This window comes from Carassius gibelio, chromosome B6 (assembly GCF_023724105.1).
Source record: "Carassius gibelio isolate Cgi1373 ecotype wild population from Czech Republic chromosome B6, carGib1.2-hapl.c, whole genome shotgun sequence".
Classification (NCBI taxonomy): Eukaryota; Metazoa; Chordata; class Actinopteri; order Cypriniformes; family Cyprinidae; genus Carassius; species Carassius gibelio.
The window spans coordinates 14525794-14597882 of NC_068401.1; the positions used below are offsets into that span (position 1 = coordinate 14525794).

The 72089-nt window shown below is 39.5% G+C and overlaps 1 protein-coding gene across 2 annotated transcripts; it reads right to left on the minus strand.

The window, feature by feature from the left end:
* Nucleotides 1–28126: 28126 nt before the first annotated feature.
* LOC127959729 (tumor protein p63-regulated gene 1-like protein) lies at nt 28127–57748 on the minus strand. Of its 2 annotated transcripts, none has more exons than XR_008154288.1 (6): nt 57583–57748; nt 56698–56943; nt 55948–56039; nt 52594–52770; nt 34746–35649; nt 28127–32992 (listed from the first exon to the last, which is right to left on the minus strand). XR_008154288.1 is itself a non-coding variant. In XM_052559074.1 (6 exons), the coding sequence occupies exons 2-6, from the start codon at nt 56935–56937 to the stop codon at nt 28921–28923; spliced, it is 858 nt and encodes a 285-aa protein (XP_052415034.1). In that variant the 5' UTR covers nt 56938–56943; nt 57583–57748; the 3' UTR covers nt 28127–28920. The 2 variants fall into 2 exon arrangements, 1 of the variants encoding a protein (XP_052415034.1); XM_052559074.1 differs by having other exon boundaries at nt 28127–29115; nt 35496–35649.
* Between the last annotated feature and the right edge of the window lie 14341 nt (nt 57749–72089).

The window sequence follows — 72089 nt, forward strand, 5'->3', positions numbered from 1 at the left end:
TGAGGGATAATTTTGTAACGAATGGAGAAATTCACAAATAAAAAAATTTATAATACTATAACAGACTTACACTGATGCCCAGTGTCAAAGCTACAGATGTGAATCTACTTAAACAAGGCACCCCAGTCTCTCAGCACCACCCAGGTTAATAATGTCGATTATGAGACTACCGTCCATCATTTCAGTCTGCAATGCATCAAGCCATGCCAGTCTCACCCGAGAGAATTTGTCTCTCCTCCCATCCGTTCCTCCCCTGTCATTCTACGCAGAAAAAATATTTACCGTGTATCCCAAATACATCCAGAGCGCAAAGAGGAGGCGGGTCCAGAGTGGCTCATGGTTGACCGAGGGTTAGCACCCAGTGGACATCTGGTGAAATTGTAACCACCCAGCTGTCGCTCTCATCTACTCCCTCGAATTTATCTCCCACCGCACAGACATCTGCGATGGGCATGCCAACCATTTCAAAGAGGACATATTTGCATGAATTGCAATGGGGTTGTTGGGGACACAGCAGTAGAGTAACAGTAAGAGAGACTGAGCAAGTACACAAAACAAAGCCAGCAGAAAATGGGAAGACGGGATTAAATTAAATGTGTTGTGATTCTCATTCACAAAGTTCTAAAACAAAATGCTGCTTCAAGAGGTCAAAAGGAGAAAAGCTCCAGGGTACGGGGGATGGAGGAAAGATGGAGCTGGGGTGTGGGATGTGGTGGTGTGCACTTTGGGCGTTAGCGTTCCTTGAACTCATGCACCCACTGACATCTTAACCCGGCTCATAAACTTTCCCACTTGTCAAGAGAGGTTTGAGGCTTAAGGGGCATAAGGGCTGAGAGGATGGCCATTGCTCTAGCTCAGGTATCCAGTAAGCACCCTGAATGTAAATACTTGAGCTTTAGCTGGCTCATGTTTTATGTGTAATATTTATGAGTTTATGAGTATTTATTTCATTTTTTTAGCTATGAAGCATGTAAAGGCTGGTGGAGGAAAACATTTCTACTGAAGTGAATGCTTTGCACGGTTACAAAGTAAACACACAACATGATAGAATGAATTATGCTTTTTTTTAAAGATTGCCAAGAAAGGTGTAAGCAGTTGTCATAAGGCAGCATTAGAGTGGAATAACCTGAAGGACTACAAACCTAATGTATTTATTTGAAATTTACTCCTTATAGTAATGCTACACTTAAGTATATATATACACACACACACACACACACATATATATATACATATGTATGTATACATATATGTATACATGTGTGTGTTCGTGCTTTTTTGAAGCTTTGATTGTGTTTACAGTGTGCAATATAACGTGTTCATGTTATGCATGTGAAAAAAAAAACAGTATTTTACACACAATTCACCTATCTGTATGCCGATGTTTTCACTGCCATAAAAACGGGCTGAGGACTTCCTTTTTCTATTAAGTCCCTCCTTCAGAAATACGTAACGAGTTCTGATTGTGCCAGCGATTCCTGTGTTGTGATTCGAATGTGCAAAATGTGCTGCACATAGTTTTACATGTGGATTATAATTTTCGGGAACCGAATTAAACATAAATTGTAACCATTGATCTCTAAATACAGCGTCCCTGGGAAGGCCAAACAAAGATGATTGGACTCAGAGATGAAAATAACAGCGTTTCGACGACATGGCTACAAACACGAACACAATTCTTCCTCTTCTCCATCGGAGCTCAACAAGACCATGCCCCCTTTTTGTGTATTCATGTGGGCGGAGGTTAGTCAAAAAACTGTTTTAGTGATGTCATTACTGCAGGAACTAGAGGGATGTAGTCCAAACGGGTCGTTCATTGTAGGCGAATTCTGTTAAATAAAATATCTCGCTTGGCATTGAACTTTGAGATTTAGGATTTTACAGATATTATTTATACTCTAACAACAACGTTACACACTAACTATAGTTTAAAACATGGGATCATGAAGAACGCGACCTTTAAATAAATTCACCATCTCAACAAATTAGAATACTTCACAAGACCAATAATAATAATAATAATAATAATAATAATAAAATATTTTTTAGTGAATTGTTGGACTTCTGAAAAGTGTTCATTTACTGTACATGTACTCAATACTTGGTAGGGGCTCCTTTTGCTTTAATTACTGCCTCAATTTTGCATGGCATGGAAGTGTTCAGTTTGAGCCACTGCTGAGGTGGTATGGTGTAATAATAAAATCTCCATATTCATCCGGACAACGGGAACCGGCAGACAATCAAATAACATTTTAATAATTCAAAATAAACACAAAACAGCGCACCAGCCCCTCACGGACGACTGGTGCGCTCAAATAAAAACCAAAACATAAAATAAGGCCCAGGCCTGGTCCTCTCTCGTCCTTCACTATCGTCGCTACAGTTTTATATCCTTCCATCTCCTCTGTGGGATTCAAAACCAGCGGTGGGGCGCAAGTGTCGCGGATTTCCCAATCACTCGTTCCCACATCTCTCGGCCCCGCCCCACTTGTCACATATGGAAGCCCAGGATTCTTTGACAGTGGCTTCAGCTCATCTGCATTTTTTTGGTCTCGTTTTTCATTTTCCTCTTGACAGTCTATGGGGATCAAGTCTGGTGAGTTTACTGGCCAGTCAAGCACACCAACAGCATGGTCATTTAACCAACTTTTGGTGCTTTTGGCAGTGTGGGCTGGTGCCAAATCCTGCTGAAAACTGAAATCAGCATCTTCAAAAAGCTGGTCAGTGGAAAGAAACATGAAATGCTCCAAAATTTCTTGGTAAATGGGTGCAGTGACCAACAAAATGGACCAACACCAACAAGATTACATTGCACCCCAAATCATCACAGAGTGGGGAAACTTAACATTGGACTTCAAGCAACTTAAAGGGTTAGTTCACCCAATCCCCTGCCCAGCACAACAGACATGTTAAGTTCCAAAATTCCAAAATTTCCAAATGACAAAGTAAAAAAATAGGAAGCAAAATAGACTTCAGGAGGACCCAACAGACTTAAAGGGTTAGTTCACCCAAAAATCAAAATTATGTCATTAAAGGGGGGGTGGGGGGTGAAATGCTCATTTTCACTCAATATCCTGTTAATCTTGAGTACCTATAGAGTAGTACTGCATCCTTCATAACTCCAAAAAGTCTTTAGTTTTATTGTATTCATAAGAGAAAGATAGTCTGTACCGATTTTTCCCGGAAAAACACGACCGGCTGTGTGGGCGGAGCTAAACAATCACGAGCGCCAGTAGGCTTTTGAGTTGAGAGCGTTTGGAAGCTGTGACTTTACTGTGAGGAAAAACAAACCAAAACAAACCATGGCTAACAGTCAGATTCTGCGTATATTTATGATCCAGAATCAGATCCAGAGGCTGAAATTTAACAAGAGCAGCATCAGCAATGACATCTCTATGTGGTATGTACTTAAACTGTATATATTTGCTTAGCGGTTTTGGAAAATGACTAAGTTCCACTTTGTCGTCTTTTTTTTTTTTTTTTTTTTTTTTAAGCTGTACATGTGGAAAGTGCAGTTTGATGACAACATCGAATGTTGTTTACTTGATGTGCTTACGCGCCGATAGCTAAGTTAACAACACAGAGATATTTGAAGCAGTTTTACTCACCGCATGCGGTTCCAACACACGATCGTGACCCTTTTCCGTTGGGACTGCATTTTCCTTAAGAAATAAATGATGTGCAAATCCGGCGTCAAACTGGGCCTTGTTTGTAAAACAAGCATCTTCGAAATGCAGGGGAACAAACACAAACACTTGCACAACTCCGTTGATGCTCTGTAAAAATAAACTCCATCCACTGGTCCCTTAATGCTGTTTCTCTTTTGGTAATCTGTGCAGGGTTGTCTTGCCCTGGCAACCAAAAACACACTCCTTTTGTGACATTTCACGACGCTCTTGCTCTGATTAGTGAATGTCTGTGCTCTCAGTCAGTGCTCTGCTATTCGGGAGCGCGCGCTCTTCCAGCAGAAGTGCCCTTAGGACCCATATCGAGCCATACTCGAAAAAAACTTTCCGAAACTTGTGACAAACTGGAAGGAGTATTTTTGGAACAGAAATACTCCTTCAAACGTACAAATTAATTTTTTAAACTTTGTCCATGTTTAGCATGGGAATCCAACTCTTTAACAGTGTAAAAAACTCAGTATGCATGAAATAGCATTTCACCCCCCCTTTAATAACTCACCCTCATGTCGTTCCAAACCCGTGAGACCTCCGTTAATCTTCGGAACACAGTTTAAGATATTTTAGATTTAGTCCGAGAGCTCTCAGTCCCTCCATTGAAACTGTGTGTATGGTATACTGTCCATGTCCAGAAAGGTAAGAAAAACATCAAAGTAGTCCATGTGACATCAGAGGGTCAGTTAGAATTTTTTGAAGCATCGAAAATAAATTTTGTTCCAAAAATAGCAAAAACTACGACTTTATCATTGTCTTCTCTTCCGTGTCTGTTGTGAGAGTATTCAAAACACAACAGTTTATGATATCCGGTTCGCGAACGAATCATTCGATGTAACCAGATCTTTTTGAACCAGTTCACCAAATTGAACTGAATCATTTTAAACGGTTCGCGTCTCCAATACGCATTTATTCACAAATGACTTAAGCTGTGAACTTTTTTAATGTGGCTGACACTCCCTCTGAGTAAAAACAAACCAATATCCCAGAGTAATTAATTTACTCAAACAAGTACACTGACTGAATGCTGTGAAGAGAGAACTGAAGATGAACAACGAGCCGAGCCAGATAATGAATGAAAGATTGACTCGTTCACGAGTCAAGAACTGGTTGCATCGGTTTTCGGATCACCAGTAGTTCTTTCAGACAGTTCGATTCAATAAACCGGTTGAAGAAAACAGGTCACCGGTTCTTTTGCACTTGATGTACTGGCATCATTGGCGATGATTGCCCTTTATTCCAGCCTTCGGTTTACCCTCGCTCATAACATTAGCACAGAATCAGTTCAGAATCAATCACCAAAAGAACCAGGGCCCGGTTGGCTGATTATGCTCACTCTTAGCACTATTTTCATTGGTTAATGTTGTCAATAAAAAGCAACCTTTCTACAATGAACAGAAAGAGGGAGAGAGAGAGATACAGAATATGGTGGGGAAGCAACGTAAAAAAGGGCACCAAGCTTCTCGTCAGAGGAACTTGAAGTTTTGCTGGACCTTGCCACCAGGTCGGAGATCACACCCCTATGGTCCACTATAACCTGCACGTTTATGGCTGCGTATCCCTTTCGCGATATGTACGCCTGATCAATCACTGATGGATTGGTGATAGTGATGAGTGTGCCATCCACCAGGCCCAAGATGCTGGGGATGCAAGCAATGGCCATAGCCATAACCCTCTCCCATGACCTCAATGAAGCCCTCTATAGCAAAAAACCTTAGCACTGCAAGAAGCTGGACTTCAGGGCTTAAAGCAAAGTTCCGCCACATTAGCCTGGCAAGTGCAGGTCTGGGAAGGTCCAGCAGCTCCATAATGAGTTGTCTTGGGAGGCGATTTTTTTAATATATAGCCACATCAGGCAAAATGTCAAAAGGGCTTAAGTTTTGCCGAATAGAAAAAATGACATAGACTAAACGGCTTCGTGGCCGGCGCTGTCTTTGATTCAATACAAGGACACGTTGGATTGCTGCCATAGTTGGTCGCTTACTGGACATCACCATGCTTACCCATTTATAGATCTTAGCCATTTAAAGCCAAATCATTTGCCAGATTTTAATTATCAAAAGTGATTTCCAATTTAAATGCTTTAATGACATGATGAAATAGCCAAGGCTAATTACCACCATATTAGTTCTGATACCAAATAAAGTCAACTTCATAAATAGGCCTGTATTCATTGCGAACATATTTTATTATTATTATTAAAAAGTTCCATAACATAAAATCATTGTTGAGCCACAATATTGTCAACATACCATAGTTTGACTTGTACTGCGCTGCGCTGATTTCTAAAGACCGCTGTACAGCAGCGGTGACTAGAGTCTTGAGCTCAAACAACGCTAAGATAGCGCTTATGAATGGTCCAGACCTACCTTACAAAATTGTAACTTACAGAAGATATACTTAGCATACGAACGTGTCGGGAATAACATCCACACGCAGCGGCTTCTCTCTGTCCCGACAGAACGGTGTTTCCGTGTTTTATGTCTTGTGAGTCACAGTGTTTTTGTACGTCGTCATCGCGTCTACCTGTCTGTAAGTGAGAATACAGTCGCGAGTTTCTGCTTGATGTCAGCAGAACCGCATTTTTACAGTTAAACTCCGCGAACGCGGAACAGCTGCGGGATCTCGGTCTGCTACGGAGGCCTTCACCATCACCGACCCCCACTACTGCATCTCGCCCACAGAGGAGGTGCCACAAGCAGTGTGAAAGGAAGCAGAAGAGGGGTAAGCGTGGAGGTATCCGGGCTAGGCTAATGTCTAACCCACACAAGAATATATCCCCACCATCGTACTGGCTAACGTACGCTCGTTGGACAATAAACTGGACTACATTCGATTACTACACTCAACGCAAAGGACTGTAAGAGACTGTTGTGTTTTTGTGTTCACGGAAACATGGCTCAGCAACAGCATTCCAGACGGCGCTATTCAGCTTGACCAGCTGACGTGCTATAGAGACAGAGCTCTCGTCGCGGGAGGAAAAAGCCGCGGTGGCAGGCTTTGTGTTTACATCAATGACACATGGTGCCGCGATACTGTTGTGATCAGCAAACACTGCTCACCCCTGGTGGAGTTTATGATTAATAAGTGCCGGCAGTTCTATCTAACGAGGTAATATTCTGCTATACTGCTCATTTCGGTGTACATTGCCCTGTTCAACATCATCAGCAACAGGAACAACGCACTAAATTAACTGTACCAGCACATCAGTGAGCAGCGGACAGCACACCCAGATGCTTTTCTCATCATAGCTGGGGATTTCAACCATGCTGACTTAAAGAGCGTGTTTCCAAAAATACACCAACACATTAACTTTCCAACACGAGGTAATAACATTTTTGGACTTTGTTTACACCACACAGAGAGGAGCTTACAAAGCCCTGCCCCTCCCCCACATCGGAGCCTAAGACCACATCACTGTCATGCTAATGCCTGCATACAGACCACACATTAAAGTCGCCAAACCAGTTCAAAAACAGATTCAAGTGTGGCCAGAAGGATCATCAGAGGTTCTTCAAGACTGCTTTAACACAACTGACTGGGACATGTTTAAGCAGGCTGCCACATGCAATAACACCACTGACCTCCAGGAGTACTCGGAGACTGTCACAGCCTACATCAACAAGTGTATTGATGATGTAACGGTCACAAAAACCATATCTGTCTGGGCCAATCAGAAGCCGTGGATGAAAAAGGGAGGTCTACAGACTCCTGAAGACAAGGAATTCTGCCTTCAGAGCTGGAGATGAGGTGGGCCTGAGAACAGCCAGGGCCAACCTGTCCCACGGCATCAGAGAGGCTAAGAGACAGCACTCCAGGAGGATAGCCCATCAATTCAGCGAAAGCAGAGGCACTAGGAACCTGTGGCCAGTCTGCCCCCACCCCCTCCATAGACCCCTTCCAGTTTGCATACCGGTCCAACCGGTCGACCGATGATGCCATCACCACTGCTGTCCACTCAGCACTAACACATCTGGACAAAAAGGATGTATATGTCAGAATGCTGTTCATTGACTTTAGTTCAGCATTCAACACAATCATCCCTCAACAGCTCATTTACAAACTGATCCAGCTAGGGCTCAACACTTAGCTGTGCAACTGGCTGTTGGACTTTCTGACTGCAAGACCTCAGGCAGTACGGGTCGGCAGCAACACATCTAGCACCATCAAACTGAACAATGGGGCCCCCCAAAGATGTGTGCTGAGCCCCTTCCTCTTCACTCTGCTGATCCATGACTGCACACCATCACACAACTCCAACCTTTTTATTTAGCTTGCAGATGACACGACTGTGATGGGTCTCATTAGCAACAAAGAGGAGACAAACTACAGGAGCGAGGTGATCCGCCTGGCCAGGTGGTGCAGTGACAACAATCTCTCTCTGAACGTGAAGAAGACGAAGGAGATTGTTGTTCACTTCAAGAGAGCGCACACTCAGAACGTTCCTCTGACCATCAACGATGCGACTGTGGAGAGAGTGAGCAGGACCAAGTTCCTGGGTGTGAACATCACAGAGGAGCTCTCCTGGACTGAAAACACAGCAGCACTGGCCAAGAAATCACAACAGCATCTCTACTTCCTCCGCAAACTGAGGAGAGCCAGAGCCCCACCCCCCATCATGTACGCCTTCTACAGAGGCACCATCAAGAGCATCCTGTCGAACTGCATCACTGTGTGGTATGGCGCCTGCAATGCGTCCTGCCGAAAGTCTCTGCAAAGCATAATGAGGGCAGCTGAGAAGATCATTGGTGTCTCTCTCCCCTCCCTCCAGGACATTTATGGAACCCGTCTCACGCAGGGGATCCCACCCACCCATGACACAGCTTCTTCAGTCTGCTGCCATCAGGTAGTCTCGGAGTCTCCAGGCCAGGACCAGCAGACTGAAGGACAATGACATACACTTTGTGCAGCATTGGTCTGCTCACTACCTCATTCTCCATGGAACTGACATCATTCCACTACCCCATCAGTCAGTTAAATAAAATAACTGCTCTTGAGCCCTTTGTCACTTTAATCAGACTTAATAAGCTTTTGTATTTTCACTAAAAAACCTTTTATCTGCACTGTTGTTCACTTCATTGATTTGCACTCTGCCCTTTGCCTTGTGCGGTTTTATTTAACTTTATTATGTCTTTTTTAACATTCCCTTATTGTATGGTTGTATCTACATTTTATATTTTGATCTAGATTTTTAGGCTTTAATGTTAATATTATCTGTGTGCACTGGGGCTCTCAGAGTAACACAATTTTGATTCTCTGTATGTATGTACTGTACATGTGGAAGAATTGACAATAAAGCAGACTTGAACTTTGAATCATGCCATAAGGTTAAGAGAGAGGTTAAGGAATAGGTTAAGAACTACTTAGCAATAAGAACGTTTTGGGGAACCGGGCCCAGTTCAGTTCAGACGCTTTGTGTGTCATTTTGCTTCACGCTGAATCACACAACACATGTGCAGTATCATCAGCTCCTCGGTTCTTGAATCGGACGCATCTGATAGAAACGGTTCTTGACTCGAGAGAACGAGTCAATCTTTTGTTCGTTATCTTCAGTTCTCTTACTGTTTGGGTAAATGAATTACTCTGGGATATTGGTTTGATTTAACACAGAGGGAGTGTCAGCCATATAAAAAAAAGTTAACAGCTTAAGTCATTTGTGTATTAATGCGTATTGGAGTTGCGAACTGTTTAAAACAATTCAGTTCGATTTGGTGAACTGGTTCAAAAAAAATCAGTTACATCGAATGATTCGGTCACGAACCGGATATCACAAACTGCTGTGTTTTGAACTCTCTCACAAAAGACTAGGAAGAGAAGACAATGATGAATAAAGTTGTAGTTTTTTTTTTCGATGCTTCAAAAAATTCTAACTGACCCTCTTTGGAACGACATGAGGGTGAGTTATTAATGACAAAATTAAGTTTATATAATGGTTTATTGTGAGCATTTCAAAACAATATGTATTTTGGTATTTCTTGTATTTCGTGAAAAGTACGTTTTGGCCATTTTCATTGGTAGGGGTGGAGTGATCATTATTTTGAATGGAATTTGATTTGATTGATTTTCCCCGCGCTTCCTTAGTAGAAGTTATCAATCACTGCCATTAGAAGGACTTGCTGTTAATTGCTGACTTCTTAAATATATCTGTGTCTAGGGATATAACAAAAGCAGTTGTAAAAGATCAACTTTACACGCTTGTATCTTACTGACTGATACACAGACTGAAGCAGTAGAGGAGGGGAATGAGGTAGCTGAAATGCTTGAGACTAGTGCTGCAGCTGTTCCCATTGATATTGATCCAAGCATGGATCCTTTGTCAGGGCAGTTGTGGCCTAATGGTTAGAGATTTTGACCCGTAATCCAAAGGTTGTGAGTCTGAGACTTGGGACAGGAGAAATTGTATGTGGGGGGAGTGGATTTACAGTACTCTCTCCACCTTCAATACAATGACTGAGCTGCACTAGAGCAAGGCATTGAAACCCCCAACTGCTCCCTGGGTGCCAGGGAAATTGCTGTCCAGTGTGTGTGTGTTCACTGGTTTGTGTGCACTTTGGATGGGTTAAATACAGAGAATGAATTCCAAGTATGGGTAACCCTTCTTGGTTGTATGTACCATCACTTTATATTTTTTTAATAGCGATCAAAAACCAGGAGCATGATACTCAAGTTACCCATCTCTGTGTTATTATAGCACTGGCACAGTGAGGTAGGCCGGGTTCACACCGCAAGCTGCAGCAGAGCAGAAGCAGCGCGTATTTTTTTCGGTGCCTATGTTAACAGATGAGAGCGTTCACACCGCACGCAGAAGCTGCGCGGCAGAGCGTAGCAGAAGCAGAGCAGAAGCAGCAGTGCCGCGATCGTTTCGGCGCTGGGTCTATTTTTGCAGCGCTGCTGACGCTCAGTTAAAGTGAAAGTACACCTTTGATGGACAAAATAAATATGATTTCACACAAAAAGTGCTCTAACTGCACAAAAAAAAGCACATCTAGGGTGTTTTAACAAGAACTAGAGTATGTTACGAAAAGGAAATTAATATAAAAAAAATATGTATAGAAGATAAAGTTACCATGGCCAAAATGATCATGATCATGGCCAAAATACACATGTACTTAAACGAAAATTTGCCCAAAATTTGCATTAATGATATCTACTGTGTTCTTAGCAAATTACATAAAAAATGTATGATATTTAAAACCACATATCTTTCTATTTTTTATTATAATTTTATTTTTAATATATATATATATATATATTTTTTTTTTTTACAAAATCTGTTAAAGTACTTACAGTTCTATCCAAAAATAGACTTTTTTTGCCGAAATACAAAAACAACTTTAAATAATGTATATTGCTAGCTTAGCCTTGGAGATTTATTTATTATTAGTAGTATTCTTTTAAATAACTAGGCCTATGTATTGGCAGAAGAACGGATGTCGTGCTAACAATCATAAACAACAGCACGTGGTGTCACAGGCGGTGGTCTTCAGAGTGCACCTGGAAAGACAATGATGGACGACACTCGTCTCATTGTGGAAGTTGAGAAATATCAAGTTCTTTATGATCCACACAATGTACTTTATAAAGACTTGCAGGGGAAGGAAAAAGCATAGGATGAAGTTGCAGCGGCTCTTATTGCAGATGGTAATTAATTTTATAGTGTTTTTGACGCTTTCGCTGGCACACGAGCAAACAACTCAATATTTGATTCAAAATTGATTCAATTGGAACCATTTATTTACAATTTCTAAATTACACATAAACACACAAATAACAAAAGCAGGTGATACATGCATATATAATAAACAAGTAAATGCTGATTTCAAGATGAGCAGGAAGTCAATGCTGTGAACCATCTACAAATTTAAAACCGTTTATTAAATTGGTTTTCAGGGTGTTTTTTGGTAAATTTGATTGCAAACAAAACCAGTGACAAGATGGTAATATGCACCATGTTCTCTCCTACGTCGGTTAATTGGATGAACCCAAAGTCTGGGTCTTTTTAGTCTCCTTAATAACAAATATAGCGCGATGGCCTTTCTTCTATCAACAACACGTACTGCACGGAAAACAAAGACAGCAAAACAAAGATCCAACAAAAGTAACAATTAAATTATTAATTAAAAAAGTTTCTTGCCTAGTCTTTTTATTTAAATGTATTTTAAATGGGAAATAAAGCAATGCGAACGTACCCATTATAGAGCACTCTGACCAAAATCTGCTGTTCAGTTGCGCGCTGCCTCCGCTGCCGGTGTGAAAGCAAAATAGGCGCGCGCTGCTTCTGCTCTGCCTACCTGCTGCTAACGCGCTGCTTCTGCTCTGCTGCAGCTTGCGGTGTGAACCCGACCTTAAGCTTAAAAGTTTAGAAATTGAGGCAGAGACTTTACGCCATAAGTCTGTGCCAGCGCATGCTCTAGACCAAGGGTATCAAACTCAGTTCTTGGAGGGCCACAGCCCTGCACAGTTAAGATATGACCCTAATTAAAACCATCTGATCCAACTAATTATTTGAGGCCATTATTTAGGTTTATTTGAAAACTACATTGTATGTGTGTTGGAGCAGGGCTGTAACTAAACTCTGCTGGGCTGTGGCCCTCCAGGAACTGAGTGTGACAGCTGGGTGATCTCCTCCGCGGTGCCTGGCGGATGCACTGGATAGCCTTCGACGGACAGCATGACACTCCTCCGCCGCCCGGTGGACAGCGACGGCTCCTCCGGTTTTGGGCAGCTGGCATGAGTCCCCCATTCCCTGCTCCTCCGGATTCCTTCATGGAGGTAGCAGGCTCCGGCCCCCTGGCGAATAGCGCCGACTCCTCCGCTCCCTCATGGACGGCAGCCACCCCTCCACATCAGGGCGGCCAGCATCGAGCTCGCCCGTCCCCGGCAACTCACTCCAGCCCACCACCTCGAGTGTCCATGGCGGCACACGACCTTCCTTCTCCCAGGTTTCGGCACCACTGTAACGATGTACAAACCCCGTAATCTTCGGGAAGAAGGAGGCGGGAACTGGCAGACAATCAATTCAAACTTAAATAATCAAAATAAACACAAAACAGTGCAGCAGCCCGACTGCCGCACACAAACAAAATAAAAGCACAAGGTAAAATCCAGGCCTGGTCCTCTCTCGTCCGTCACTGTCATCGCTCCTGTTTTATATCCTTCCATCTCCTCTGTGGGACTCGAGACCGGTGAGTCAAGCAGGTGTCACTCATCTCCAATCACTCCTCGCCCCGTTCCCATTGCTCTCTGCCCCGCCCCACTCGTCACAGTCATCAAGGTCTGCTCCATGTTTGGACTAATGAAGTTCATTCAATTCCTTTGAACAAGTAAGCTAAGTCAGTTGGACCTACTCTGTTGGTGCCTGCTGCTCTCTGCTCCTCAGTAGATGATCCAGATGTGGGTGAATTGATGCCTGAACATTTAAAAAATTCAACAGTATTAAATCAACTCGACTACCTTCCATACTTGCCTCAAGATCAGAAGGAATCTATTGTCCAGCTGTTTAACATGTACCCCATGCTCTTTTCTGATGTTCCTGGTAGAACCTCTGTGATCACTCATGACACAGACGTAGGTAACTGTTCCTCCATAAAGCAACACCCATACTGTTTTAATCCTCAATAACAAGAGCTAATGAAGAGAGAAGTCATCTGCATGCTCGTAGTCCTCATTGGGGTCTCGCCCTGACTGTAGTTTGTCATCATAACGGACTTGAATGGGCAAATACTCACATTCAATGGTGTCTGGCAATTTGGAGAGGTGTTCTCTTCATGGATGAAACCCGGTTTTCATTGTACAGGCCAGATAGCAGACAGCGTGTATGGCGTCATGTGGGTGAGCAGTTTGCTGATGTCAATGTTGTGGATCAAGTGGCCCATGGTGGCGGTGGGGTTATGGTATGGGCAGGCATATGTTATAAACCTAGAACACAGTTGCATTTTATTGATGGCATTTTGAATGCACAGAGACATGGGGACAAGATCCTGAGGCCCATTGTTGTGCCATTCATCCATGACCATCACCTCATGTTGCAGCATGATAACACATGGCCCCATGTTGCAACGATATGTGCACAATTTCTCGAAACTGAAAACATACTAGTTGAGCACATTGAGCTCTGGATCTGGATTGGCATATACGACAACGTGTTCCAGTTCCTGCCAATATCCAGCAACTTTGCACTGCCACTGAAGAGGATCAGTGGACCAACACTCTACAGGCCACAATCAACAACCTGATCAACTCTATGCGAAAGAGATGTGTTGCGCTGTATGAGGCAAATGGAGGTCACTCCAGATACTGACTGGTTTTCAGACCCCCCCCCCCAATACGGTAAAACTGTACATTTTAGAGTGGCCTTATATTATGGGCAACCTAAGGCACACCTGTGCAATAATCATGCTGAATTATTATAATCATGACATCATGAAAGTTTACAACGCTTCCCTAACTCTTAACCTGAAAAAGTGAGTTTGCCAAAACAGTGGTTACCTATTTAGGTAAAAAGGAGGTCAGGGTCAAGAAAAGCCTGTGAAAGCAAAGATAAAAGCTATCTTGAAATTTCTTATACCCCATAATAAAAGGGAGGTACATATAATTTTCTTGGAATGGTAAGGTTTTGTTGGAGCTTTTGTAAGAACTCTGCTAATGTAGTCACCCCTTTGACTGGTTTGTTCAGTACTGTCAGATAGTTTGTATGGTCCCCTGGGTGTGACTCTGCCTTCTATGTTACCAAGGATCTTTTAAGTAGTGCTCCTGTGCTTTCTGAACCTTGTTTTTTTTTTTTTTTTCAGTACAAACTGCAGGTGGATGCCAGTCCCTCAGGTGCCAGAGCTGTATTGTTGCAGGGGGAGACCAGTGGCATATAACATCCCCTGTGTTACTTTTCTAAGAAGTTCACCAATGCTCAGCAAAAGTAGAGTACTACTGAGAAAGAGACCCTGGTGCTGGTGTTAAGACACTTCAAGCTTTACCTTGGAGGTAGTTATCATATCATTATTGTCAGACCATAAGCTCCTCATTTTTCTGCATAGGATATCCAGTACTGTAACGGTTCAGAAAATACTATAGCAGATGGTCTTTCGAGAGTATTTTGTGCAGTAGATTGAAAGAAAAGTGAGTATTTAGTTTGTATAGACCTCTTATTTTCAAGAAATTGGTTGATGCTTGAAAACTTATAGGTGGGGGTGCTACGTTCCGTGTTTATTTATACAATATTGTTGGTTTGTTCAAATCTGCAGTGTGCTGTTTCCATCTTGTTCTCTGTCTCTCCATATGCTACTGCTGCTCAACCAGGAGCGGAGGAGAGGAAGTTGATAACTTGCACCTGCAAAAAAAAAAATTTCCAGATCGAAAATTCATTCCCAATCGAGCTCAGTCTGATCGATTAAGGTGTTTACATGAAGGCTTTTCAGTCCGACTGAGCCGTGAATCCAAATACAAAGGGATTATTTGGTTGCATGTAAACGTAGCCATTGAATCTTGACTTCCAAAGTGCTATAAATGTCGTCTGCCTTGTGTTTGTCTTATAGTTTTGTCAGAGATTGATACTGTGTAAAACTTACTCAAGTTATGGCTTATTGTAGCCTAAGCATTTTTACTAAGTGTTTCTCTGTGTTGGAAGCCGTAGGGAGGTTGGTGCTATTTTTTTTCTATGAATCTTTTTGTCAAATTTTTACCTTAGTTTGGGAGTTAGGGTTAGGAATTAAATATACAATCAAACCTACATTTATTCAGACACCTTCAACATTTCTCACATTATTACAGCTTGCTATATATATCAATAATTATATCTGGTGTCTGAATAATTTTTGGTTTTACTGTTAAAACTACAAAGTAATGCAGTCAAGAGCAGTGAGTGATTTTTCTTTCATTTTATTGGATTAACATTACAGCAGCCAGTAGCTAAATTAGGCGCGGTCACTTTAAGAGATGATGAACGCATCCAATATAATATTTTTATTCCTGAACTGTTTACTTTCACTTAAGAAATAACTGACAGTTTTTTCTAGTATAATTTCCAAGGTGGATATTTTGACATATTTTGTATGTATTTGTCGGCACAAGAGCAAAAATAAGCAAATTCGATGTTCAAGTGTTTTGAGACGTCCTTTCTCTGCGTGAGCCCTTAACACCAGAACACCGCGAGTACTGAATTGGGCTCTTTCACATCTTTTTGTTTGTTCAAACTGCAATTTGTATTTGTTCGTTCAGGTGCAGGAATGACTTCGAGGAGAACTTCGCAGAAGAGAGCTCGGTTCAGTGTCGCTGTCCGTGATACGCGGCTCTCTCTCTGTGTGCGCACCGAACACAGCACATGAATAACCAGCTAAACTGTTCAGCTTTTCCGCGTCTTGTGTTTGGATGCTTTAATGTTTAAATCAACAAGCAGTAAGGCTTAAAAACGCGTGAAAAAGATAAACTTTTGTGACGATGCGCAGCAGTGACCCGTCAACTGTCCTGAGCATCTTTTTAGGCTGGCCTCAGCCAGTCGGTTATATAAAATATAAAGGTGAAAGTCATCATAGCTAGCCTGGTATAGCCCTAGCTCCCAAATATATATATATATATATATATATATATATATATATATATATATATATATATATATATATATATATATATATATATAATTACAAACTTATAAAGCTGTATATACACACCCACACACACACACACACACACACACAAACAGTATATGTAATAGTACTGTATATGTAACAGTATGAATATTTTTTTAAATATTTTTTTTATTAATTCACAATGGTTGCACCACAACATTAATTGTATTTGACTGACACCTTAAAAAATACATAAAATCATGTAGAACTATTTTTCCCACAAGAATGTAATTCTTTAAATGGGTATTTTTCTTATTATGACACCAGAGCAGCTCACAATTATTTGTTTACCTTATGCCCTCCCATGATTATCTAACAGAATTTATGCATAAGTTAAAAAATCTTTTAAGTTTTTATGTGTCAGTCACCCAACTGCTTGTTTGGTTTTTAGTGACTACAAACTCGCCACAATACATTGCACTGAATTGCATTACATTGCATAAAGGCATGCATTGCCCCCTGTTGGCAAACAATCCCATATATGACATTGAAATATGTGGCATGCTGATTTCAAGTGGGATAAAAACAGATGACGAATTACATCAATGTCAAACAAACATGCAGGTGCAATGCATAACCAGAGGTAATTAAATCTCTTGTTTTCAATTCTACAATTCGTACTCTATATTTACCACACAGAAATTCACCAAAAATGTTTGAGATTGTGGTGGAATGCGTTTGCACTGCAGCCCCTTGTTAGCTGTGGTATCCTAAACGCTCAAACCAGTGAGGCACGTAGGGGTTTTTTGCGGGTGCATTTCTGGGGCTTCGGTTACACTGGGGGGCATAAAGTTTGAGATTGCTGGGAGTCACAAGAGGGATGGAGTGTGCACTAACGCACCTTCAGGGCTTAGGGTGGGCCCCAGAACAGCGTCTGCTCTTTCTCTTACTGATCTGTTCTTTTAAAGTGGCTGTCAGCAGGCCTCACGCTGGCCCCCTGCAGTCTCAGTAGCTGCGTGACCTAGCAACAGTTTTGATAGAGTACAAATATCACTAGGGTTTGCGCTTTGTAAGACTGTATTTACCTACCAAGAAATGACAGTTTGGAAATTACGTGGAATTTAAATGCAATAAGCAATTGATAAAAGATACCAAATCTATGATTTACTCATTCAAAAATCTGAGATAAGCATATAGGGGTTTTGCTTTTGATTGTTTAGTGCTGAAAGAAACAAGTTATCTCAATTAATAACAAGCTTTCCTTGCCCCAAGAAAAGTTTAAACAAAGAAAATGGCTTGGGGGAACGAAAGGGGACAACAATATGTGGGTATGTTCATGAGAAAAATCACAGAAGAAAAGCCTCGTTTGTCACCTTCTTGTAAACGCAGTGACTAATGCCTTTCTTGATCAAAGATCTTTATCATATTATGGTGTGTTGTATTTCTTTCCTCTTTTCCTCTTCTTGCTAAGATAACAAATTGCGCAAGTGGCCATCATTCATGGAATGGGTCTTCCCCTCATGGGTATTGATTACAACATGATTTCCGTGAAGTTGTAAATAAAACAGATTACTCAAGTGTTTTATCAGTAAATACTATTTCAAAATTTAATTTTTAGTTCAATGTGTTACCATTTCTTTGCAATTTTTTGCTTTAAATTAAACTCTACACTATTTTTTTTCAGTGCAGTTGTGAATAAACAAAAAAGTGAATAAACATTTTTTTTAAATGTTACGGTTATTATTTCATCACTTTTTAATAATGCAATTGAATGAAGCTTATCTGAGAGAAAATGCCTTTTTTAATTTATTGATGATAAATAATTCAGTTTTATTTTGAAGTTATTAAAGGACTGGTTCTCAGCTTAATTCATTCACACCTGTCTTGTTTGGTTCGACTGAATCAAACTTAAGTACACTTCCCCCTTTGGTGTGAATCTTTTGGGCAGGTGTAAATACTGCAATCACACTCGGATGCATACCAAACAACTGCTGAAGCCATATAGATGTGTGATGAGCAAACTTAAATTTTAGTCATGATTCACTGAAAATCTCCGTCTTCATTGGGCTATTAATTGCTGTGACCAAATCACTGAGTTAGTGAGGTGAACTTTAGAAACATGACTCGGATTCTGTGTTATTTTTAACTGGATCATTTGATTTTCTGAAAATATCAAGCTGATTTTTCCACCCTCTCTCATAAATCAGAAAATCGCTACTTCTGGTTTCTCACATAAAACCATAGCACGGCTTCAGAAGCCATGAAATAGTTAGAAATAGAGCAAACAAGTAATAAGGTGCAATTTAAAGATAAAAGATTAAAGTTATGGCACTTTGGAATTTGGCAGTTCCAGTTCTCCACTTTCACTACACTTAAAAATAAAAGCAATACATTTTAAACTAAATTTAAAATCAAATAAAACCAAAAAAAAAAAAAAAAAAAAAAAAAATCACCTTTTGTGTTCCACAGACGACAGACAGTTATACAAGTTATATATAAATTATAAGGGTGAGTAAATAATACATTTCCATAAATCTTAATGTGTACTGTAGATCTTTATAGAATATTAACTAACTTGGGTCAGACTGCGATCTTTCTCAAAAGGTTAGCCTATATAAGTCACCAATATATATATAAAAAAAAAAAAAAACTATTTAAAAAAAAAAGCAGAATGTAAACAATTTTATTTATTTTTGTTTATTAATTCATGGTTGTAAACAAAATGACAGGGGCTGGTCTTTTGGAGTGATGACGCCAAACCAGCAACTCAGCAATGGCGTCCTGACATTTTTGTCATAGCTATTGTTTTCCATGATCTGAATCCAGGGCGTGCTCCTCTCTCCCCTCTACATTCTGCATAGCTGAGAGGGCTAGCGAAGTTGACTCTTTTCCAAGTGTCCCATTCCCCACTACGTTTGATACCACACTCCAGACACAACACTGACAGCTGAGGCGAAAACGGGGGTGGGGTTGTGGACAAGATAAATAAAAACAAAGTATCCCTATCTACATCGCCTGCCCCGGTACAAGCTAACACACAGCTGTATGGCTGACAGATGGAAAGAGTAGAAAGTGAAAAGGAAAAGGTGGCTGGGGTCATTATGCATAATAAATGCCACTGGACTGGTTGGCAACCCGAATTCCACAAACAGGTGCCTCATGTTTACTGAACAAACAAGCACTGCTCAGAGACACTGAGACGGAGTGGCACTAGTCTGACCTGAGGGCCACTACAGACACTGCATCTTAAAACACTTAGCACTGTGACTTAAATCTTACATGGAAATTGGCTTCCATACAGAAATGAGTGGTTGCTCTGCTGTTTTCTGGAAAAATACAGAACTTAACACAAGGCAAGACACTACAGGCAAATCCATTGTGTTTGTCATGGACTGATCAATTTTGATATTTTTTTCTCTCTTTTTTCTCTGTCTCTCATGCACAGAGCCAGAATTTCACACTTCAGTAGAACTTGCAACAATCTCGCCCATTTTATTCCTGTAATTAGTCACCTGATTTATTTTAAAATGTTATGCGTAACAACATTGTGAACATTTCTAACTGTTGACCCTATTTACAGAGTGATAAGAAGAGGTCTAAAAACACATTCTAACATGTCAACAAACAACAATTTCAAATCCGGCTTTATCCGCAGTTCGAATTTCTGTTCTGGGGCTTCATGCAAATTAGCACATAATCAGCATTTGCATATTTAACCATTAAATACATTTCATAAAACATACATTCCGTAAAACAACAAAACAATTGTCTTCATTTTCTGTGAAAATCAGTGTTGCTATCTGCCCATATTTTTTTTTTTTTTTTTTTACTGTATTCACTTCTTTGAAGAAAAGTATAGTCTCTTCTCTAGAACCTCAGAGGTGACTCAAGTAAGTGTTTGTTGGAGATTGGTACGCTACAGGCTATGAGTCACGTCAGACTCATGATTGACTGTTTGTATAGTATTACTCGCTGCAGGCATGCTATGTTGCGCTGGTGTTAGACGGGTCATGTGGGGTCATGGGTGCCTTGAAAGTTTCTCAACTCTTCGCCACCCTTGGCCACTTTGCCAATCAAATTCCACTCAAGGGCAATAGGGAGTCTCTTTTCATATCATAACAAAAACTTAAAGCGGCTGTCTAGAGGACACGGTTTACCTTTCCGCTTAGGCTTGACCTACGAGAAGACACAAAACCCTGCAAGGCAATACATATGCCAATCAAACACACAATATCCTATCTAAAATTATATACATACATGTTAGGGGTGAAAAGGATTTTAAAAATATAATATAATATAATATAATATAATATAATATAATATAATAAAATATTACTGCAAAATATCAACATTCTCAAAAATATGTTAAGCAGCACAACTGCTTTCAGCTGTAGTCTTCATTTTTTGAGCACCAAATCAGCATTTTATCACAAAATAAGATTTCTGAAGGATCATGGGACTAAACCCTTGACCAGATACTGTAGCTTAAAATCTAGTGGCTTGACTTTTGTATCTGATTTTTTTTTGTGGGTTAGCAGTGTGTATATTTGATGTCATACCCCCACTTTTTATGTCATAGGTTATTTAACTAATGACAAACAATCTATGTGGGTCTAAGCCGATATGGCTTACCAAGAAAGAATTGTGCAGTGTAATTAACAAATAGAATACAATGTTGCAAGCTGATGGCACAAAATCCCAAGCAACCATCAGCTAGGAATAGCCTACAGCTTATATGCCCCATTTGTAAAATAAATTATATTATTTAATTTCTCAATGCAAGTAACACTCACTATTGACCACTTTTGCATGACATTTTTTATGTGAATGAACCTCATGGCAAGCATCTGGATTTAAAATTCATAGGCATGAGAGCAGAATTTTTTAGTATTGGTCTGTGGGGGTCATAGCCTTGCATGTACAGTATTATATTTACTTGCTTGTCACCTTCCATTCTCCTTTTTCCATGGTCCTTTATGACATTGCTTATTTGGATTCAAAAGCATATCTGCCACCTAGCATTGTTTTTAACACCCTATGCACTGCATGAATGACTCAGTTGCTTTCCTTTTCTAGAACATGCTAAAGCAATTTCACTTTGAACAGGTTCTCATTCAAGCAAAGCTTAATTTGTGTTTTTTACAAACAAGTTACTTAATAAAAGAAAAAGTTATTTAATTCCCTCCTTGCATTTTGTAACTTTGCTAACTTGGCATAGTTTACAATTTTGTGCTGCATGGATCTTTCATCTCAAGTGTAAAAAACATTCGCTGTAAGCCTAATTGTTCACTTAGAATGCATATTCTTCTGTTAGCTTCATATGATGGAAGAAGTAGTAGAAGTAGACTTATCTTAAGATGCTGAGAATGAGAAGCAGAGCAACAGCAAACACAGAAGCAAACAATTCAAATGTTTATGCAGCAAGCTCATTGGTTGCAGATGCAACAGAGACCAATCAGCTTTTGCCACACAAGGATGATGTGACTACTGCTGCTAGCACATTTTGCAGAGAGAGAGAGAGAGAGAGAGAGAGAACGATTAGCCTGCTATTACTGATCTCCTGGACGTGTGTAAGATTTATAAAGCTTGTAAGTCTCTTTTCCTGCATTTATTTGATAAAAAAAAAGCTGCTACCAATGGCTATGTCGTGATAAAAAAAATAAAAAATAAACTGATTTGCAAATGGGGAAACAGTGATGAGGATGGTAAGTGGGACTCAAGGCCAAAAAACAACAACAAAAAAGGCCTTATACATGTATATCCATGTCAACTTTCACCCGTTCACTAAAAATGGGGAAACAAAAGGATGCCAGTTTGTCAGAGGCTGTGTCTTAGTAAAAAAAAAATCCCATTCTATAGCCATGGGCTAAGTCTTACCTTTTCACAAAAGAATGTAGCTTGCATCTCTCTCATTATGAAACCTCATGATGATTAACTGAGGAACGCTGTGTGCTACATGTTACCCATAAAATACCCCACGCCTAAGCACAAGGATTATGGATGTTAATATGCAGTACAGCATCATTCTATATTTATTCATATACATATAACACTCCATGATAAGGCAGCTGTTATTTAAGGTCAAGGGCTAAACTGAGGGCTCCAGGTTAGAATATGTATAGTAACTAGAGACATTTTATTTAAAAAAATGCTTAGACCTATTTTCACTGTATTTGGGAACAACAATCCAAGATAAGTTTATAAAATATCTACTACTTTTAAGTGTTATTAAATTGCACTTATGCTAATGATAGAATGTCTTTAAAGCAACTTTATGCAAGTTTTTTTTTTTTTTTTTTACCTTTAAATATCAATTTCTAAATCATTCTGATGAAACATTGACTTTAACAAAGCACATTTCTTGTTTCTTTCCCAAGCTCCCCCAAAATTGCAAAAATACACAAAATACTTCTTTTAATTTTAGAAGAAAAAAAAAAGACTAGATTAGACAACAGGTTATAACTGAAATATTTTGACATAATTTGTTATGTTTTCATTATCTTGTGGGTGGCACATATGCCACTCGTTTTTTGCGTGATTTTTTTTACAAGAGATAAGTTGAACAGTAATTATTGTTGAGCTTCCATGGAAACACTGCTCTACAACACACAAAACTGCAATTACACGGATGACATCAATGTACTTGCAAAATGCATGAGGAAAAAACAGAAAGCAGTCCACAAAGAGCTTAATTCACTGAAGTCTATATATAAAAATTGTACTTTTGAAAATAGATAAGATACAATACTGGTCTTTATGCTTTATCTCCATTCTCAAGTAGAATCAAGATTCTGCCAGACTACAATGACGTCTTGCCAATATGACAACAATAATAACAAGGTTCATTGCTAATATGGACACTCACATTAAAAAGAACAATATTATTATCTTTCACTTGTGAAATCCATCTTACTTACACAGAACAGTGTCATCACTCTGTTTTATTCTGTCTTTTTAAACCCTCTTAGTTTATTTGGCATGTTATCCAAGGTGTACTCGAGCAGAGGTGGAGAAGCCATGGCCCGGGGGGACAGCAGTGTCTGATCCTTGATTGCAAGACACGTCCCCACTTTCATAGGAAAAACATTAACCCTTTGAATCCTTAAAGATAAAAATACAAACCTTCATTGGTATCATGTACTATACAAAACTAACAGGGTAGTGTAGCTAACAGGTTGAGTAAACAAGCCATAAGCTTGTTCTTCTATAAAATGATTTTGTGGGAAGCTGATGAATGGAAAGAATGCACATATTCGCAGAGCTTCTGGTTTGAGATCTGGTTGTAGAGGCAGCAGAGGCTGAGCCATTGTGCAGCCTACAGAAATGTAATCAGATAAATGAGAGATTATCACATAATGTTCGCCAGATTAGAGTTATGGTGTACATGCTTTAAGTCTGCAATCTCCACACTGCTCGTGGGTAAATATCCTGTTTTACAGAACATGTTGCAGTAAGGTAGTAAAACAATAAATAAAAAATACAAATAATAATAATAATAATACATAAAGTGCCCTCCATATATGTTGGAACAGTAAAGAAAAAAAATCTGTTTGCTGTGGAGTCAAGAAATCTGTAAATATGATTATAAGATGAATATGAGACAAAACTACAGAATGTCACATTTTATTATTGGGCGTTTCAACAAATGTTTTACCAGCCAAGGAGCAGCACTTTTTGAATTCATACCACTATCTGATGTGAGCATGAGTATAGGAACAGATGCTTCACAGGTCTTCACAGATGATTAGCTGTATCCTGTTGCATTAATTATTAAGATATTAAAAGCAGGGAATGTGTTGTATCAGTTATATCCATTGCTTTTGCATTCTGAATCTTGCATTCAATGATGACAAACATAAACCAGGACGAAGACAGGGCTGACTTTGACAGAAAAGCAAGGAATTTGGCTGCTAAAAGAAAAGAGGAAGTCAAATAGAGCTATAGCAAAAACAAAGGGCATGGACAAATCAAGGGTTTGATAAACCACTGGTGACCTCAGCAACCAAGAACGACATGATTGGCTGAGAAAAACAACAGCAGTTGATGGCAAATCATAAAGGCTATGAAAATGAACCCTAAAACGCGGATCTGTAAAATCACAAACAGACTCTAGAAAGCTGGGACAATGCTCTGACAATCTACTGTCCACGGGAGACTTTGACACAGAATTACAGAGGCTACACAGCAAGATGATAACCTCTGACCAGCACCAAAAATAGAAAGGCACGATTAGAGTTCACAAAAGCCAGTAGTATTAAAAAAACAATAGTTTTATGGACAGATGAGACAAAGATGAACCTTTATCTAAATCAGTGGTTCCCTTTCAGTCGGTCACTCTTGACGCCACATTAGTGACAGACTAAAATGGGATATCGCTTTGACAGCCCAATCCACTTAGAGTGTAAACTATACAAGCCAATGCACATTGGCATGCAATTATTGCATCCAGCTGCCGCTGATCACTGCGTGAGTATAAGAAGACAGCAGATGCTATGCATACCAGCTTTTTGCTTCGGAGCCAAGCGTTAGTATCGTTCTGCTCAACTGTGTCTGCTGTGAACTATGAGTTCAGCATGCTCTCGGAAGCTTCGTGTGTTGGCAAGACGGCGCTTCAGCAGCGATCTTTCCTGTGTCGAGTGGATTGCACACTTCAGGCTGCACTACCCCTGTTGTGTTGCAAGCGGCCAATTCCCCTGTGAGCCTCAGCACTAAAAGAGCATTTCCTAAAGAGAAAATTTGTCTAAAAGAGCTTCACGGGTGCGCCTTTGTAAAGATGACGGATCGTCCTTATAAGGGTGCCGTTTCAACTGTGATTACTGGGTGCAGTTGTTACCTGGCAACGGGTGATGGACACGATCGATACCTCACATGTCTGGGCATTGAGCACGCTGAGGTGGCCTTCGTGGATGAGTCATGTTCTCACTGTGGGAACATGACCATCTCGGAGCTACCTTCTGGGGGCTACTTCCATTGCCGCTGCCGCGATCTGGGGCTCATTCTGGCGGCCGACAAAACGAGAACCACTTCCGGCAGTAGCGCGGGTGGTTTGAGGGTCACAGTGGTCGCAAACCCCATAGGAACCAACCCTGGATGATTGGTTTCTCGGTGTGGCGTACGTTGGTTCTCAGCGCCCCACCCTAGTGCCTTTCTTTCTGGAAGTGCATGATGAGCTCACCAAGTCGTGGACGGCACCTTTCACTGCTAGAAACCGTCCGTTGGGCTCCTTCTCCCTCACCACCCTCGATGGCGGAGCAGTGAAGGGGTATTCAGGAATCCCGTCGGTGGAGAGGGCGTTAGCAATTCAATTGTGTACTAAGTCCGCCCCCTCCTGGCGTGGCGACCCGGTGCTTCCTTCCCAGGCCTGTAAGCACTCGTCTGGTATGACCGGCAGTGCCTATGCAGCTTGCGGGGAAGCTGCTTCCGCCTTACATGCCATGGCATTACTGCAGGAGCACCAGGCTACGCCACTGAAGGACCTGCACGAGGGTGGTCATGATCCAGCGCTTCTGGAAGAACTCCGAACTGACACTGACATGAGGGGACACCGACAAGGTCAGGTTTCTCAATGCCACTTTGGGACCGACTGTGGTTCGGCTGGTCTCGCTTGTACAGTTTTTAAGCACCTGGACAACGCTTCCCAGCCCGTCTCACTGGCTTCTGTGGACCATCAGCCTCGGCTATGCGATTAAGTTCACCCGGTATATGCTTCACTACAGTGAAAGCTTCCGATGCCCCTGTTCTGCGGGAAGAAATCGCAGTACAACCGGTGAAGGACGCGATAGAGCCGGTCCTTGCTAGTGATGCCATACTGGCCCACTTAGACCTGGTTCCCTGATCTAATGTTCCTCGTGACAGCCTCTCCTTGGCCAATTCCTCTGAGGAAGGATCTACTGACTCAGAGACGGGGCACCATTTGGCACCCGCGTCCAGACCTTTGGAAACCCCATGTCTGGTCCCTGGACTGGACACGGAGGTTCTATGTGACCTACCCCAAGAGGTAGTGAACACCATCACTTCGGCAAGAGCACAGTCTACAAGACACGCTTACACCTTGAAGTGGAACCTGTTCGCCAAGTGGTGTTCTTTTCGCTGGGAAGACTCCCGAAGATGTCTAATTGCAGTCGTGCATTCCTTTCTGCAGCAAGGGCTGGAGCGAAGGCTGTCTTCCTCCACCGTCAAGGTTGCCGCTATTGCTGCATACCCATGAACCCGTGAATGGGAAGTCTTTGGGTAAGCATGACCTCATCGTCAGGTTCCTTAGAGGGGCCAGGAGGTTAAAACCTTCCCTGCCCCCCCTCTATACCCTCTTGGGACCTGACCTGATGTGTATAGCCTTAGAGCACGTTTCATCGGCAGAATTCTGCCTTCCGAAGAGGGATTTAATCACCTCAAAATTCTCCATATATTCCTAAACAGATGCTATATGTGTATTTGCCCCCGAGATCTCCTTTGGGAAGGATGGGGCGTCCGCAGCATCCCTGTTCCAAGCAGAACGGGTACGTTTTCCCAGTGTTATCCAATCTCACCCAATGATGTAGTGCTTTGACAATGGTGGTTGAAACTACTTGTTCTGAGCCCTGGCCTACACATTATAGGGATGCAGGCAGCTCACATTGGAAGGGGCAGCACCCATGGCGCTTTGGTAGGGATACCATTTTCGGTCACCGACGTGGTGTCGAGAGTGACCGACTGAAAGGGAACGTCTCATTTACGTATGGTAACCCTCGTTCCCTGAAGGAGGGAATGGAGACGTCACGTCCCATTGCAATGGTTGCTGTACCGCCACTGAGCTGCCGGGTCTCCAGCTCAGCACCTCAGCGAAAACCTGGTATGCATTGCACCTGCTGCCTTCTTATACTCACGCAGTGATCAGCAGCAGCTGGATGCAATAATTGCATGCCAATGTGCATTGGCTCATTTAGTTTACACTCGAAGTAGATTGGTCTATCGAAGCGATATCCCATTTTCGTCGGTCACCGACGTGGCATCTCCGTTCCCTCCTTCAGGAAACGAGGGTTACCATACGTAACCGAGACGTTCTTAAGCCTGTCCTGGAGTACACCCTGCCCTGCACAATTTGTATGTTTCCCTCAGTTATCACACCCGATTCAACACAGCAGCTCATTAGTGGAGACTACAAGACCTGAAAGTGTGTGTGTCACACTTTAGGGAGACATACAAAACGTGCATGCTGGGGATACTTCACGGAGAGGTTTGAGTACCCCTGATCTGATCAGATGTGAAGGGATGGGAAAGCAAGAGTGGGGAGAAAAAAGGGAACTGCAAATGATCCTAAGCAAACAGCCTACACATATATATATATATATATATACATTATATATATTCATATAAGGTACTTTAAGGTATAAAATACTTTGCATGTATTATAATATATATTAATGTACAAATTGTTCCATTCATTTAAAAGCAGATTTGCATGTTCTCTTGCACAACTCAGTGTTCACTTTGCAAGACTGTAATTTTGGTTGAATAACTGCTCATTGTACAACATTTCATCACACAACAAATTTAAATTTTTGCACGTGTTTATTATTTAATAAATCATAAATAATATGAATTATACATAAATTGCAATTTATATATAAAATAGTGATTGAATCAAATTAAGTGTTTTTATAAAGTTATTTATATACTAAACATCTTTCTTTACTATAATTGTTTTTTACCGCAAGTGTGAATTCTCTATGAAATTTGATAATACAAAATCAAGGTTAGATGCTGCCCAATTTGTTTTGTCAATTTAATAACAAATGAAAACAAATTCAAAACCATTCAAACCATGTTTATACACGTTTACTGCATGGGGCCATATTTTTGTGCAATTTTTTAAGGGGATTATTTAAATCACCTTGAATGTATAAATTACTCAAATACAGTACATTTGTTTTATTTTTGAATATGTAAATGTATAAAACATATATAACAATATTTTCAACAAGACATGGTTACACTGGCCACTTGCCCTACCTTAGAAACGCCCTATAAATCAATATCGTGCAGACTATTCAGATAAATGAAGCACTTTTGTATTATTATTGTTCCTAAATATAGTTCATGAAAATATATTGTATTCAGCACTAATGAACCAAGTTTCTGTACTACTTTTTATTTTCAAAAAGACTTGACAATATGTTTGACATTCTGCTATAGAAACAAATCAAGACTGAGTGAATGTAGTAATTACAAGATGAGGGAAAATCCAGAACTGTGTTCTACTGTAATAATAAACCCTAAACCATCAAACAAATATGATTTGTGTACCTTCATGCATCAATTGCCTTGTAAGAAGGCTTGTGATAAGGTAGAATATCAGCAAAAATACAGAAAGAAAGGAAAGGCACTTTGCCAGTGACATTGTGCAGAATCAGTTTCTGCAGAGAAATAACTAAAACAGAAAACTAAAAACAAGATATTTCTACACAGGAAGTCGTAGGAGGAGGGACAAAATTATTTTTTATGTTATGACACAACCCAAAGGAAATGACTGATAGACATTGTTAAGATCTTGGGGCAATATAACTAGATGAAACTAAAAGGTTTCATTCACCTTGATTTAAAGTAGCCATATTAATATTCATTATCTTATACAAGTATAAATTACACATGCTCAGCTGGTATAAGAGAATAACTTTGTGTAAACCATCACTGGAAGACTCAAAGTGCCCTCAGAAACCAATATTGCCTCGTGCTAAGCAATAGCCCAACTTGTTTTGATTGCCTATGACAGACATCAGACCCACATATGCTTCAATTAGAATGGGTTGATTCAGCACAAGAACTCCGTTGGCTTTCCCAGGTACAGGATTCTTGCTGTGGGCTTTCTGTGCTGCTGAAGTCAGCTGCTCCATGAAGTTTTGAATCTAAAAGAGGAAGGGAAATATGGAAATGTCTTTTTTTTTCAGTACTAAAACACAGCAAAAACATATTGTGACAACATATTTGACTCAACTCAAGTTTATCAGGTTGGCGGTTTCTGCTTGTCAAAACATTCATGTTTATGTTTTCTCTTTTTATCTACCATTCGTCTTTTTTTTTTTACCTGCTGTGCACCTCAGTAGGCGGGGTGGAATGTAAGGAATGGGAATGTGGCTGTGGGATTTGACACCTCTGAAGTCCAAATGACTGGTTATGTGATCTGTGTGGTCACCTGCATAAGACCATTGTCTGTTTTCTAAATTGTATTGCAATTAAATAATACAACCTTAAATCAGGGTTTATGCTTTTTTTCTAAAGCAGTGACCACTTCAGCTCCTTGCGAAAAATAAATGCTTAATCATATTGAATATTTGACCCAGGACCACAGATACAGTCATAAGGAGCAAGGTATATTTGTAGCAATAGCCAACAGCACATTTTATGGGTCAAAATGATTGATTTTTCTGTTATTCCAAAAATCATTGGGATATTAAGTACATCCATAAGAGGGAACAGGAGATTGGCACACGTACATGACTGGCAGACCCGACAGAGACAGACTGCACAGAATAGGACTTATAAACACAGGATGATTACCAAACACAGGTGCACAGAATGACTAATTAAATAAATGAGGACAGGAACATGACCAAATAGGGGGAAAAAGGAACAGAAACGGGCAAAACATGGCACAGAACATCTCCCCCCTCCCGGAAGGTGTGTCCTCACACCATAGAAACAACAGAAGGAGGGATAAAGGGAACTTGAGAGGAGGGTCAGGAGGAGGATGGATATCCAGGAGGGGGCGGCAGACAGAGTCCAGGGAGGAGACGATAGGAGGAGGAGCCAGGGAGGATACAGAAGGGGCTAGCAGCAGGAGGAGCCCAGCAGGACCCAGGCCACAGCCATAATGTCGACCCGAGGTGGAGCTGACGGGGAGAGGAGCCATGAAGGAGGAATATTCACTGACTCCAGGGGGCTGGCCAACAACGGCAGAGCAGGGGGCGGAGGAGCCCGAGGTGGAGATGGAGAGCCAACAAGCCAGGCAGATGCCGAGGATCCAGGGTGGAGCTGAGGGCTCTGGCGACCAAGGCAGTGGCAGAGATCCAGAAATCAAGGGCAGAGCCAGAGCAACTGAGGACTGTTGAAGAGCCGAAGGGATGTAGGAGTCTGATGGAGCCGGAGGGACGAAGCACATCTGGAAGAGTGGAGTGCTGTGGCGCTGGATGGTTGATGCCAGACCAAGGTGGAGCAGGAGGTACGAGTGAGCCTGGGCTTCGGAGGCTGGAAGCAGAGGTGAGGGATTCTCCAGCAATGGCAATGCTAGAGGATTGCAGACCCGCGGAGCTCACACCGTAATGACGGTGGGCAGAGGGTGAGCAGAGGGGCGGCAAGACGACAGAGGTGGAGGAGGCAGAAGCAGGTGGGAGGGCAGGCATTTGTGAGCCTCTGGGCCTCTTCGGTCACTGTGGGCTTGGGCTGATGCTCCGCACAGTGGGGAGATGGTGGGCTGAGCACTGGGTCTGGAATGGATAGGACGAGATCATCCACAGGACAGGATGGCAATCCATTTCATGCCAGAGTCCAGTCCACGAAGGCAACTCGGATGACGCTTGTGGTGTTCAAGCTTGCATCATAGAATGAGCAAAGTGTGTTGTACGGGTGGTGGTAGCTAAAAGGGTGAACAGTCTTGTATGGTCCTTGAGAGAGCGCTGCCTCTGTTCCAGTAGGAGGAGGAGGAATTTGGGGTGAAGGAAGGAATCCATAAACACAACAGGAAACAAAAAGACTGAGAAAAAAAACTAGAAAACAAACAGAGGGGAAAAACACTGAGGTTACTCTTTTTGGTTGGTTCTTCTATCACGTTATGCTGCCCGAAGAAACATGGAGCCATGGATAATTGAAAGAGACTTTAATAAAATCCAACACAGAGGGTAAATCCAACACAGGGAACAGAAGGTTGACATACATCAGTGGTAGACCCCGACAGAGACGGACTGCACAGACAAGGACTTATAAACAAAGGATGATACCAAACATTGGTGACTAATTACCAATTAACTAAAGGACAGGAACATGACCAAATAAGGGAACACAGGAACAGAAATGGAAAGAACACAGCAAAGAACAGTCCAGAATCCTGATAATCCTAGTGCTGTTAAAACTAGAGTTGATGCTAGCAATAAATTTTTCCAGTTTAATAGTTAAATCTATTTAATGCAGTTAGAGCAGGCACAGGACTAGAGTTAGCCACCCCACTCACAAGCTGCATTGGTCTCTTTTTTCTTGATAAGAACTGCGTTTATTTAGATGCAGAAAATCTTTACGACAGCATCAAACAGGAGACATTTTAGACGAGCACTCCAACTTCACCTCAGTGCCATGTGCTAGTCAGATGAGTGTGGAAAAGGTACACATGTTGAGGGTACTATTGAACATCAGTAAACTGCGGTCAGATGAGACATTGTCAGGCCTTATGTCAGTAAAAATAAATGTCCTGTCATGTGAAACATGCAGCGGCATGCTCTGTAGCCTGTATCATTTTATATTAAAACACCAATGAAACTATGAGCATGCATGTCAGATCCACATCACGTTCAGCAGCGGCAGCTCTTAATGTAATAGCAGCCAAATAATGTAAAATCCCAGGTGCTCTGATGTGCGTTAATAAAAGAACAAATAAAAATGCTAAGGATTTTTCTATATTTCATTTAGAATGTAGAGTTTGATAACTTAATTCATTTTCTCTATATTTCCTACTTGCTGAAGGGCACAGGTAAATATGAAATTTATTATAATTGGTTTATGTGAACATTATTTTAAGTTCACTTAAATTAGAATTTTAAAATTTTTAAAGTATTTTATAAAATTGATACTCTCAATTATACTGTAATGTTAGTATAGTTAACATTACATGTAGTCAATGGTTAAAGAGTGGCTGAATTCACAAAACATCTTAAGGCTAAAAGTAGTTCATAAGTAGTGAAGAAGACTCCTAAGTCACTAAGACTAAGCCACAAACTATTCCTAAAATGGCTGTGGCCAGAAATCTGGCTCTGAATGTAAACATTTTAGAAACATTTGATGATAATAACCTTTTAAAATGGTATCACCTTTGGTTTTGGTTGTTATCCCAACTCCAAATTGTCCTTTGATTATGTACTTGTTTTAAATAACTATTTGGGAAAGAAGTAACAGCTTTTTCTGCATCCATTTTTTTTTTTTTTTTTTTGCATGTATTATCAGCCATGATTGTTCTACTCTGTTAATTAAAAGGCTGTTAATATGCACATACACTAATTGTTTTTGAGAAGCACACGTTAGAGACTGACAATTAGCTGAACATATACTTGTTTAATTAGTGACACTTCAAATCTTTATTTTGAAACCTTTATTTGAATACGCCGACGTATAGTATTCTACAATATTTCCATGAATAAATCTCTGACAGAGCCTATCAGCAAATCACTGTGTGCATAGTTACTAAGCATGATGACATCATCCATAGCAACGAGGTCAACCCTGCCCTTACTCTTAGCTTAAGACTTCTCTCTATTCCTTTGTCTATTCCTAGTTTGCACTAGTTTTAAGAGAAAAATCTTAGTTAAATTTATTTAATGCTATTTAGGAGAACTCTTAGTGGTAAGATAAAATGTTTTGTGAATATGGGCCCAGTAGTATTGGCATCAGTGATACTCACCTTCAGTCATAAAAAAGATGCTATTAAATAAATATAAAAAATATACTGTCTTTATGTTGTTACTACATTAATTTAAAGATTGAATATGAAATTATTTCAATATAAAAGTATATTTAAATCCCCTTTACGTGCAAACATCGCTGACGGCCCCAGTTTATTATTGTTTCACTTTCACAGCACATTAAACATCACTGTCTTACTTCATCTGGACAAACTGTGCATCAATGGAAAGTTTAAAGACTCTAGCTTCGATATTTGACCAATATTTTGATAAAACATTGTTGCAGTGACAGATATTTAGTGATTTATGCCAGGAGTGCAAAATAATAAATCCGTATTATGCCACATTTTGAATAGAAATTCACAACTCACTCATATTCAGTCACGTCAGCAGCGGTTTATTTGTGTTCACAAAGACTCACTGAACAGCGTCAATAAGGATTTTTAGACCAAAGATGCATATCTGCGGAGATATATGGATATATTTACTGATGTTTACTTCATATTTCTTCAGACAGAATCGTCATTTCTATTCATTTTCCACGGATTTACGCGATCAGATGATAAACAGCCTCTCCCAGCGATCTGTGTGTGCGTGCAGTAGTCACAGCTCGTGCGGTGTGTGACTCAGACTCTGATTGGGTCTTTCCAACGTCAATCTTAGAGTTTCATATCTGGAAACCCCCCCATCGTGTCACATGCTTCCTGCACACTTCCTGGTAGTTGTCTGGCCAAAACAACACTGAAACACCTCTGTACACACAAAATATCCGAATAATAAACCCGCGATTATGATAGTAAAGCTTGGTATGAGAATTTCTTGAGATCTGGGGCGTTTTTATAAAAAAAATCGAAAATGTACATCGGAAATGCTAACTTGTGCAGCGATGAAAAAGGCTACAAATAACATATTTTTACAACAGTAAACGACCAAATTCCACCCCTGATCGCTAAAGGAAGTTATTATAAACACTCGATCAGGGTTTAAAGTGAGTTTTGAGTAAAAGTGTATTAATAATTTCATAAATTGTCAGATGTAGCTTGATGCTAACGTTAGCACCAATGCTACTAATAGCAGGTGCTTTTCTTCTTCATAATGCATTTTTGTCTCAATAATTCACGTAAGGTCGTAAGAAAATGTTTTGTTGTATTTTTATAGTAAGACTTTTGATAAATAAGGGCTAAATGCAAAGAGAGACTGAAGTGAGATCGCTGCTTTGTTGCTTTGTAAAGCCTGAAAAACCACAATCAAGGCTAATAAAGGTGGAATAAAAACAAAAGAATAATGATAAAAGAATAATGCAGATAATGTGTCATACTTGGCGGAGGTGTGAAAGACTCGTTTGGTGAGAACAATACAATCATGATTCGGGCAGTTTTCAACAGTGAAACATACACAAAGAGCACAGGAATGTTTACATGTGAGATCTTAAAGAGATGACAAGGGCCATAAATCAATCTGATTAGCCTTCTCTAAAAACACACATGACATGGCCTTAGAAAATATTTCATAAAATTCTCAGTTTTACAGATTCGATTATGAAATTTTTTATGAAGTCTTGGAAGACTTGTGGCCTTAGCTACACTGTGTTTTCAAACTCATTTCCTACATCAACATTTTTTAAAATACATTTAAAACATATGTTTTTAATATTTTTATTTTTGTTTTTATGTTTGAGCTTATATATCTCTATTATCATAACAGTCTGAGTGATTCTGATTCCTGAACAGTAAACTTTAAAGTGTCAGCTTTGTGAACAAAGGTTGATTATGTATCTAGTCAGAAAGAATCATGAGCAGAAACCTTTTTATTTTGGGTATGTAATTTCGGTCTCCATGCCAAAAAAGGGGGGTTACTAGTAAGGGGTTAAAAACGTTAAATGTTAGGTGGGATTAATCATGATTCAGTTGCTTTTATAGGCATACAAAGATGAGACAACAAAATCACACAAAAATACCTGCACGCATAAAATAAAAATGTACTTGGTAAGCAGATGGTGAAAAAACATGTTTTTGGTAATAGGCTTATTTTTTTGCGATGGTTGTTTTCGATAAATTAAACTATAAATATTGCCATATTGACATCTAAATTAACAACTTTCAGTGCTTGGCTTCTTACATAAACCTGATGTATGTAAACTATAAACTTGAATTTGAACTTGTTTAACCTTCCACTAGCAGTGCATCACTAAGCCACTTTTAAAACTAGTAAGCCTTTCAATCAGTAATTTAATTCAGTAGTTTTTGTGTCATGATTTTTGGTAAGACTTATTCAGGAAATTGTGGCTTTAAAAGGAACCCAGTTGAAGAAAGGCTGCCTCAAGTAACCTTGCCTCAGCCTCATGTAGTCATTTGAAATCTTTATCATGTAGTGAAATAAATATGCATGTTAACTGAACATGTCATTTCGTCCAAAGACTAAAGGTAAACTGTGGATTCTTACTCCACCTCTATAAGTCCTCTGGCAGCACCTCTGTAATACTTGTGAGTAACATATGTAAGTGAGCTCATATGATGGGTGGGTTTTGTCCTTATGAAGTCTGATAATTTGACAAAAAATAATACATCTTTTAGAAATACCTGACTGTTATAAAAGCGTTCTCTGTGTTGCATTGTAATACTCACATCACACAGGCGGCCCAGCTCCTCATTGGCACTGCTGACAGGGTGATAGGTGAATGTAGTGAAAGGATACTCAACAGAAAAAGGATTCCAACGGGAAGTGAAAGATGGTTCCCTGAGTTTGTCCCAATACACCCGCACACCCTCACCTTCTCTCCTGAAAAACACACACACACACATAACATAATGTAGGAAATGAAATCATTTCTAGAGAAATGTACATTAATCTCTAAAGGGGACTTGATTAAGGAACTCAACATCTCATTTTATTTCTAGAAAAAAGACTGAATGCAAGTAGCATTAGTCTGGTAAAGCATGCACAAAAATCATTCAGCAGTATAAAAAACAAGTAGTGACACACATCTTTTGTTTCAACATATGCAAACTCTTACTAACAAGTGCATTATCTGCTCAGTGATTCACAATTTCATGCTTTCAATTTACCCCACAAACCCCCCAGCTTCGCTCCCTGCCAAAACTGCCACCATTTTTCTTCAGGTCGCCTCCTTTATGCACAAGCCAATGTAATGTTTACTAAGCTTAGAGGCAATTCCCGCCGCTCATCAGATTTTCTTTTCATTCCCCCTGCCTTTTTCTTTTGCCATTTAAGTAAATAGATTTTAATGAAAAGCCTAGAGGGGTTGTCTTTATTTTCCAGGCTGACGAAACCTCAGAAGACAAGAGAGCGTCTGGCAGCAAACACAGGACTTTAAAACCTCCAAACACTCACTCTTTGAAATGTGTTGGCACCATTCCATATTTTACAAGCATCTTTCACAATTGACTATGCACCGTTTCTCCATTAGTCATGGTATGAAAGGCTGTGATTTTTACAATCGCCCATACAGTTGTATCAAGAGACTTATCACCATTCTTCATACAAATGTAAAGTATTGCATCATGTTTTGGTGCAACAAAATAAATCGAAAAGCAATGAAGCTTCTTCAAAGTAAATTTAAGTTTTAATTGTGCTTATGGACCACTTGGCTCCTCATAAATGTATATTAAACACTGAATGTTTTCTGATTGGCTGTTATTGTAACTGCACATTGCGTTTTTGCATTTTCACCAGAAACCGGTTGCATCGTGCTTGTTCACAATGTACAGAATGAGGAAGTATAGAAAACATTTGACATTTTTATTTGTTCTCAGAATGAGTATTAACTACATAGAACTGAGGTATCTGAGAAATGTAGAGAGAACTTTTAATGGAATGGTGTAAATTCATTTTTGGGAACTTCATCTTTGATACGTTTTTTAAGATACGTACTTTTGAAGGTTGTTGTTTTTTTTGTTTGTTTTTTTGCAGCAATGCCACCTAAGAACCATTTTTGGTTCCCAAAACAACGTTAATATAGTTTAGTCAATGTCAGTAAAGAACCTTTATTTTTAAGAGTGTAGAGTTTTTTAAATGGAAGTAAAAGAAATTATATTTTGTTATCAACATTTGATAAACGTGTGGCATGAGAAGAACACTTCTCGTGTGTCTCGCTGAGACTGATGTGCCCTTCAGCACAACACCATGGCAGTTAATCATACGTAACCAGTGACCTAGTGGTCCTCCTTCATTCTCATACAGACAGACTGGGCTCCAGGTAAAGTCAAGCATCTACTGTAATCACTACAAAGCATTCAGTGTTTAGCCGCAGGAGGATAACTGTCCTTTTTTTGTTTTTCTGAGCTGATTTCTGAGATGGATACATTCAGCCTGAGGGTTACTCTCTACTTTTTCACAACACAAAAGTTATGACACAGTGCTTGCATAGACTGAAAAAAAAGCTTCCCTAAAATGGTAATATCTACATTAACTGTTTAATTAAAGTACCAAATATTATTTAATATTTCTCAATCAACCTAAATAAAGGAATTTATACAAACAAAACACATTTTTTATGGGTTAAAAACAGTGTTGGTTTTAAAAGTTACTTTTAAAAGTAATGCATTACAATATTGTGTACTCCCTGAAAAAGTAATTAATTACGTTACTTAGTTACTTTTTATGGAAAGTAATATATTACGTTAATTTTGAGTTACTTTTTCAATCTTAGCAGGGCTTGCTTATTTGTTTTTAATATAAAAAGTTATTCTTTACAAATGTAAAAGCCCTTTCACAACAAAGTGAAATTAATACATCTCAGGCAGAAGGAAGTGTAAACACAAATGTGTCATTTCTGCTTAGAATGTCAGTAGAAAATACATTTGTTAATAAAATGGGATTAAATACATAAATTATATGAACATATTTAATTATTGCATGTTTGTATAATATTCCAGGTTTGCATTTGACTGTTTTTCAGCATTTTGAGGAATATTTAATCTATTTTTGAGCAGGTGAGATGAGTAAATAGATGTTCATATTTAGTCTAGAACTACAGTAACATCATGTTCACACAGTCTGCACAATGTCTCTGCACTTTCTCCCGATTTCTCTCAACATGGCAACATGAGAGCTTTCAGCCAAGACACTGGAAACAGTAACTGACGTTACTTATTTGAAAAAGTAACTCAGATATTTCCTTTTAAATTAAAAAGCAATGAGTAAAAAGTAAATTTAGTGTTACTTGTAATATATTAACTATATACTAAATTGCTCTTTAAGGTAACAGTTGCAAGTTACTACTTTTTAACTATAGTCATAATCATACAATTTCAAGCATATGTTGCACATACATTAAGGAAGGACAAATTAGAATGACTAGTATGCATTTAACTTAACTAGTTAATTGTACATCAATTTGTTAATATTTGTATTCTAATTTGGTGTTCCATTGTTCCATGGATGACACCATACAGGTTTGGAATGACATGAGTGCAAGCAAATAATGACCCATTTTTATTTTTATTTTTCCTACTCCTATAACATTACAATTTCCCTTCAAACTTGAACTTCATGTTTAGTCATGAAACCAAACCAGTCTATCTGTTCATCACATAAACCAATTATAAGGAATTAGAATAGAGTACAGTAAAGTATGGACTACAACATGACAATAAGAACTATCCACAATATCCTGCTGCAGTAATCAAAATGTAAAAGCTTACAGGTGTGGAATGTAATAAAGTGTATAAATAATTACTAAAATATTGAGTAAATAAATAGTAAAAAAAAAAAAAAAAAAAAAACTAACACTGCTTTTATATATATTGAGTATATATGTATATAAGTTATTTTGTGTCTGTGTGTGTGTCTGGACGAGGGGGGGTTGTAAATGATTTCTTTGAGAATGTTTAATTTCAGGGTTTTTTTTTTTTCTTATTCAATATGCACAGATGTGTCAGTGCTTGGAATTTTTTTACATGTGTAAATGAAGAACACATAACCCCATCTTCAACACAAGACAATATATTTGACCCTGTGCACAGTTGCTAAAAAATGAGCATGTTGCATTTCCAGGTGTGTCGTAATTTGGCAAAACCAACAGACACTAGAACACACCTTAAGCAGGACCAGTTCCTGCCAAACACACATACCTTAAAGCTACAGAGAAATAGGGCTCTTTAGATAGAAAAAAAAGAAAAACATAACTACAGGGCAAGGTTGTGTCTCTAGCTCTCCTGGTGCTGCCTATGTTTACACTAACACTCTCAGACCTTGACAATGGCTGCTGAGGTCTCGCTGGCTACACCCTGCTGAATAAACTGTTGTGTTGAGAGAAAAAGAGAGGAAAGGTGATTATGGGGTGGCACAAATCCTGACTCAGAGAAAAGGCTGAAATTTTGACTTTTCATTGAGTATATAAGGTTTTTGTATGTATGCTTAAAAGCGTAAAATGTGCTTTGTGTGTACTTGAGCAAGTACACATGCATACATTGTTTGTGAGAAAGCAACAGTGTGTTTTACTCTGCGTGTGTGCATGTGTGTGTCTGAGAGTTGATTCCAGGTGATTCCAGAGGTAAGCTATCAGTACGTGAGGGCCAGTTGAGACAGGCAGAGGGCTGGGCCACAGCAGCCAGCGGGCTGGGACATTCACTGTTTATGGTACAGGCTTGAGCTTTCACTGATCATTGCCACGAGTCTCTCTATCTCTCTTACACACACACACATATACAGACTATTTCATTCCATCACTCTACACGATTGAGAAAGATTGAGAAGGGTAGGGAAAGGGAGGGATGAAAAGAAACCGTGAAAAAGAGAAGGTGAAAAATGAATGCTAAGATCTGTCATGCATGACACACAAGCTTTTCTGAGACGCGTTACACACAGGGGTGCATTCCTAGAAATAAAGTCACACTAAATTGAATGTTTCCTGCTGGCCATAAAACTGTATGTACAGTTATTATATACAGTATTTTAAGGAACATTTTTTATATGCATAAGAGTCTATTTTTTTTTGCACACACACACACACACACACACACCTACACACACACACACACACACACACACACACACACACACACACACGAGTACATACCTTATTTATAATATTTAATGATATAAAAAAAATTATAAATTAATTGTAAAATATCATTTTATTTTTAAAAGTCACTTTAATCATGAAATTGTTATTGCTTCATAGTGCAGACAATATTCCTATTCAAAGAAAGTAATAATAACGGTTATAAAACAACAGTTTGTTGTTTATACAACATGATACAACATATTCTAAGGTTTTTTATAATGCATTATGCAATCATTATAACACCTTAAGAATATCCTTATAATGTATTATAAATACGGGTGTTACCCATATATATATATATATATATATATATATTTTTTTTTTTTTTTTTTTATCAAATTTACAATTTCAATACTTCTCTGTGTTGAACTGATCATTACTTTTTTGTATGTTAAACACAATCTTCTTAAATTTTTTTATGAAAAATAACAAATGAAAAAATATGTAATCATAATCTTTGACAAAAATACTTTTATAAACTAGGTTAGTAGATAATTCAGCAGAAAAAGATACTCTAGATTCTGGAAAAATCACAGGTGCACAATAATTGTATAACATCTAGTAAAATATTTTATTTACAAATAAAAGTGAATAAAATCTGGTAAAATAAACACATTGCTCTTTGTTTTGTGGTAAATTACATGAATGTAAAAACAAGTATATACATTTATATAGAAATATAAAAGACATTTATTTTAAAACGTATAGTCTTTGATTGTTCAGAAAAGTATTATAATACTAAAGGATCCCGTTCGCAGAATGATGAGCTTAAAACAACACAGAATCACAGTTTGCAAGGCTGCGCAGCCCTCCGAGTCCACATAGAACAGATAGAACAACACACAATCTGCTCGTGTTCATCTTCAGTTCTCTCTTCACAGCAGTTCAGTCAGAGTACTGTTTGAGTAAATTAATTACTCTGGGATATTGGTTAATTTCGACTCAGAGAGAGTGTCAGCCACGTTAAAAAAGCGAATAACTTAAGTAATTTGTGGATTAATGCTTATTGGAGACGCAAAATGTTTCAAACGATTCAGTCTGATTTGGTGAACTGGTTCAAGAAGAACCGGTTAAATCGAACGATTCGTTCGTGATCCGGACATCACTAGTACAAAGGGAAGGGATATTGATACGTAGTGTATTAAATTTGTTCTTTAGCTTATTGAGCCTTTTCTTTGAACAGTTTTAGACCTCGGTTACTTTGTGCTCTTGAAGAGAGTTTCATCGTTCTGACTTTAGTATCCGAATGTGACACTCAGTTTGATTGTTGAATGGAGGATGGCAGACAGCCACAGCAGAAAGAAAAGTTTATGTGAACGCGAATTCAATGACTTCAATATTGATCTGTACCTTACATTGAACAATGGAACAGCTTCAGAACACTTGAAATATGTGTACGAAAACATGTTGGTGCTTTATAATATTTTTGTGCCTTTTGTGGAGCTCAACAATAACGCAGAATAGTATACGCACAATATCGGATTTGGATCGGTCTCGTCTGACCGATACCCGATCCGCAGAAAATGCCAGTATCGGAGCCGATACCAATCCCGAGTATTGGATTGATACATCGCTATTATTATGTATATACAACAGTTCAATGACACGAGTGTGTAAATAAATTAGGAACAAATTAGTGTCTTTAAACGTGTAGTATGGAATTTTTGGCCACCAGGGGTCACTCAATCAAAATAATAACATAAGACGTACTTTGATGACGTCGGGAAAGAGCATAAGGCTCATGGGAGTTGTTGTTCATTGGAACACGCGCTCTGTCGCTCCCTGTCATTCCTCACTCATTCTAACTTAGTATTTTGACAGTCACGTCTTTTCGAACGGAGAGACTGTTTCAACGGCAACAACATAAATAAAACGTTACTGCGCATGAGCGCTTTTGTGGACCTAACTTAACTTCTGGTAGACTTCCAAATAGAATCAATAACAACAGCCAAGTCCCTCTAGAGTAGATATTTTTTGATAACAAACAAAATGTTTCCTGCGTGGATCAGGCGGACTTAATGAAAATGCAATTTATTATTTGCCAACAGTAGATGTTTAGACAAAGCGCGAGAAATAGAGGTTTCCCCAGTAACAGCTGTAAACGAAGCAGAGCTGGTACGCTCATACGCTGCTTTATCAGGCATATAACATGCAAGTCTTTCTTCAGAAATACAGCGATATAAAAACACCTGTGCCTCGTTTTGATATTTAAACATATAAATGTAAGGAATTATTATTATCAAACGTGCAGTACTTAACGTTACTCAATGAAGCCTTTTTGAAAAAAAAAAAAAAGTTTTAAAATTGTGGTGAGTCTCCAAAAATAAATAAATGTATGGGAAACACATCCCACAGCACAACCACATAAGCCCAACTTCAGTCTACTCATCACCTTGCCTTTAACTGCGTTTGTAGAAGGCACTGCAGCCAGACCGATATACACAACACAGACCGGAAGTTAACTTAGGTCCAGGCGGCAGGCGCGTGCGCCCGATTAAACCATCTATATGAATTATGAGACCCCTATCAAATCAATATTCCATCTTGCTAGTAGTAATATATGTTAAAAAACACGGCCGCCTTACGTTAATAATTATAATTACGTTATAGTATGATATCGAACAAGTTAGAGAACTGAATTTGAAGCTACTTTATTCAGCTAGATATAGAACAAATGTAGATTTACATGAGAGCTAGTCCATCTGCGTTTTACACAAGACATCATCGTTTCACAAAATATACGGATAGATACAGTTAGCTGAATGGATGCATACCTGTTTATCAGAATGCAAGCGAGTTCAGCATCTCTCTGTAGTTTCAGCTTGTCACGAAGCTCTCTCTATCTTGGAAATGCAACTCCAATATTTACCCGTGTCTTGTTTCTTATCTTGTCGCAAAACCATCTCGGGTCATTTATTTCACCCGTACGTTTGCGCTTCACAGAACGTGCAGGCAAAGCATAATCATGATCCATAACTTAGTTATTGATTGAGGTTTAAATACGAATATAAATATAAAATATAAGATTCTCAATCAAGGCTACTACTTTTTCTTCTTCGTCTCGTCTTTGTTGTTCACCTTTGTATTTGGCGGTTCCGGAGGAAGTTAGATAGACTAGAGGGGTCAAAGTTTATATGACGTCATAGACGGGCGACAAAACGGAAATAAAGAAACGTGCCGTGTTTTCTAATTAAACTATAATTTTCTCCGGATTTGAAAGTTCGTGGAAACTGTAGGGATGATGTAAGTACACAACTAAAAAATATATATAACATACATATAGTGATTTCTGCTATTTTTAAAGCAGAAAAATTACATATTGCGCCTTTAAAAACCATCTTACTCTGTTACTAATTCCAAAACATCACTTTAGAACTAGCGACGGGAACAATGAAACAACAACTAAATAACTAAACACTAAGAAAAACAGGAACAACTAAAATCACCATAGCAAACACACACAGTTTACCAATACTAAATACTACTATTATGTATATAAAATATTATTTATCAATGAATAATATTTAGCAAACAACAACAGTCATCATAAACGCTGCTAGGCAAATTCAGTCAAAAGTACAAAGGCAGTGCTCTGATTTACAGCATAGAAGTTATATTATGTTATGTTATGAGATTTTGCCCTCTGCCAAAACTATTTGCTCTGGAACAAATAACAGATTAATGAGACTGAAAAATACCCATGAGATTTACCCAAAGTGAATTATATTTTCAATTCAAATTTTCAGTTGTGATTAATTTTACACCACTAATCATTGATTTATAAGGTATCTGCAAATAAATGTCTGAAAATGATTCCGTGACATCAGGGTCAGTATATCATTGGCTTACCAGGTACTTGTTTGGATTACTGGATACATTTTCTAAGGCCATATCCTCATTTAATACTAGAATCTATTGCATTTTAACTAGGTTGACCATACATCCTTGTTTCCTGGACATGTCCTGGCCAGATTTCTTAATTGCCTAAAGGTGTGTTTGGCTCGAAGCGGCTGTGCAGATTGATCGATGTGTGATAAAGTATCATGAGAGAGATCTGGCAGCATGCAGAGAGTCTGCTCTCTATAGCTCTTGTGCCACATTTATGTCCAACACTGACTGGGCTGCGTAACACCACTTGAAGCCAAGCTCTTACAACCTAGACAATTTAAGAAATTTAGAAATCCCACCCAGGACAAGAAGGGGATGCATGGTCACCATAATTTTAATGTCAGAAGTGTCAGAGTAAACTGATTTTGTGTAATAAAAAAAGGAATGTAATGTTATTTTCATTACGCTTGCATGACATGTTTGTTTAAAAATGTTTTGTAGTCTGTTATCAATAAACAGCTGCTTTCTGAGATAACTTAGACACTTACGCAACAGCTGTGATTAATTTTACACCCCGACTTTATTTCTGTGGTATCTGCAAATGGTGACTGGCTGACGTAAATATCTGAAAGTGATAAGTGACCTGAGGACAATTATATGAATGGCTTACCAGGTACTTGTTTGGTTAGAAATTTTCAAATGCCATTTCCTCATTTACTAGAATCTAGCGTTGTGAAATACAGAAACACCAAAATTACCTTTATGCAAAAACACGTCACATTCCTTAGACTAAATGCCATGTTAGTGCTACTGACTGAATGTGTTACATATTGATACTGCTTGCCATTAGCTTTAATTAAGAGTATCATCACTAGCAAATGTAGTAAATTTTTGTTGTTTTTTTAAATGAAATAAAAGGAAAGGGGAAGGGAAAGGACCTTTAGAGGGGGGGTGAAATGATATTTCATGCATACTGAGTTTTTTACACTGTTAAAGAGTTGGATTCCCATGCTAAACATGGACAAAGTTTCAAAAAATAAGTTGTACGTTTGACCGGTTTGTCACAAGTTTCGGAAAGTTTTTTTTCGAGTATGGCTCTGTGTGACGTTAGATGGAGCGGAATTTCCTTATATGGGTCCTAAGGGCACTTCTGCCGGAAGAGCGCGTGCTCCCGTATAGCAGAGCACTGAGAGCACAACAGACTTCACTGATCAGAGCGAGAGACCAAAATGTCACAAAAGAAGTGCGTTTTGGTTGCCAGGGCAAGAAAACCCTGCACAGATTACCAAAAAAAAAACAGCATTAAGGGACCAGTGGATGGAGTTTATTTTTACAGAGCATCAACGGAGTTGTGCAAGTGTTTGTGTTTGTTCCCCTGCATTTCGAAGATGCTTGTTTTACAAACAAGGCCCAGTTTGATGCCGGATTTGCGTATCGTTTATTTCTTAAGGATGATGCAATCCCAACGAAAAAGGGTCACGATCGTGTGTTGGAAACGCAGGCGGTGAGTAAAACTGCTTCAAATATCTCTGTGTTGTTAACTTAGCTATCGGCGTGTAAGCACATCAAGTAAACAACATGCGATGTTGTCATCAAACTGCACTTTCCACATGTACACCTTAAAAAAAAAACAAAAAAAAAACACATAAAGTGGAACTTAGTCATTTTCCAAAACCGCTAAGCAAATATATACAGGTTCAGTACATACCACATAGAGACGTCGTTGCTGCTGCTGCTCTTGTTAAATTTCAGCCTCTGGATCTGATTCTGGATCATAAATAAATGGCTGAATCTGACTGTTAGCCATGGTTTATTTTGGATGATGTTTTTTTTCCTCACGGTAATGTCACAGCTTCCAAACGCTCTCAACGCAAAAGCCTACTGGTGCTTGTGATTGTTTAGCTCCGCCCACATGTCACGCCTCCAGCCGGTCGTGTTTTTCCGGGGAAAAACGGTACAGACTGTCTTTCTCTTATAAATATAATAAAACTAAAGACTTTTTGGAGTTATGAAGCATGCAGTACTACTCTATAGGTACTCAAGATTAACAGGATACTGAGTGAAAACGAGCATTTCACCCCCCCTTTAAGGTTACAAGTCTGACTCTCTTACCATTAGGCCATGACTGCCCCCCAATTTCTAATAATTTAGTGTAACATCAAATTACATCAAAAAGACTATACAGTTAGCATGGAAGGTTTAAAGTTGGATTGAGAAGTTAAATTTTTTTAAACAATTTCCAAACTGAAATGTCACGGCGATTCTAGGTTGACTCAAAAATAAATGCAACAAGAAACAGACTCCAATGTATTCTTAGTTAAGCTTTGGTGCAGCGTCTTGAAATTCCTGTAGCGGTCGACTGCACTTTGTATGACTGAGGACTGGCAAGTCAACACACTAGATGAATATCAGAGGTCTGCTACAGCTGTCAGGGCAAGTGGCTCGCAAGTGCCAGTGCCAACAAACAAATCCTCAGATTGCTCAATAGTTCCTACGATTGAGCAGCACGGCCAGATTTTACAACACACATGGCATACATCCATAAGCCACTCTTTTACTTGACAGGAGAATTGCATGATCAAAAGATAGAGACAGGGAATTTCATGCACGAATCTCAGAGCAGGTGAGAGAAAGGCAGGTGGGGCCTTATTCCATCCAGTGATTCATTTCCTTCATGAAATCCAGGGATGCAAGTGCCAAGAAATGATACATCATAATGCCTCTGTTTAATATACAGTGGAAAGAAAAAGTATGAGCATTTATTGGAATTGGTAATGTCATCGAATTTTTATCCAATTCACTTGGATAACTGTAAAGTAGTTTTTTTTTTTTTTTTTACATGACAATGATGTGTCTATGTGATGTATATATATATATATATATATATATATATATATATATATATATATATATCAGAATTGTCATTTAGTACTGACCTTCAGAAGATACTTACATGTTTCAGAGAACAAAATAAGCAAAACTTACCTTTATTATTCTGTTCAAAAAGATCAAACACCTCCCAGCTCTAATTGCGCTGTATTAATATTTTAAAAGATGTCAAAAAAAAAAAGAAAAAAAGAATTGCTGTTTTAAAGGAGTCAGATATGCAAGAGACTCATCAATAACTTGTGAAATTCATGACAAAAAGTCAATTCACTTCATTTTTCCACAGCAGAATGAATGTTTAATGGGATGTGCTCAATAAAAACAAGAATATTATTGTATTTGTTTTGTTTCCTTAAGAACACTGTGTTTTTCTATACTTGTAGAGAACTTGTATACCGATGAAGATTGCATTTTATGGCCTATTAATGCATATAACCAACCAATTCCAAAGGTTTCACATACTTTTTCTTAGCACTGTAGGCAACATTTAACCGCAATCGGAAATAAATCAGCGCTCTCCATATAAAACACACAAGATTTAGAGATTTACCATTATGCTTCCTGAGTCTCTCAGGTCCAAACAATGCTGACACATTAATCTATATGAGCGCAGTGGACACAGTCAATACAGCGAATGACCTGACAAGCACTAGCATGTTGACACGTAGTTAAGAAATGGTTAACAAATCCTTATGTAAATTTGAGCTAATCCACCCCAGGAAGTCAATCACAATGAATTCTGCAATACAGTTCTTTCGTTTGTGCAGTTTATACCCCACCCAGAGCACCTAATGGAAACAGCTCAGATAGATTGCAAGGTCTAGAAAATCTGCTAAACTAATAAGCTTATAGTGATTCAGAAGTTATATCGGCAGCCTGGTTCTTAAAAAGGTATTATTTATAAGGTGGTATTGGATACAGCGCCGTTTTGAGAGGATGTGTACTGTACTGATGCTGCTCTAAATGTGTGAAATTGCCCCCTCTGCTGACCGGACTGCAAACCTGTGTGGATTTGATTAGCTACTGAACCAAAAAAATAACAAATGAATAAATAATAATAATAATAATAAAAACCTTTGCAATGCATTTAATTAAAGAATGAGGTTGTATACATATTATGGCTATGTATAATGTATATGTGCATATGTTTTTTTTTTATTCAGTAATGACTAAATTGATCAAAAGTCTCAGTTAAGATATCATTTATTTATTTAATCCACTTTGATATTATAGCAGTAGAAATTACATTTTAAAATATACTGACCGAAAACAGTTATTCTCTGTCTTCTCTGTCAATGTATGTTATTGCTTATCCAAGTTTTGTAATGACAATCTTCTGTGCTTAGTTGCAAATGTTATTCTCTATATGTTTGTTTCTGACAGATAGCTGAAAACATTGCCTCCAAGTATGACACATTGTGATGTTCAAAAAGCATCCTTTTTACACTTGACTTACTAAATATATTTTTTTTCTAGAAACATTCCGTGAAAATGTAAAAAAAAATAAAAATAAAATAAAAAACCTGTTGTCAGCATGAGCTACGGAGAACACATGAGTGATGTGCAGGGTAGATGGGTAATTACCTTGTCTAGACAGTCTGGGTCGAAAAGCACTTTTTGAAAGCATTGCACACTCCATCCAGCCACACTGAATGAACGCTCTTTGCACATTTAAACTATCTTTGTCATTCAAAACCACCATAAACCACACTCCCTGCAGTTCAGAGAATTTATCACTAGCCATACAGACATCTGGAGCAAACCATGATACAACTTGGCCATGGTGTACTGCATTGTTTGGCTGTATAGTAAATACATTTCATTATCATGTGAAAACATTTCCCTGTTTGATAGTTGAATACTCATCCAATGCTCTTTCTTAGAAGGTGTACAGTTAATGTTACAGAATCGAAAACAGAATTTGTAGAAAGAGTTACAGGTCTCTCTTGTCCTTAGTAAAGCCAGTAGTCCAACCATTAATCACTGTAATGACTACGAATGGTAAAAGTCCACACATAATCAGCACACTTTTTTCACGTCTTGCTCTGACTGTTGGACAGTTCTGTGGAAATCTGTGGAAAGGTTTTAAATATGACCAAATGTTTTCGACAGAGCTGAAAGTACTAGGAAGGCACCATTTTCAAATTGTGGCTGATACTGATATGCTGGGAATTGTTTTATTCTTATTAATGACATTTTATACTACTTTGAAAACAAAAGTAAGAAAATAACAAATTAAAATAAAATCAATGGCTTTAATTGCTACAATTTAATTGAGGTATCACAAATTTGTAATGTACTATATATAAAAAGTGATATTCATATTGAGATCTGCTAAAAATTATGCAGTAGATGACAATGGTACTAGACTAGATGACTAGAGAGTAAATGTTATCTTAATGTAAAATGTAAAAAAAAGGTAAAAAAAAAAAAAAAAAAAAAAATGTAATCCATAAAAAAACTCCAAACTTTTGAATGATAGTGTATCTAATCTTAAGCCTAAACTGATAAATCAATAAAAAAAACTACATAGTAAACTATCCAGTACTATACTTCAAGAGGTAGATGAAAATTTAGATGCCTTCAAGATAATACAAGACTCCTGCATTTTTTTGCTGGTGTCCTGTTCACCCTGTCTGAGATAATTTTATAATATTTAGCTGATGCATTGCATTGATCCAGTGTCAAATTCTCAACACAAACTTAGACTTAAATTTGCACATTAATTTTCTTTGAATGTACAAATGCCTTCAACTATAACACTGGGCCATCGCAATTTAAACATGCTGACATGAAGATAATACTTCATATTTAGCCCTAAGACGTTCCATTCACTCAATAATTCATCGGACTGATGCTGCACAGTGGTGTTAAGTAATAACCGAGGTTTGCCTTTTGATGCAATTCCACTGTAGTATTCTACTATCCTGTATTATACTGTCCCACTACTGTACTGTAAGTGAGGTTATGAACAAAAACATCTGAAGTGTCATCTGAGGTGTCTAGCCATAACCAGATGAAGAGCTCATCATTGAAGTGATTAAAGTCAATGAGACGAAAAAAAAATGCATTGCAAAAGACAGACTGGAGATCAATGAGAATAACGTTTAAGAGTTAAAAGGAAAACATTAAGCAGAGAACGGCATGTACAGTCATTTAAAATAGAGAAGTGCAGACAGAGCATGAGACTGAAAGAGAGACAAGAAAAAAAAATGATGAGGGAGAAGGAAAGAAATTATTAAGCAAAAGAGTGGCTTTAAAGCTTGCCTTTTCCCTCCATCACTCTAGGCTGGTTTTCAGTGGCGTTTTATTTATAATTGAATGTAATGTGGGGAGATAAAGTCAGCCCAATACGGCCTGCCTCTTCTAAGCACTTCACGCCACATTACGTTTTATTCATCAAATTAGTTTTACTTGGGTTGGTGTCCCCCGAGCCAGCTTTAAAAGGTTTGGATGAAAGGACTACATTAATTTCTACCACTAATCGGTTACACAAGAGCTGTACTGACAGTTCTCTCCTCCCTGTGTTATAAAGTCCTCTTTACATCCCATTTCCATTCACATAATCCCTCCACACAAAAATTAAGAGAAGAAAAGAGGTTTGGGCCTCCTTCCCCTCTGATACCATTTGTTAAATCCTGCTGCATTGTGGGTATTATCACCCTGTAAAAACTGTTAATACGGTTAGGAAAAATGACTCATGGTCTCAGATTTTCTTCATTTGTCTGTTTAAGGCTTTAAGCAGCACATTCAGGATAGAGAAAAGTACAGGAATGAATGAGAGTCTAAAGCCATTGGATAAATATTCCCAAACATATAAATACTTTATTATGAGAATATTATAGGTTACTGATCCAATTTGGAACACATAGCCACTCAAGGTTACAATCTTAAGACAATGTTACTGTCATGCATCCAAGACTGCAATTAAGTGAGCAATAAACTCATTAGGGCTGTCCCTATCTAAAGATTGTTCTAATCCACTAATCGACGAGTGCATGCATAAAGTTTGCCGCAAAGCACCAGCCAAAGTAAAGACTGTGTGCTGGTAAAAATAGCAAGGAGATATATGACCCTGGACCACAAAACCAATCATAAGTAGCACAACTATATTTCTAGCAATAGCCAACAATACATTTTGTCTATTTGTATGCCAAAAATCATTAGGTTATTAAGTAAAAATCATATCCCATTAAAATATTTTGTAAATTTCCTACCATAAATATTTCAAAGCTTAATTTTTGATTAGAGATATGCATTGCTAAGGACTTTATTTGAACAACTTCAATTTTTCTCAATATCTTGATTTTTCTGCACCTTCATATTCCAGATTTTCAAATATTTGTATCTCGGCCAAATATTGTCCTATCCTAACAAACCATACATCAATGGAAAGCTTTTGGATGATGTATAAATCCCAGTTTAAAAAAATAGACCCTTGTGACTGGTTTTGTGTAAGACAAACAACAAGCAGAATACATAATGCTGCCACATACATGTTGAACTGCTTCAAATAAAACTGATGCTGTTTTTTTAGGGCCACTCCCTGGACTAGGGCTGTCCAAACTCGGTCCTGGAGGGCCGGTGTCCTGCAGAGTTTAGCTCCAACTTGCCTCAACACACCTGACTGGAAGCTTCTGTGCCTAGTAAGAGCTTGGTTAGCTGGTTTCCGGTGTGTTTAATAAGGGTTGGAGCTTTACTCTGCAGGACAATGGCCCTCCAGGACCGATTTTAGACAGCTCTGCTCTGGACAATTCACTTTAAAAGTATTGCTAAATGTGCAAGAAGCAGCGTAATATCAATTTGCAGAAATGTCACCACAGGCACAATTTTCCAATGAGCCTGACTTGCAACAACAAATAATATAATATAATATAATAATATAATATAATAATATAATATAATATATCTCAAAAGTTTAGGGTTGTTAAGACTTTTACTGACAAGTCTGTTATAGTACACTCACAAGTGCTGTATTTATATGATCAAAAATCCAGCAAACGGTAGTATTGTGAAATATTATTACAATTAAAATACCTGTTCCTGTTATGGCATTACTCTTGTCCTCAGCGTCACATGATCCATCAGAAATGATTTAAATATGTGGATTTGGTGCTGAAGTAAGATTTCTTCTTATTATCGATACTGTACTTACATTTTTACCTTAAAATTTAATTTGTGCTACATTTATTAAGTTATGTGATGAACACAAAGTTCAAAATAACAGCAATTAATTTGATTCATTTGATTTTTATTTATAACAATGTAAATGTAATTTCAATGCATACTTACTGAATAAATGTTTGCCTAAAACTAATCTTACTGACCCCAAACCTTTGAGCGATAGTGTTCTTCTATTGACACATCTTTCAACAGCACATAAAATATGTTATTTTCAACCAGGTGTCCAGCTATTATTTACAGAATAATATTATTCTGGTTTTAATATTAACATAATATTGTTAACAGCTATCATTATTTCCCTGTGTTTACATACAGTTCTCAGAAACACAATGTTGTTACTGAAGCAGAACATAAGTCTATCTCTCATCCTCGACAATCCCTGCCAGGCTGTCATCTACATGCTGTATATCTCCCCAGACTTTACACTTATTGTGCAATTAACCATGACGCGCAAAAAGTGAAGAGGAATTTGTAGCTGATTTGCAGAACTGTGTGGAAGATGTTTCTTAGAAAAACAAGTCCTGAGAGTTCTTGAATGCACAAGCCTTCGTGACACATGGCAACAGGTGCCACAAAAGCAACCAGTGTAGCGTAGACAATTTTTTGAACTTCTGTTTTTGTTTCTGAAGCTCACAGTTGAGCAAAGACTATGAATATCATACATGTGTGGTAAAAGATGAGGAAGTGAAGGCAAATGAAGAACATTTCAGAGACTTTTTTTGTTGCAGTAGTGAGACGTGGCTTTTTTTGACAGTAAAAAAAAAAAGCATGTTGATGAAAGAATGGGTGCTACTCACGTCAGGAGGGAGCGTGGTGGAAAGCAGAAGGTACCATGGCAGATGCGGTCGATAAAGTTGAGTGGAATCTTCTGAATCTGCTCACAGTTAAGCATGACAAAGTCATATTTGAAGAGGAGGAGGGTGTTCTCTGTGATGATCACCAATCGCTCTTTCTCATTGTTCCAATGATCAACTCTACACAGTAACAGGAAAATGGAGAGAGTATTAAACTATTGGTAAAAGTTGAAAAAACACTATTCTGGCCAGTGTCAGAACCATAGCCTTGTACACAGTGCATCCATCCATTAATCAATCAATCAACCAATCAATCTCTGGCCAATTCTATAGCCTGATAATAACTTCCTAACTTTCATGTCATGCCCAATATCTGATAAATGAAAACTGAAAAACTTAACAGACAGAAAAAACAAATACATTTCTAAATAAATGTAAAGTCTAAAGCATAGTTGTCTTAAATGCTACAAGTGAATTGCATTGTGAAATCATAATGTATTCATTATTAATTAATACATTTTAATTGTAAACTTGAATCCAAATTTACCAATTTTAGAAATGAGCTTATACAATTATTGTATGTATCCAATACTGACTGAAACCTATTATATTGTGCATATTTACAAATGCTATTCAATCACAGTTTTTTAAAATAATAATAATAATAATAATAATAATAATAATATTTAGGAGTGCTCGTTGAAGCGGATCAATCATTCAAGCAACATATTTAACATCATAAGCAGTTGTCAGTTGTTACTTTGTTGTGCAGGAATTCTGCTATTGCTTTTGACAATTTTGACAGTTTTTGCTCTTCGCTTCGAAAATCTTAATGGTACAGTGGTATGTTTGTGGTCTGGCAGGAGTTCCAGAATGGATAATATCATTAACAGCATCTTTAATCAAAACGAGTTTAATTCTCTGGATCATGTTAGCAAGGCTCCCCTGCTGGGCCCGACTGCAGACCTCTGCTGTGTTGCTACAGTACATCAGTGTAACTACACCAGAACTGGCCTACATTCTCACAAATCTGTTGCTCACAATTCTTCCACAGCTCTGATCAAGCACAGAAGGATTCTAAAACAAGTTGTTGGACATATGTTCATTTACAGTTTGACAGATTGGTTTAGCACATGTCGACAAATGAATCTTGCTGCAGTATTGTTTCTATTCCAGTTATTCTAAATGGCAACTTAGAGCAGGCTTTTTCAAACTTTCTCTTGATAAATGTAGAAAATATTTACTTTGTACTAAATTGTGGATCAGTGGGCATTTTTATACCCAATATTAGAGTACAGTTAAATGTACATTAATTCAAATGTATTTAATGAACCAATGAAGTGTAAATAATCCAAGTAATATACTGTCTTTAAAAACCCATGGATAACAAAAGCAAGCATTCTTTAACTTATGGGCCAAGTTTTTTTTCCAAAAAATATATACAAATCAAATGATCTTCTCTCTCAAACTCTCCATAGGCCTCCTAGCATGGGCCAGATCCCATTTTGAAAACTCCTGGCTTGTGGAATCTTTTGAAAATTATTTAAGCACAGTTCATTTTATAGATTACAAAGGCTATTCTATTGAAAATCAACCAACCAATCAATCAATAGCTATAGCTGCAGTGGCTGTGAATTCTCTGCAGAGTTATTTTGCAAAAAAATGCCTACAGGTCCATCTCAGTAAATTAGAATGTCATGGAAAGGTTCATTTATTTCAGTAATTCAACTCAAATTGTGAAACTTGGTATTAAATAAATTTAATGCAATGGAATTCAATGAAGTATACTATACTGATTTGTTGAGATAGTGAATTGGTGGGTTTTTGTTAAAATGTGAGCCAAAAACATCACAATTAAAAAAACCTTAGACTTCAGTATGTGTGCATTTAATTTATTTAATACACAAATTTCACAGTTTGAGTTGAATTACTGAAATAAATTAACTTTTCCATAACATTATAATCTATTAAGATGCATCTGTATAATCATGTGGGTCTAAATAATCTAAAAGCTTCAACAATTTCAACAATTGCCTTTAGTATACTTGTTCAAATATTCAAGCCTACATTTTTAGATTCAAAGACATGTCAAAACAAAGATGTGTATTCAGAAAATGAATAACTGATGGATGAGCCGCTTTTTAAGAGTTATGTTTTATTTTTCTCAGTGCTCTCACCTTAACTGGGCAGAGAGAAGTTGATTTATGTACAGCTTCTTCAGATTTGGACAGTGACAGAAATAGCACATGGGAATCTTAGTACATTACAAGTTATGGGTGCATTATGGTGTTTGATGTAGGTACTTTTCACTTGGTGAGAAACTCATGACTACGGAAATGGAATATTTTACCTTGGCTGGGTATGTGGGCCTGGGGGCAGGCGGTAGGTGTGAAAGACCACAAAAACACCACATAGACGCAAACACACTAACAGGCCCTAGGGCCTTTGGATCTTGTACTGTAAATATGGGTTGCCCTTGGCATCACAAGACCTGTTGAATTCAACACTTTTCCTTTTCTGCTAGATTATACTAGATTTTCAAAGAGTTAGATGACTGTTTACATTCAAGGTTATGTGGTTAAACTCAATGATAATTGTGTATCTTTTTATTATATCCATTAAAAATGCACAAAAATTGTATTGCTTCATATATTATTAATGTGTTACAATGATTTACATCTTTTTTTATTTAAACTTGTACATTGTACATTGATTTTAAATTATGCACATAATGCGAAGACATGCACAGGGCAAGCTATATGAATGTTTGATAATGAACAAATGTGGCATATGAGACTATTTAAAGCTACTTTAATGCAACTAAACTATATATTACGCCTTTCAGGTGTCTTTGTTTTGACAGCAAAAAGCTATTTCCTACAACGTCTTCCATAACAAATTTATAGCAGTCAAAATGCATGAATTGCATGGACTTCATCTTTTGTTTCAACCCTAATCTCAAACCACAGAACTGCCCAGACATTCGAGCATGGGAAATATAATATATATATTATTAATTATCATATAGCAAGGGCTTTAAACTGTTTTCTGAAAGCCTGTGCAGAGACAGATAGAAGCTGACATCTGCCAGCACATTTAGCCAAATATCTTCTAGCAGCTGCATTCTGCTGCCTGCTGATTTCGCTTTTAATATTTCCTGCACATTTTACTTATTTACAGAACACGGAGTGAGATAATGGTTTGCATCCTGGAATGAGAGCTATGTGACAAAAGACCTGAATGTGATTTGCTTACTCCAGGTGAACATTGCATATTTGCAGAACAGTCTGTACATACTTTAACTATAATTTGTTGTCTTACAGAAAGAAGAAGAAGAAGAAGAAGAAGAAGACTTACTCAGCCATGAGCCAGATACCTTGGACCGGACCATCTTCTTTGGGATTCACAAGAGCTTTAACATCCTCAATGCCATGGTCCAGTGTTCCAGGCTAAAATGACAAAACACAACAATTCATCTTCATCAAGGCATATTAAAATCAATGGCATCGGTACATTAGGGTCTAGAGGGAATAGACCCCACCAGAGGATGCTATAATGCTGGATTATCTATTGATTGTATGGAATAACACAAACTTAATTTGGTCTGTGGTCCTTAAAGTTACACTATGCAGCATTTGGCCCTTTACTAGTTAAACAATACATTTTCATAGTTATGTGAGTTATAGCTATGCAAGTGAAATGGTTTTAAGTTATGAGTAATGCCTTTTCACCACTTTCATATAGCAACATTTGGTATTTGAGCTGGCCAACAGACAATATTTGTTAATCAAATGACCTCAGGTAGACTGAGGAAATAGAAAACACAAAAATAGCCTATAGTGATCTCTTGAGGTTAAACCATATGTTTGACTGAATATTATCAGGCAGCACTGGACAAGTAAAGAGTATTGTCTGCTTAACATGTGATTGAGGATAATATTTACAAAAGGTGTTGTTATCAGCACTATATTGTACCACAGAGCAACCATGGTTTGTCAAGAAACGTAGATTCAGAAATGATTACTAACACAGTGGAACACCAATTTGTGGTCAACCCAGAAAACTGAGGCTTCAGTGAGACTTCAAATAGGCTAGTAAAGACATTACCCTGAGGACAAAAAATCTCTTCAGTTTAAACTGTTCCACAGATGATGTCCATTTAACTTTGGCTGCTGAAGCATGTGTAGAGGGGGTGCTTTCTCCCTTGGCTTCTGTAGAAGGTGTGCTGGGTTTATCGGTTTCTTTTTCACTTGGAGATTCTTGAGGATTGATGTCTGGTTCCGGAGACTTCTCGGTTTTCTGCTCCAAATCCACAGATTTGAATGTCTCTTCGTCTTTCTCTGACATAGTGACCTAAATAGATTAGATCGTTTGCAGAGCTCTCAGTGAAATCATGCTGAAAACACCCATAAAGTATAAACAATTAATAAATAGGCCTGTACTGGAAGAATTGTTTAAGTGTCGTAATCAGCACGAACGATCGAGTAGTCCGATTCCCGATTCGTTTAAATCGGTTCATTTTAGAGAATAAACAAGTGTAGTTTAGTATCCGAACAAATGATTCGTATGAACCGATTCTTTATTAATGAATCGAAACACTAATGAATCAATCGTCGAGGTTTCACTCAGATCCTAAATAAATCGAGAACTGTGATGCTGTGATGCTATGGAAAGTCATTAAAATGTTCATTTACGCAAATCTTTGGCCAAAACTGTAGATGGTCTATTACATTTATTTCTTCTTGTGATCTCATCGTTTGGCAACATGCTGCTGGTGACAATAAAAGCCTAGAAAGTTTTTTTTGTTTTTTTCGTCCTAGTAGCCTACTAAAATAATCGTTATTAGAATTTTCAATCAAACCCAGTAAGTTTACCCATAGCCCTGACAATTCCCATCCCTAAAATCCTCCCAAAATATTTGATACATATTTTAAACTGCTGTACTCGCTAAAATAGTTAAACGTAATAAAATGCTGGCAGGAAATATCTTACCGCTGGCTGCAAGAATTAAATCAACGTGCTATGTTTGAACAAGACGGTTTGACTCCGCGTCAGGTGCACCAGAACCTGTTATTTCCTGCTTCCGTGGTATCTGTGATGTGAAGATGGGCGTTGACCAGAAAACGAAACCTCTCTAAGACCACAGCAGCTAGAGTAGGCTACGTAGGAAACACGTGTTGCTCCAACAATAAGTAACAAGCCTTTTAAACAGAACAAATTAGTTTATAAATCTCTTCATTTCAATATCTCATTCTGGTCACCTTGAATAACCAATAAAACTGTGGTTATTTTACTTTTCCATCTTTGACATCAATTCAAATAGCCCAAGCCACCCACATTTCTCCCACTAAACAATGAGAAAACTGGCAACTGTATTTTTCTCGACAGCATTTAGGATTTCACACTTACGCTTAATCTTCTGGCAGAAAGGAGCATGGGAAAAATGTTTGTCCCTCATGCTTTTCACACATAGGCCTACTGGCCACAGAGACATTGTGCAGTTTACTCCTCTTTTATGCTTAGCTATGTTCCACCTTAGATGCGTCCTCCCAAAAATACTAATTCAAGCTGCCGATCAAAGCCTTCAGATATTCAGACAAACAATTATTTGAGTGGGATGTTTGGGGTTTGCTTTCTCGAGCATTAGAGCCTTCTACAATGTATCAAAAGGCTTCACCATTCAGGTGTCATTTTCCATTCCTGCTAATCGCTTTTGACGCGACATGCTTCGTGGCCACACGCCGCACTTTAACTGGCCTGTTAGAGAAAGCTATTCAACCTGCTCCATGAGATTTTATATATGTATATATATATACATATATATATATATATATATATATATATATATATATATATATATATATATGTGTGTGTGTGTGTGTGTGTGTGTGTAAAAAAGAGAAATCTTCGCAGTAACAATTCCCCTTAAAAAACATATTAACTGCGTGCATGTGAGAAATACACTTTGTAATGTTTGTTTCACACCTCAACACGATACAATATAAAATTCTATTTTCAGATGCATAATCTAATACAATCAGCAGCCACCGCAGAGCAACTTTCACATTAAGCTCTAGTCCAAATTGCTTTGTCACAAACTCTTAGCTTGCAAACTAAATATTGTGTTGACTAACTTATAGTAGCACTGACTCTGGCTTTCTAGGAAGGAAAGTGACGGAGCATTCTTGCAATATATTGTCTGTAGTCATTAGATCAAACTGCATCTTGTGCATCCTTACTGTATTGCTGTAAGATCTTAAGGGTCACTGAAAAGTAGGGCACTCATATCTTCTTCTGCTTTGCCATATCATGTTATTTGAACCCTTTTGGGAACTTAAATGTATCCTGTTGTGTATCTACTAAGATTTGGTTACCTATAAAGCAATGAAATGTTCCCAGGACCTAAGTAAAAACAACTTTATTAACCATTATAAGTTATACTTATTTGGTTGAGTAAAGTACAGCGGTTTAAACAGCGCAAAAGGGAACTTGAGGAAATGTGACATCTCATTCTGGACTGTCAAACATTGTAAATTCAGCTTAATTGAAATGAACAGGCTCAGTGCAGCTGAATAATAACCTCTAACAAAAACACTGGGCCATGTTTTACCATCTGCTCAACACAGTTGTTAATTTTCCTACAGTTTACATACCATAGCAGCATTATTATTTACATAAAAGCTGTGCGTATCCCTTGTGCTTTGCTGAAAATCGTTCATTTGGTGAAGAAAACATTTTTGTAAACCTTTTCTTTCAGTTAGCACAGGCTTTGTATGTCTTCTAAATGAATGACAATAAAATAAAATAATGTGCTAAATGTGCTAAAAGAAAACAATTTGATAAAAATAATTTCTAAGCAATTATTTTGATGGACGGTCATTTTTGACCAAAAACACCAACATTTGTCACAAGAATAAATAAATAAATAAATAGAAAAATGATCTAATCTTGGGGGAAGATGTTATACCCTGTGAGAGCAAAGTCACTAGATTCTAGTTCAGTGCAAGAACATTAACTAGCAATTTTGGGAACAAGAAATTCCTCTTTGGGTCAAAATAACCAGAACACCACATGAGAAATATGACCAAACCAAATGAGGTCATGGATTTTCAGAGCAGGAAACAAGGCCTTCCTCGTGTGGCTCTTCAACTGTCAAAAAAAGACATTTGCATGATCACATGACCCCTACGTATATATGCATTCACATATGTGCCAATGTATATTATATTGTGTTCACTGTGTACAACTGCTATTTTGACAATAACAAACCTCTGCAATTGCCATGTGTTTAAATGCTTGCTCAAATGCCTCGTTGCACAGCACAAGCATGTGGCGATCTTCTGTCTTCCCTGTATGGGGGGAGACGCTGTAATTCAATTATATGACTGCATTTATCTTTGTTGGGCCAAATGCCAGTGGAGCTTAAATGAAGTTCAGGACAGTGTGCCTGATCAGCAGATGCTGTACAACCTTAAACGCCCCAAGGCATCCACAGCTGTGTTTACTTAGAATGAGCTGAACGTGCTGTGTATTCATGGCCATGCATGAGTGTGCTGGTAATGTGCATTGTTTGCATTTGTGTGACTGTATTTCTTGTTTGATATGATGATTAATAAGCTTGTGTGAGTGTGTACCGGGTTTCTGAGGCAGAGTGACCCTTGTCACTGGTTATGTTGTGCAGGAGTGTAAAGATATAGTTATGAGGCCTCGTTAACTTTGCAGTTGATCACTCAGCTGGATGATATCTAGCAATAACACCATGCGCAACACAGTAATCAGTCTCTCTTTAGCTGTACGTCTCACATGGTTCCTCTTTGATGCAACTCTACCCATAAACCCTGCACTTCCTTCTCTGAAGATTTAGGAGGTGCTGTTTGCTTATGGGTTTCCAATTCAGAGTACATTTAAAAATTATTCAGCATTAACTGCCTCCACAGGATCAACGTGATCTAGTATATAGGTACAATTTTATTTATATAGCATAAAAAAATATTGCAACATACACTTTGATAAGCTTTGATCATTATTTTGTTTTAAGCTTTGATCATTCTTTTCATTCCATTTCTTTAGTTCTTTTGATTGGTAGTGTTTTTTTTTTTTAAACATTAAAAACTGCTTTCAACCCTGATAATAATAATAAATGTTTCTTGAGCACCAATTTAGCATATTAAAATTATCTCAGAAGAATCAAGAGCCACTGGAGTAATGGCCGCTGAAAATTCAGCTTTGCCATCACATTTTAAAATATACTGAAACAGAAAACAATTCTTTAAGATGTTAATAATTTCGCATAATTTTTTATTAAATAAATAAAGCTTTAAAGAGCATGAGAAATTACATTAAATATTTTAATTAAACAACAACAATAATAATTATTATTATTCTTAATATTTTGAAAATGTAATTACATTTGGAATAAGATCAAGGACCACAATGGGTTTGTCTTTTCTTTATTGTGTTATCCTTGATTAATTTAATGCATTTCACTACTTTTCTGTCTAACAAATCTAATTAAATAAATGTTAATTCTTTTATTATTATGTATTAATTTTATATGAATAAAGCATTCACATAAATTAATATTAAATTATATAACTTTTCTCAACACTCAACAGACATTTACATTATGATCATTAATTATAGTATATTATTTAATTAGTAATAGTAATTATAGTACATTAAGTACCGTGTTAAAGTGTTCAATTTAAAATGTTAATTTATACAAGGTAAATTGTGAAAAAAAATGCCTCGTCCTTGTTCTATATTATGTTATATTGCTCATGTTAGGTTGGTGTGTAGGTTTATGTGTTCAAAAGAGAAGACATTGGGATTATATATAGAGTAGAAGAATTGCACTTAGATTAAACTTCTAAAAAACGAAATGTTGATTATGCTAGTAACGCTCTCACCCATATCATCACTTCTCCCGGCGCTCTGACCATGCAGTAACCTGCCTCTTCAGCACCTTGGCCTTGTCCTGGTATGTCTGGAGGGTATGGTTTCCTGCTCATCCATCTGTATTCCACTTGACTGTATCACATCAACACTGGAGCGGAAGAGAAGTAAAGGGCAGACAAGCTACTGCGCACAGCGGTACAGTATCCCTGTACATAGAGGGCCAGAACATTTGACCAGAGAGTCCAGAGAGACCTCTTCCAAATAACTGCTGACAGCTCCTCTCCTGACAGCAGCTCCTCAGAGTCAGCCAGTATGTCCAGGAAGGTAAACAGTGTTGCACAAGCTGATGTGACGGCACTTAGTCTGCTGCACTGTGACAGACTGTGACAAATGATTGCAAATCAACAACAAATCTTTACAATTTGAGTCACTGGTGGTGACACTTTAAAATAATGAACAACAATTAATCAGCATTCAATTATCTAAGTTAATGTTATTTATTGTTCTTATTATTTTATTTATTTTTTAAAGTAATTTTCATTGTTCATTGTTGCCTTTGACTTACTCAGTCGGGAACTAAAATAAAATAAATGTTTAATTTGTGTAATTTTAGCAATTTAAATTGTCAGATAAGAACAAAAACTGAACCAAGCTGGATAATGACACTTTGCAACATCGGCTGAAATGAATAAACCGAACAGTGAACTGAGCTGAATAATGACACTATTGCCTTCTGTAGAGCTGCTATATAGTTGAATTTAACTTGTTTCATAATTGATAAACTCTGCAACACAACAAAATATTGAACTAAATTGAATATTGTATAAAGTTCTTTATAAATTAATTTGACCTGACTTGACACTGTAAGTCAAATTAATTCACATTACAGTAAAGGGAAAAAAAAGAAAGAATTTAAAATGGAATAATTAGTTTAGGATATTTACTGTAGAAAAGGATATAGGAATTATTTAAATATTACACACCAGACCTGAACCTCCTTTTAAGGCATCAAGCTGTTAAAAGAACCATCTGTTACTATTTATGCCGCTAAAGAATAGAAAACCCTGACATACTTTTTCTCTCTCATCATTTCCGTAGATAGAGACTGAAAACATCAATGGCGAATAGCACCCAGGCTTTGTGCTTTTTATTATTACTTTTATTATTTTCCAAACGCTGACCTCCAGTCAAAACCAATGTAAGCCAGCACTCATCAAAGACAAATACTTGCAGTGTCAGAAAACTGCAGCTGGTCTCAATTCTAACACACATTACAAGAATTAAATAGGAAGCAGATCTGAGAGCAGTTCTTGCATTGGGCACAGGGTGGCAGTGTTCTCACAAGTTTGATATGATGGCACACCACAGACACTGCAGAGAGAGAGAGAGAGAGAGAGAGAGAGAGAGAGAGAGAGCTGGAGCTGCTGCTACTAATATACTGTTGACTCTCATTGACCTGAATGGATCAGGCCTCCACTGAGCTGATCTTTTCTGATTACTATTAGAAATTTGGAATGGACTCTGCTGTGGGGGACATGGGTCAAACAAATCTATCCATGAAGCACATATCTTTACATTCCTAATGAAAATCCCTCATGATGATTAATCCCTGCCCTTAAAAATATCCGATGATGAAAATAAGCTTTGATGAGGCAGAAAATGTTCATCCTCCGATTGCTGAACTGATATGAACTCAAAACTGATTTAATATCATATATGCCCGGTTTGACCTTTGAGGCTAGGTGCACCTTGTGCTAAATAATCGGGGCAGTTTATGTCCCAAGAAAATAAAGCTGTGTTGCACGGCACATCTGATTTGTTTGAACCATGTCATTGATGTAACCCTGGCCTGTTTTTGAGGTCAGCGCTGGGTGATGGAGTGACATTTTGACCCTTTTCAAGAAGTCCAAAAACTTTGATCGGATCTGCTCTAATCCGTCTTAAGGTTTTGCATTTCTGCCTCATTTCACTCCAGCTGCATGGCCTACATAGCATCTCTCCACTTGACCTTTTTTGCCCTGAAGTAAACAAACAAACAAAAGAAAATCCCTCTTGCAAGTCAGGTGGTCTAAACCATGAGTTTCGAGGTGCAGAGTAATTAACGACTGTGTTTTTCTGGGAAGTTTCTTTTATAAACGACTTCTCTTTCATTCACAGGTGATCTGCTTATTTACCCTGCGGTTATCTGAGTGTACTGACCCTCTTTCTATGTCCAGATGTTCCCATGCACCTCTGCACTTGTTTTGCTGTTAAACTCCATCGATGTGCACGCACAACCGAGGGCGATGGCAAACTACAGACATACCTGCACCTGCTGTTCACGGTGTGCTTGAACAACATACAAATAAACAGGTTTTCTCTGTTCACACTGTTCACATCGGAGGTGATCTGTGTGTAGATAATGGAGAAAAGAACAATGTTCTCCTTTAATACAGTCAAACATCCATTTCCCCAAAACATGAGGAAGCTCCAGATGGGAAGTGTAAATGCTCAGCAGTCCAAGAATTTCTCCAAATGGTTTGAATAAGGCTAACTCGCTGGCATTTCTGGAGTTAACGGCAAGAGTTTGTTTTGTTCCATGCAATGCCTATAGGATTACAGTACATTTTCAGCCTGGTTGCCCACTTGCATTCTGCTCCACTGGGCCTGGGTTTCTTATGTGTTTGCAGAGCTGGAGTATGTAACTGAGGGGTTGCAGTGTGCTGGATGACTGGATGTGCTTCTCTGTACAACAAAGTGATTCTCTCACCTAGGAGAGGTATTGGGACCTATTGTAATTATCTAAGCACATGGTCTGAAGCGCATGTTGCAAGTGCACTTAGAGCGTCTCCAAATCCACGTTTGATTCTTTAACAATGGAAAAAAAAGGTCAGCACGGCAGGTTTTGTGCGTAACGTGCAATAAACCATTCAAAGTCTAAATTTCCCATTCCCTTTAAAAGCCAGTTACACTTAACTATGGTGGATTCGCTATTTACATGGCGGAAAGATCAAAGCCTTAACGAGTCTCCAGAGTGGAAATGGATCTGCTCGTGCGTGAGGTTAAAGTGTAGACAATAATACTCTTTTACATTGTAATCCTTTCATTTTTTATATTTGGTATGTTTGTGTGCTGCTATCTGTGAGCAGATGTTATGCATGTTTTGCACCGATGGCACTTGTTCATAGTAGGAATGCACCCCTTAAATAAAAACAAAAATAAATTAATAAATAAAAACACTGCACTATTTACTTTAGGTGCCCTATTTTAACGATCTAAGCACATGTTCTAAAGCGCAAGGCATAGGTGCACTCAGGGCGAAGTCCGAATCTTTCTAGTTTAATGACGGGAAAAACTGTTGGTGCTCCAGGCCCATGGTCTAAAAGGGTTGTCCCTATTTTCTTAATGAGTAATTGATGTGTTTTGGGCATAATGTGCAATAAACCAATTAGAGTCTCATCTCCCATTCCCTTTAAGAGCCAGTTGTGCTCAGACATGGTGGATTCGCTATTTACATGGCGGAATTTGCAAGAGCAAAGAATTAACGCATCTTCAGAGAGGAAATGGAACTGCTCGTGCGCGAGCAAATAGGTAGCCTAATTCTGATACATGCAATGAAATTTCATTATCACATGTAGCCATTTTTATATTTATGAAGCCTACACAATAATAATCTTTTACATTGTAATCCTTTGATTTTTTATATTTGGCATGTTTGTGTGCTGCTGCGTGTCCTGTATGTATAATAAGCAGACTTTACGCGTGTTGTGGATCCGCCTATAGGTACATACAGTATAAATAATGCGCTCTTTAAATAACATAAAAAATTAAAAATCAAAATACTGTGCCATTGACTTTAGACCAGGCTTTAGTTGGTCAATGGTGCAGTCTATTTCATTTGCCTCAAAATAGCAACGCGCCAACAATGCCTGAACATGCCAGCACGCCCATGTGTGCACAAATGAGCACAAATGCATTTGCTATTTAATAGAGCAGTCATTTATTCCGTCATCACCCAGGCAGCGCACGCATAGCTGTGACCTGATCAGCACAGATATCTGTGTTTAAAGGGGGGGGGGGGGGGGGGTGAAATGCTTGTTTTCACTCAATATCCTGTTAATCTTGAGTACCTATAGAGTAGTACTGAATCCTTCATAACTCTAAAAAGTCTTTAGTTTTATTATATTCATAAGAGAAAGATAGTCTGTATCGATTTTTCCCAGAAAAACACGACCGGCTGGAGGCGTGACGTGTGGCCGGAGCAAAAGAATCACGAACGCGAGTAGGCTTTTGTGTTGAGAGCGTTTGGAAGCTGTGACATTACCGTGAGGAAAAAAACATCCAAAACAAACCATGGCTAACAGTCAGATTCAGCCGTTTATTTATGATTCAGAATCAGATCCCGAGGCTGAAACTGAACGAGAGCAGCAGCAGCAACGACTCGCTCCGAGCGGCGCTCGAACCCGGGTCACCGGCATGGGAGGCGGACGCACTAACAAGGAGGCAGAGATATTTGAAGCAGTTTTACTCACCGCCTGCGGTTCCAACACACGATCGTGACCCTTTTTCGTTGGGATTGCATCATCCTTAAGAAATAAACGATACGCAAATCCGTCGTCAAACTGGGCCTTGTTTGTAAAACAAGCATCTTCGAAATGCAGGGAACAAACACAAACACTTGCACAACTCCGTTGATGCTCTGTAAAAATAAACTCCATCCACTGGTCCCTTAATGCTGTTTTTTTTTTGGTAATCTGTGCAGGGTTGTCTTGCCCTGGCAACCAAAAATACACTTCTTTTGTGACATTTCGCGGCGCACTCGCTCTGATCAGTGAATGTGTTTTGTGCTCTCTGTGCTCTGCTATACGGGAGCGCGCGCTCTTCCGGCAGACGTGCCCTCAGGACCCATATAAGGAAATTCTGCTCCATCTAACGTCACACAGAGCCATACTCGAAAAAAACTTTCCGAAACTTGTGACAAACCGGAAGGAGTATTTTTGGAACAGAAATACTCCTTCAAACGTACAACTTAATTTTTGAAACTTTGTCCATGCATGGGAATCCAACTCTTTAACAGTGTAAAAAACTCAGAATGCATGAAATAGCATCCCCCCCCCCCTTTAAACTAAACTCATTTAAGCTTTGGCAGTTTAAACATGATCCAGAAAAATCGAGCTTGCACACAGTGAGAGAATTTGTGCGTGCGCTTATCCGAAGCATGCAAGCCCGCCGCGCGCAAATATTAAGCTCTCTCTTAAGTATTGTGCTTAAGTGGACAAATTCACACAAAAATTATGTCAAAATGCATCTTGGTAAGCATCCTACAGCACTGGATTCACTGCATCTTTATATTAATCAAACAGCAACAACAAAGAAATCACTCACTCTTGATTGAAAAGCTTTTGTAACAGACCCCATTTTCAGAGCAGCATGCCCATGGGCGAACAGATGGGTGCAATGCATTTGCTATCTACCCAACGTGGCACTGGACGTGAAAATTATAACTGTGTCGGGCTGAAAATAGCAAAACACACTTGCATCGCACCTGGCGTTGCATTGCGGCTGGTGTATGGTAGGGCCTATTATGTTTCTGACCGTGGCATTACTGCATTTGGACAGCCAAATTGTAAAGCATGTCTGTCCGATTCTCTCCTGCTTCACCCTTAATCAGTCAGCTAAAAACCTGGACGAGACAGCAAACATTTTAAGGGTGTCTCCTCCTGAAGCAAAGTTAAAATACAACACCTCAGCAAGAAAAGAGCAGAGAGGCTGATGAAACAGGGGTCCACTTAGAAGTGAGGGTTTAACAAATCCTTACACGTCCCTCGATTATCAAAGACAATCCACGCGGCTCTCCCCTCACACGCACAAGCACATGCACACACGCTATGCTCTGACACGACCTCTCATTCCCACAGGAGGGCATTAAAGTTTGAAACCGGATGAATAGCTAACTTGACTCACTGGTAAATTGAAAATCTTGACTCTGTATGTTCACCTGATACATTCGGCTGATGCCTCGTAAAGAAACTCCACATCTGTGGTTGCCCATTCATAAGGAGTGTGTGTTAGGCTCTAAAAATAACCTTCCGGTGACCTACTTTTCCTTTAGGATTCGTGTGTATTGTTTGCATGAAATGAACAGGAAGGCAAGAAAAGCTTCAAAATTGTTTCCGAGTGTTTATTTGGGAAATCAGATTAGATAGCTAAAACTTGTTTTGCTCGCGATGAAGAATCACAGGAGGCAGAATGGTTTTGTGACAGGTGTATCAGCCAGCTAGGGTTGTGTTTGTTGACTGTTGTTGTGTTACCGTATTTTTTTCCCCTCTGGGACCTGATGTGCGGTGAGACACGGAGCAGGGCAGCAGTAAAAGGGAAGTCAGAGATATAGGCACTGAGGAGATTGCTCTGACATGCTTGTCGGATTCTGTTCTGACCGATGAGGTTACCAGGGGCGATGAAAAATGACACCTCTTGCGGTCTTCTCTGTCCTCCTCACTCTTTCTTAGTCCTGTTGTTAATAAATGCAACCTGTCAACCTGAGCTACTCGGATACATCCAGGATGTGGAGATGAAAAAGAACCCCAAGAATTTAGCAATCAGTTGTAGGCTTATGTAACGTAACACTGCATTTTAAATGATTCGAGCATGAAATGAGCTTCTTATTTGGAGAATCTCCAAGAAGATGGACTGCTTCCTGTTGTAGTTTTCATTCCCTCGGTTGCTCATGAGATTTGATAGTGAAACGAGTCAAATCAACAGGCAGGTCAGGAAAGTGGAAGGCTCATTGCCCCTCTGGGCTTAGATATTCTGACATGCGCATGTTTACACACAGCCCCAAGGGTTCGTTCTCAATGACATGACTCTTGGTAACACAACAGCAAGGGATGCTGGGACTTGCAGGTATTGTCTTATTTGTGAAATACAAACAGAATACATTTGTGTGGAAATGAAGATATTTTCTATCATACATAAATTGCGTTATTTAATTAAAGACAAAATTGAACATAAACATGTGCGTCACATGCTTGCCTATTTTTATGTTTAAGGAAGGCCCTGAAGTTTTAATATATAGCATAAAATACGGTGGCAGAGAGAGCTCAACATGCTGCGACTTAAGAAAACACATGCAAATAAAAAAAAGTACCAGCAAATTCTAAAAAAACATCTCCATCAGTTTGACAGCACATGTGCTGCAAATACTCGCAACACAACCAAATACAGAAACGTGCTGCAAAAACAGAAACGCACTGCAAAAACAACGCAACCAAATACAAAAATGTGCTGCAAATACTGCAACAATGCTTACGAAAAAATTAACCATGGTTCCCTATCTGTCGGTCACTACGAGTTATGTCGACCGACAAATGGGGTCTCACTTGGGAGGCCAATCATCTCTGATTTTAAGAGAAAACGCCAATGAAATTGGCAAGTGGATTAACACACCTGAGCCACTCCCCGTGCCAGCGGGTATAAATAGGGCGACAGGTGCATCCACTCATTAGATTTTTGCTTCGGAGCCGAGTAGTCGATGAAGAAGATCGCTACAAAGCCATTCATCTTTGTTTTTGGTAGAGCTGTTCCTGGTCGGTGTGACGGCGCGTTACAGTGGTGTCCCGGCGATTCCCCTGGGCGCTTCGGCTAAAAGAGACAGTTCTCTAAAAGAGCAAATCACGGACGATTCGCGTCTTTTTCAAGATGCCGTTTCGTCCGTGTCCTTCTGGATGCGGTCGTTTCCTGTCTTCGGTTGACGGTCACGAGCGTTGTCTGCAGTGTCTGGGCGTCCAACACGCTGAGGCTGCGCTCGTGGATGATTCATGCGTCTACTGTGGGCGTATGAACATGGCAGCGCTGCGATCGCGTCTCTCACTCCTCAAGGGGAGTGCAGCAGACCCCTCTGTCGCCACCCGTCCCGGTCTCTCTGGCTCGAGCAGAGGGCCGCCGGCTGGCGCTCTGGGAGATCTGAGGATCACAGTGAGAGCTTCTCCGCCGGGCCACGCCCCACGGACCTCTCACTCCTCACGCAGCGACTGTCCCGTGCAGCTGCCGATTGATTCTGCTGGGCCGTCTCACAGCGGTCCCAGCGTGTCTTTCGGTGCGCCGCCCGAGGACCAGATGTCGATTGCTGCATCGGGGGATGGGTTATCGACCTCTGAGGATGAAGGTTCGGCGGGGCTGCCCCCCTCGGGTGTTGTCGCTACTGCCGAATCGGACTTGGAGTTGTCGGCCATGCTTGCCCGGGCAGCCGTGAGTATCGGACTGGAGGTGACTTCACCGCCCAGTCCCGAGCCCTCACGGCTGGATGATTGGTTTCTCGGCGCGGGACGCGGCTCACAACCTCGTTCTGCTCCGGTGCCTTTCTTCCCGGAGGTGCATGAAGAGGTGACGAAGTCGTGGACGGCCCCTTTCACGGCCAGAAGCCGCTCTTCTCCCTCTTCCATCCTCACCACCCTCGATGGCGGGGCAGCCAGGGGGTACGTAGAGGTTCCCCAGGTGGAGAGGGCGGTTGCGGTGCACTTGTGCCCACAAAACGCCGCCACTTGGAGGAATCGTCCGCGCCTCCCGTCCAAGGCCTGTAAGCTGACGGCCGCACTCGCTGCCAAGGCTTACAGTGCTGCGGGCCAAGCTGCCTCTGCCCTGCATGCCATGGCTATCCTGCAGGTACACCAAGCCAAGGCACTCAAAACCATGCACGAGGGTGGTACCGACCCGGGGTTGATGCAGGAGCTGCGCACGGCGACCGACTTCGCCTTACGGGCAACGAAGGTCACGGCGCGGTCCCTCGGGAAGGCGATGTCCACGCTGGTGGTCCAGGAGCGGCATCTCTGGCTGAACCTGGCTGAGATGAGGGACATGGACAAAGCGCGCTTTCTCGACGCCCCCATCTCCCAGGCAGGCCTGTTCGGCGACACTGTCGAGGACTTTGCCCAGCAGTTCTCGGCGGTACAGAAGCAGACTGAGGCCATCCAGCACATCCTGCCCCGACGTGTCTCTCCGGCTGCCACCGTTCCGTCGCGGGTAGCGCCTCAGCCTGCTCGTCGCCGTGGGCGCCCCCCTGCGTCCTCTACGCCAGCTCCGCCCCGTGCTGAGAGTTCTTCGAGGCCGGCGCGTCGAGCCCCGCGCAGGAGAGCGGCGCCCCCCGTGTCACTCCCGGCTGCGAAGTCCTCCAGGAAGTCGACCAAGCGGCCCTGACACGGGCAACTCGGAGATGCGGAGAACTGCTCTTCAGGAGATGGCGAAGACAGCGCCACTCCTTCCCCCGGAGGAGGGCCGGGCGGAGAATCTTCAGTTTCTGTTTTGTTCTGTTCCGCCACTGGCCGGACGGCCAGTGGTACCCACATTTTCAATAAAAGAGCAAATTCTCCTTCCTCCGAGTTGCAAGGCTCGTGGCTTGACAATGAGCGACGCACAGCTTCCTCACTCTCACCCACGACGCCCCCTTTCGCCAGCGGCCAAGAGGTCGCGGTTCGGAGACGCAACGCCTCTCCACGCGTCTCTGGCCAGTTCCTCCGGGAACACGAGGAGTGTGGTTGCGATGACCCAGGACGCTGTGCCTTCTGGGCCTTGCGGCACGACTCCCCATCGCTGCACCACTGCGGGTATGTCGACTGTCCCTTTGGTGCCACTTGTACGGTATCTGGGAGCGTGGCTTGCGCTGCCCAACCCGTCACGCTGGCTCATCCGGACGGTTCGACTCGGCTATGCGATTCAATTCGCCCGGCGACCCCCCAAGTTCAATGGCGTGCTCGAGACTTCGGTGGCAGTCCAGGACGCCCCTGTCTTGCGCGAGGAGATTGCTGTCCTCCTGGCGAAGGATGCAATCGAGCCGGTCCCTCCAGCCGAGATGAGGACGGGGTTTTACAGCCCTTACTTCATCGTGCCCAAGAAGAGCGGTGGCCTTCGACCTATCCTGGATCTGCGAGTCTTGAATCGGGCCCTACACAAGCTCCCGTTCAGGATGTTGACGCAGAAACGCATTATCAAATGCGTCCAGCCCCAGGACTGGTTTGCAGCGATCGACCTGAAAGACGCGTACTTCATGTCTCTATCCTCCCTCGTCACAGACCGTTCCTGCGCTTTGCTTTCGAGGGTCAGGCATGGCAGTACAAGGTCCTCCCCTTCGGGCTCTCCCTGTCCCCCCGTGTCTTCACGAAGGTTGCGGAGGGCGCCCTTGCCCCACTTTGGGAAGTGGGCATCAGGATCCTCAACTATCTCGACGACTGGCTCATTATGGCCCGGTCCCGAGAAGAGTTGTGCGATCACAGGGACTTCGTGCTTCGGCACCTCAGTCAGTTGGGGCTTCAGGTCAACCGAGAGAAGAGCAAGCTCTCCCCTGTGCAGAGAATCTCTTATCTCGGTATGGAGTTAGACTCGGTGAGTATGACGGCACGTCTCACCAGCGAACGTGCCCACTCAGTGCTGAACTGCCTGAGTTCCTTCAGAGGCAGGACAGTGGTACCACTGAAACACTTTCAGAGGCTCCTGGGGCATATGGCATCCGCAGCCGCAGTCACGCCGCTCGGATTGCTTCATATGAGACCACTTCAGCACTGGTTACACTCCCGAGTCCCGAGATGGGCATGGCGCCGCGGTACACATCGTGTCACCATCACACTGATGTG

Coding starts and splice junctions, on each gene's coding strand:
- LOC127959729 (XM_052559074.1), bottom strand. CDS start 56,937: ATGTCAGAGAAAGACGAAGAGACATTCAAATCTGTGGATTTGGAGCAG. Junction 56,040..56,697: donor AGAGATTTTTTGTCCTCAGG/GTAATGTCTTTA, acceptor TTGTCATTTTAG/CCTGGAACACTGGACCATGG. Junction 29,116..35,495: donor AGCTGGGCCGCCTGTGTGAT/GTGAGTATTACA, acceptor TTCCTCTTTTAG/ATTCAAAACTTCATGGAGCA.